Below are 72,089 nucleotides of genomic sequence, written 5' to 3'. Positions count from 1 at the left end.
ACCCGACCTAACAAGGCTAAGACTTAACTTGGGCTAGCCCTATCAAGATATGAGCCGGGGTAGGGCCAAGGCTAACAGCCCTGGCCGTTGGTCCAACTTATTACTACTCTTAATACCCCACCATGGATACTTACGTTCTTCTTTTCCCACGTAATTCTCAATCATTATTCAAAATCTCTCTCTCTCTACCTTTGTTTTTGTCTCTTTCTAAGCTTCTCTTATCTCTCTTCCCGCTTACTCCCTTCTATGTCACCACTATCATCCAAACTCCACGAATGTCCTCTCATACTTATCTCCTTGTATTTTAGAGACACGTGCTTAAATATCTTCTTTTTTGTAAAAAAAATTTAAATTGTTTTTGTAATTTATGTTTATACTTTTTTTTATTTTGAATGATAATAAAAAAAATTTATTTTCAATCTTGAAAATATGATTCAATACTTAAAACAAACAGATCTTAAAGTTCTGAAGCCTTTATACAAAAAAATAAAAATAAATTTCGCTCTCAAATTGTAATCATTTTTAAAAGTCTGAAATAACACCGAAAGAATTCTCTTTTATTTTGCTAAAGTTGTTACCATATTTAGACATTCAATTTTCGAAGTCGAGGCATTTAAAAAATAATATTTTTCTGAAACATAAAAATATTGAAAATATTATAGAAGTAGTAAAACTCAAAAGCACATAAAATTTATTGGTTACATGGACCAATATAAATATATGGTCTCTCTACCATCTCCCTACCTGCCTTGTGATCTCCCATGACCTTAATAACTCACCCCCCCCCCTCCTCACTTTCTCTCTCTAACTCTCATTTTCTCTCACTTCAAACCTTCCCCCTTTCCTACTCTCTCTCTCTTGTTTGACGTGTGCTTGAATTCTCAACATTTGCTAAGTTTCTCTCTCTTCCCAAAGGCAGGCCTACTGTTTTGCCCAATTCCTGCATGTTGCAGTCCACTTTCTCTCTCTAGGAGTTGCCACTTCTCTCTCTAGGAAATGCGACTTGTCTTTCTCTCTCTAAGCCACAGGGAAGAGCGTTGAGTCGCCCGCCTGCGTATGAAGTTGCAGGTTTATGTTTCTAGGGAAGTGTGATATGAATTCTCCCAGGCTCCTCCCGGGTTTCTCACTCTAGGGAAGCGCAACTACTTTCTCTCTCTCTCCGCTCGATTTCAAAAACCAGCGTAATCCCTCCTCGCTCAATGCACGTGGAGCAGAGAGAATATCTTCGTACCCGTATCCCAGAAGAGAGAGAAAGAACAACAACCTTGAAATTGCAGAAGAGAGAGAAGGGGGACAGGGAAGAACCCTTGCCCTAATATGTATTGAGAGAGAACCCAAAACCCTTGCCCATCAGAGCAGAGCCAGCAAGAAATCCTATAGGAAGAGAGAGAAACAACTAAAACCAAGAGAGAGAAGACTAGCTGCTTTTAAACGAACAATCTCAATCTCTTGGATAAAAAACCAGTAACCTTAAATATTTGTAGAAAGAGAGAAGACCCCCATCGCCCGTCATGCTCGAATTCGATTTCCCGGCCCTCTTACCATCCTTGGCCTTCTTTCTCCTCGTCTATCTCTCCGCCTACTTCGTTGTTTTCCGCCGTCATCGCCCTGAATTTCGAAAGGAAGCAGCAAGCTGCTTCATCTCTCTAGCCCATGGCACCCCAGTTGCTGCAATGGCCATTTTCTCTCTATCCTCCGAACCCCAATTCGCGAAAGCCGCTCTATCTCTCTCTACAAACCCCAAGAACTTCCCTGAGAGCTTCCCCTTTGCAGGACCCAACACCCCATTTCAGGCTGCAATTCTCGACTATAGCATTGCGTACTTTCTCGTCGACATCCTTCATTACCTGATCTTCTTTCCAAGTGATGTTCTCTTCATTGGTCACCATGTTGCCACCATTTTCGTTCTCGCTACTTGTCGGTATCTCACAGGCTATGGAGCTCCCGGTATTCTCTCTCTCCTCATTCTTGCCGAGCTCACGAGCGCATGTCAAAACACCTGGACCCTTGCTCGACTGCAAAGAGCTCACTCAAAAATGGCAGCCAAAGTGTATGATTCCTTAACCCCTGCTTTTTACTTTGTGTATACACTGGTAAGGGGGTTCATGGGTCCGTATTTCATGTACAAAATGGGTGTCTTCTACTTTACTGGAGGGGGAGATGGGGTGATACCGAGATGGGTTTCTCTCTCATGGGTTGTAGTTGTGGTTACTGCGATTTCGGTCAGTGCTTTGTGGATTTCGAACCTTTGGGTTGAATTCTATTTGGAGAAGCTTGCCAAGGTAAAAGAAGTGAAGAAAGATCAATAAGGCTGGGTGCTTTAGAGAGAGGTGGACAGAAAGAAGGAATTATCATGAAAACAGTAGCGAGAAATTTGGATGGGATTTTGGTAAATGTGAGGGTTCTTCGATATCTTGCACCTTTGATTTTGTGAAAGATTTAATCAGGGTAGTGGAATAAGAAGCCTTGGAGTTAATGCATGGTAGACTGAATGCCTTTCTTTCTCTTCTTTGAGCTACTTGATTGTTTTTATTATTACTTTTTCGGGGTTGAATATGGCCCCTAAAGCAGAACTTGCATTCTATGAACTCAAAACTTTAATATATACTGAATATAAAGATGCCATTGTTGCTTCCGTTGTCCATTCATTTTAGTTTTAAGCTTCATTTTGCATTGGTAATGTGGTCTTTCTTTATTTTCCTGGATTTCTGATCATATTTATTATTTAAACAGAAATTGAGAGAAAATTGATCTAATGATGTCATTTTTCTTCTTTCATATCACTAAGGTTGGATGCTATTCTGGGATTTGTAGTTTTTTTATGCTTAATATGCTGTTCTTGAAACTCTTTTATGCTTGTTTTTTTTTGTCACTCGCTTGCATGGATGAATGGAGGTTGGGTGGTCAATAAGCAGTAGGTACGGAGAATGTTAAGTCTTTGGAAAGAAGGGTTAGGATTCGAGAAATGTGTGGAGATTAGGAAGAAGTTTTCAAGGTCCCCTCCTTGTCGGGGTTTGTTCAATTCCTTTTTGATTTAGGGTGGGCTCTTTAGATATGTAACGTGCGGCAACATGCTAGATGCTAGAGAGTCCTTAAGCATAACAATGAGTGTGATAATAGTGACGCTATAATAGTGAAGCTACTAGATAGAATTGTTGACTGATGAGAAGGTCTTCATTAGCCTTTAGGCACAAGGATTCATTGTTGAATGAAAGAACTCGTGGTTCAGGGTATATGGCATAAGGATGGAACACAGCCCGTCTCATCGGTTGAATGGAACGAATGAAATATAGGAACTAAATTCGAGTTAGTTAAGCTAATATAGGATAGTCTATTTGATCCGGTGTTCTTCCACAAATTCAAGAACTCATCTGTCTTTATGAGAACCAATTAGAACTGTCCACTTATAGAAGTATTTCTGGTTCTGTTCTCTGCTCCACTTACTTGAAATGGTAACAAATCAACACTTGGTCCGCTCCCACTTATCCGGTAAGATTTGTTTCTTTCCTGGTTGCTTGAAAATTTGTTCTCTCGGCTATGATGACTTGAAAAGGAGCCACTTTTTCGTCTGATTAACCCTGTGGATTATAGGATTATGCAAACTGGCCTAAAAGATCGTAGTTCTCGTATTTAACTTCCTCATCCTCTTACCCATCCTTTCAAGTCCTGATTTTAGGATGGTAGGTTAAGTCTAATGCTTAAGTTTGATCTCTTCATACCCTCTTAGTCAATGGTTAGTATCCTACCTGACTCTGCCTTTCATCCATGTCCTTGTGTCCACCTGGTTCCATTATTTAAAGCTTCGAGGGTGTGGAACAATCGAATGAATGGCTTGAACGTGGAATATCTGGTCCTTGATTATCACTGAGCACATGTGACATGTCCAAACGACCATCCCTTATCTACTAGGAAATCTCTGTAAAATAAAAGTCCTTGAAATATATCTTAAAATTAGACCGCAGCCTGTGCAGTGCATGGAAATGCGAGAGACTAATAAATGAGGTTGGGAATGGCTCTTATTTTAGGAAGGCTTTATTTAGCCAGCTTTATCTAATCCTGTCGCCTTGTTAGCAGGCTATGTCAAACATTCCTATCCGGTCTCCCCATTTTTTAGGAAGTTATTGGTTGTTAAGGGAGGTAGAATCTAATGAACATTTACCAATATAGGTGATCTTTCTTTATTTTCTGCTTTTACAATCTTGATAGGCGGCCTATAGGATTTTTGAAGGATCGGGTGATACAACACATTGGGACGAACGATTATTATTGCGTGCAGTGTGGCACACATCAAGTGTGACATACACATCACTTATTATAATAAAAGAAGATATGTTAAATAGTATAGAATCATTTGTGATAAAATCTATGATAGAATCCCTATTTTTGTGGTCGTTGGTATTTTATTTTTCCAGTTTATGATGTGGATAGTGTTCATGATGTCCTTGAGAGTCGAGGTTTGCATGGCTTCATGGCCATATATCAGCGGAGGCTAAGAAGATTGACAGTGGAGAGGCCCAAATCAAGCCTTAAATTTGCATAGCCTATGTTCCCAAATTAAGAGAACGGGTAATCCGGTGAGTGAGATAATGGAGACAATTAAGGGTCTCTTGGAAAGAGAATTGAGTTTCTGAATATTTTGAAGAATTTTGAATAAATAGAGGCCCTGTTTGAAAACTAAGAAAGCTGTTTTCCGGGAAAATCTATGAGAAACTGAAGCTTGAGAAAAAGGTAGAAGTAGCAAACTATAGCTGGAGGCTGAGAACCCATGTTTGGTAACCTATCTGTGAAAATCGGAGAAAGCTCGGGCTAGAGCTTGGGCAACGAGAGATTGAGAGGAAAGAGAGATTATGAGGGTCGATAAATGAAAAGGGGTCGAGGGGGGGGTCTTGTGTTTCCCCTGTTTTCCTAAGAAATCGGCAATGCACCCATTGGGGTGCAGTGGAGTTTTCCTCGAAATTGGTGAAAAGTGTGGAAACGGGGAGAAATGCAGGGCCCTGCGTTTTCATACTTTTCCCCATTCCCAAACAGGAGAAAACATGGTGAGAAAATAGGTCATTTTCTCATGTTTTCTCAGTTACCAAACAGGGCCAGAGTGCATTTGGCTTTGATGGTCAAAATCTTCCATTTTCTTTCTGTTTTTTCACTTTGTTCCTCCTATTCTATTCAGCCACCAGAATTGTCCCAGAAAGCAAAGTTATTGATCAATTGATAGGGGACCCTTGAGTGGTGCAGTGCAGTTTATGACCAAGTCCTCTTCTTACCTCTTTGAGTGAGTTTATGGCCAGGTCCATTCAGACTTATGATGTAGATGCAAAAGAGGATATCAAGTTTTTTAAGAGATTATAAGAGTTGCTGTTACAGATGATTGATTAGAATTGGACATATTGCTTCTTGCTCTTGCTAATATAGATTGAGTGATTTGGGTCTTCAAATCCTTAGTTTGCTTCATAAAGATTTAGTAAAATGCAAGAAAGCTTCTTGACGCTATTTATTAGGGCTCTCACCACTTGGCCTAGTGAACAGGAATGAGCGCTTCCCTTGGTCTTATGCACGAAGGTCCAATCAAATGTAGGTGAATCACCATTTAGATCTGGGAGTCTCTGCTCTTGAGTGTTGGAGTGCTTAACTTCCCTTTGTTGAGCTGTTGTCTGATCTTCTATTTGTGTTAAATCCTAGCTATACATTGGTTGTTGCTTATCCAGTCCCTTGGCGCCATTTGGGTGCACGAATTTTTTGTCAATATCTCTTTTTCTTTTATACCCATTTAAGAGTATTAGGTGGCACAGCCTATCCAGCCACAATTCATGGGGAAGCTACCTTTGGTGACCCTGCTTAGTGCCAAAATGCTGCCAATAGATTTTAAGGAATGAACATGTTTTTCCACCATTTGCATAAGAAATGAACCTGTTTTTCTCCATTTGCATAAGAAATGAACCTGTTTTTCTCCGTTCGCATAAGAGGAACTTCTTTAATATGACTATGACTGCATAAGAAGTTTTTCAGGATTACTCATAAAAGACACGAGGTCCATTTCTTTGATGAGTGCTAAAACACCCAAACGGGGTCTTAGTGTGTTGGATACTTCTTGGTTTGATGATTGAATCTTGTTTCTTTAACATTATTCTTTTTTCTTTTTCATTCTTTCTCAGGTTCCTTTTTTTGTCGATTTGCAAAACACTTCTTTTTCATTCAAATATTGGTTTATTCTTTACGATAAAATTCATCATATGGCGAATGTTGTTATTGTGCTTTGGTTTTACATTAAAGGACGGGGACCAGGTAGAGTTGGTATTATTTTTTCTTTTTTTTCGTTTTCTCTTATCTTTTGCTCACTAAGATTTTCTTGTTTGGAGAAATGGTGTATTTTTGTGTTTTGACCATTTTTAGAACAAACTTTCACTGTTTTGGCTCTCTTTTTGTCTTTCATTTAGATTTACTTTTATTCTTTCAGTGGTGTCATTATTGGTGTTATCATTTTAATGATATCATGTGCTCTCCTCCTGCCTTTCTTTTAAAGCTGCAGATTGTCCTGCAAATTGCTTTTATGAATATTTTACATTATAATTTTGTTTTACCCTATCAACTAGTTCATATGTTCTTGCACTTAAACATTAAAGGATCAAAGTCAAGGCCTCGGATTCCCAATTGTTGCAATTCCATATAGTGTGAGATTATAGGGGTCTTTCCTCGCTTTCATTACTTGGTTTTCAGATAAAGTTTCACATAAAGGAAAATGTGGTTGTTCACATTCCATGTTCATGGCATTAAATCATGCTCCAGAGATTTCATGAGTTTGCAAAAGAAACATCAATTTTCTATAAATGGTGCCAGATGGTACTTGAAATACTTGCTCAATTTTATGAATATTTGGTGTTGTCTTGAGATATTGAAATCCATGAGCTTAGAAATTGAGAAAGCCATGTGTTTTGAGGTTTTGAAATTTTGGTTGAATATTGAACAATCATTTGGTTGAATAACAATCTTCTTATTACCACCAAATATGATTATTCATCTATACTAGACTGCATATTCTAACTTTTATTGGGATTTATGTCATTATGCTCTTCATTTTGTTTGATTTAACAAACCTTGAATCTTTCATTTTCCATGAAAAGTAGAAACTCTCCTTATAATTTTATAATTTATATTAAGTGCTCAAAGTCCTGATAAATAAAGCTCCATGCCATTATGTAATGGTTTTTTTTTTTTTTTAGTTTTCTATTTTCGAGTAGAAGGAATAAAGATAGCACCTTTATTTTTGGAAAATTTTCAATCACAAATTTTTAGCTTTTTAGTTTTTTGGATGAATTTTCAGTGTTTCAGAAGAATTTACCAATTTTTGAGTCATTGTAATTAAGGTTTCTTTGCAAACTTTGAAATGGTTGAGGAGACTATCTGTGCTCCAGATATGACTAACTTTAACCTACATTTTCACATGTCTTACAAATAAAAATAAGGGAAAATTATCCCATGAGATGAGTACCATTTGACATTATGGCCATATTGTTTGAATTTATTTCAAAATACCGAATAGTTGTAAATGAAACGTTAAATGGTGCATCTTGCGGAGGTATTTTCCTATAAATAAAAAAAAGAAAGTTTGCACATGCACGCTCCTAATGGTTTAGATTGAACCTAGTCTCTTCCAATGGCCACAAATAAATTGATTTATTATTTATTATTTGAGAGTTGTATTTATCTGAAATTTGAACAAAAAAAAAACCCAAAATACCCTTGGAAGTTTAAATAGTATTCTGGTGTAATTTTTTTCAAAAAATAATTATTTATATTTTCTATGCCCCAAATTTTATATAAATAGAATTCTTACTCAAATAAATAAATAAAAACGAATTTATTTTGCCGCCTTGCATGAGGCTAAGTTCAATTTAAATCATTGAAGTGTGCATCGGTTGCTTGTGCACCTGATGTGGATGCTTAAAAAAAAAAAATACAGGAGTAAATGGTCAAACCACCTCCAAAAATCTGAAGTGCCGTCAATAATTTGTGCACCCTGATGTGGACGTTGTAGAGTTCTTAATAAATAAAAAACAAAATTATTTTGCATCCATTGCATGAGGTTAAGTTCAATTTAAATCGTTGAAGGGTGCATAAGTTGCTTGATGCTATACCATCCTATCCTATAAAAAAAAAGTACATTAATAAAATGGTCAAACCACCTCAAAAAATCAAAATTGAAGGTGCGTAAGTTGCTTGTGCAACCTTACTGGTCAAACCACATCAAAAAATCAAAAGTCTATATGATAACTTGGACTGTGGATGCTATACCATCTTATAAAAAAATATATCAATAAAATGGTCAAATCATGTCAAAAAATCAAAAGTCCAGATAATAATATTTTATTATAAATAAAATGAAGAATAGATGAGCCATTGGTTTAAGAAGGGTGAAGGTGTCAAACTTTTTTTTACCCTATTTTATGTTTAGATATATATAAGTCCATCTTATCTCTGGATAAAAGAGTTGGGTTGCATTAAGTAGATAGTCAATATAAAACTTTACAATGAGATATGTCATTGAGTTATTAGAATCCCATAAAAAGTTCAAACAAAAACTTCTCATAACCCATAAAAGAGATAAGATACACTAGCATAAAATTGGCTTATGATTGACCATTGACTAAGACCGGATGCATTTTTGATAAAAATGATTTTGATAGTAAAAAAGAGAAGCCATTCAAGTCAATTCTGACATGGTTATGTTTATTGAAGTAGGGTCTTCCTGCATTTAGAGACACTCGTTACAGTGAATTCACCCCTCAAAGAAAGCCATGGATTTTGGATCTAAATTTTGCAGTTCTATCATCTAGACCACTATTATTATAAATCTGAAAATAAAAATGAATTTTAAGCCTTAAAATATTCGATTTTGTCATTTTTGGATTGTTCATTTTAATTTTTTAAAGGTCATTAATTATGCACTGATTTGGAGCTCTAAATTCATAGATATGAGGCAGAAATGAATTTACAATGTAGGATATGTAGAATGCTGAATTCTTCGAGAACAAGGTGGACGCATGAGTCGGCTGACTTGCCAAATACCTTTACTTAATTGAGGTATATTTAGAATATTGTTACTTCAAGAACTTCAACATGGTAGTTTGTATAAAGCTGAGGCCCTAAACAATCAAAATAAAGCGCGCCTTCAAATAGTGCTGAAAGATGTTATTTCAATATTAAAAATCTTTGTGATGGTCTAAAAATTTATTTTTATATCTAATTATAAAATTTAAAGTTTAAAAATTCATGTAGATCAAACGAATCTATAAACACTTGATAATCTTGAAAATAGACGGTGCAAAGAATGGATTATAAGATGCACTATTTTCAATATTTAAAATCTCTATTTTCTCATGTTCATATATTTTGAAGTCGAGATGATCGATTTGAAGATCTTTCAGCATAAAAAAACATGCTTTTCTAGTAAATTTTTGAGGTGGACCTTAATTTGATTGTTTAGGGCTTCACCCGTATATAAATTTATTCCTTTTAATATTTCAAAAAGCGCATATGAGAATATGTAGAACTGTTTTGAAGGGCAAGTTCTAATTCTCCCCCACCATAAAAACTCATACCATTTAAGTTTTAAAGTGGTCATTCCTTCTCAAAAAGTGGCATTGAAACTTGCCACCCCAACAGGTTTTGAGACGTTGTATGGGCCATTTATAAGTAACAAAAAGCATGTGGAAAGTGCCAAATTAATAAACTTCCATCGTCTCTATTACAAAATCAACAATATATTATTTAACATATGGGATGGACTACAAAGAGATCATGTATTGATATTATTTAATATATGGGATGGACTATAAAGAGACCATTTATCTTTTATATATAGAGGTCATAATCATTCTCACTCATTAGATGTTAACTTGAATGGCTTGAGATGAGTGATGAAGTCCAAGAATTTTTTTTTAGAACTTAATGTCTATTCATTGACACTCATAAAACTACCCATTTTGAAATTTAAAGGACATGAATGATTATAACCTCTATGTACAAAAGATAAATGGTCACTTTGTAAACAATCTCTTAACATACTAATAAACTAGTCAAAAAGCACATACCACGCATATGTGAGAGAGAAAGAGAGAATGCTTTCAAGGAATAGTAGCTTTGGATTTAATTTTAAAAGAATATTTCATATCTGATAGAACTCCACAAAAATTGATTAAACAAACATAAGGAAAACTCCTAATAAAATTACTGTCTTGTAACAATCCTTGTATTTTTTTTTAACAAGCTCAACAAGAGAGCTTATCAGTAATATATTGTGTGAAGAGTTTCAAGTTTCTTTGAAGAAACTCAATGCCCATTAAACATATGAATATACAGGCTTATCTTTTATAGACAAATTACATATGACAATAATAGAAATAAATCATAGATTCTTATACTATATCTAGGCTTACCATAGATACAAAATATTGTATCTACCCTTCCTAAATATACAAATTACAATATACACCTTCCACATTAACCAGATATACAATGTATACTTTCTTTTCACACTCCCCCTCAAACTCAAGTTGCTATAAAAGAGAGCAGCGAACACTAATCGCGGAAACAAATAGTTGGATCTTCAGGTGTATAACATGATCAGTAGATGCAGTAGTTGCTATGCTCAGATTGCTTGATCAACAAACACAGAAACAAGCTTCATGAACAGATGGCCCCAGGAACTGAGGCCATATCAGAGTACGCTAAATCAATCAGACAAAAAATTCCAGACAAAGCAGTCGAGATAGCTGAGAGACCAGAATGGCACTTGAAAGAGCCAACGAAATTTGGTTTGGATCCGAGATAGATTCAACAGCTCGCAGATCAAAACAGACATGATCGAGTAACCGAATAAGTAAACTCGATTATACAAAAAAAATTCAGAGATTTGTTTTTTTTAGGTCGCGTTTCAAATGGTCAAAAAACATGATCAAATAATAGAGTAATAGACTCAATCTTACATAAAATAACAGACAAAGAGAAGATAATATCAGAAGCAACACATGATTATTTTTTTTTGAACACGAACACATTTCAGCATCTGAATTCATCGGGTACTAACTAAGGATGCTTAGTCCCCATGCACAGAGAAAAGCATCCAAAATCTTTAAACTAGTACAAACATGCTAGCACTCAGATTAGAGTCAAGAATATACGATTCCAGATTCCAAATTAACTCAGTTTTGATGAAGGGGGGACAGATAGTTTGACCACCTGGTAGCAAACACCTTCAAAGAAACTTTTCTATGGTAGTTTTGCCCCAATAAGTTACGCACATTCATACTATTTTGCCAATTTCGGAGCAACCTCAACAAAGTCCTTCAATTAATCACTCTCACCAGCATAAAGCACACGAATCATTCAACAAAATCATAGTTTCGAAGCACAACCCAATTGGCGAGTCCAGCCTGCTCAATGGTCAGTGTGGGATCAGTCAATGGGTTTGGCGGAAAGCCCACAGCCTGCAACTGATATGTTGAGGGACCCCCAGGCCTCACGGCATCTAGAAAGGCTCGGATGTCAGCAGTCGTGTGGTGGTAATTAAATTGTGCCACCATGCGGGTCCCATCAGAGAGACGCAGCAAAAATTGATGACAGACAGTGGATTTAGAAGACAGGAAAAGAGGCCAATGAGTTCAAACAAATCAGATAGTCGAAACACGACTCGGCATAGAGACGGATCAGAGAGTCAAAACACGACTCGATAGAGAGAAAGATCAGAGAGTCGAAATACAACTCGATATAAAGGACAGATCAGAGAGTGAAACAAGACTCAACAGAAGTTGCACTAATTGGGTGAGCAACAGACTGGTCTTGAAGCGACAATGCTTCAAGGACGAGGAATGGACACAACTAAGATAAATCTGGCTCTAATACCATGTGAAGAGTCCCAGGTTTCTCTGAAGAGATTCAATGTCCATTAAACGTATGAATATACAGACTTGTCTTTTATGGACAAATTACAGATTACTAATAAAAATAAATCATAGATCCCTATACTACACCCAGACATACCATAGATACAAGATATTGTATCTACCCTTCCCAAATATAAATATTATAATATACACCTTCCATATTAATCGGATACACAATATATAGTTTCCTTTGACATTGTGTAGATGGAGCAGATCAACTAAATCAAAGGGTACAAACTTATATTAAGGAAGAATCAAGGGCATTTGATTCTTTTGCGCAATGGACGAACACACAAATAAGTGCGCAATGTTTAATCATTTTTTGTAGGGCACAGAAAAAAAAAATCAACAAGATGAAGCCCTTCAATATAATGTTCAAAAAGGAAAAAGAAAAAAGGCCTTCAAAATTCGGTATACAACATCAGCCTAAACAACATGATTCTTGGGACAAAAACTAATGCTTAAAAAACATGAGAGATGGTTCCAAGTTCTCAAGTGAATAATGCTGCCTATCCGAGCTACTCATTTAATTTATCACACCTATGCACTGTTCACTAACCAACCATTCAGCTCATATACGGTCATGCTTGCTTCTACAAAAATCTTGGCTATTGGGGCTCACACTTCTCGATTTTGTAGAGACAAAAGAAGCCTGTTTCATTTTTCTTTCCAATGAATCAGTTACCAGCGATGGTCAACTCTATTTCGCCCAGTTGCGGGATTTACTCCTGCTGAAATTCCCATAATTCAACAGGATTTCTTTGCCAACTTTTCATTTTACTGATGGCTTTCGATTGTCAAAGCCATTCATTCTCAATGAAGAAGAACATATTCAACTTTTGTTCCATAACGACGATGCTCTACCGATGACAGGCTCTGCAGAAAAGCCTTCAGCATATGCACTGATTGCCCTCAAAAGGTTCCTGAATTTTTCTCCATTATCCTAAAACAAGTAAAAACAGTATTCATTACATGCCTGTGAGCACAACCGCGAGCACAAGAGAGGGAGGGATTGTGTACATATGTATCATTCTTTCATAATACCAGAACTATCAATCTCAGCACAAACCTCTGGTCTTGTAATTGCAAGGTTAGCTACATTGTAAGGAACAATGTAGAATGGTAAATCAGAGCGCAGAGTTGCCTGCAATAGATCCATGAAACAAACCAAGATATGCAGGCATCGTTATAATGTTGCATACGTTTTATACGAAAGTAGTAATTGCTTCAAGCAGAAAAGAGCTAAAATTAATAGGAAGAATTTAAAATTTAAATAGTGAAGCCATTGATCAATAGATACTACTGTCAACATACCAAAGTTTTGCTCAAAACAGCTTGCTCAGTATGAGAAATTAAGGCCTGCATGAAAACAACATTTAATCAAGTATTGGATGATTAATAATAATCCAAGTGTATTACAGCATGAAGTAACGCATATGCGAAAGCTGTCTCTAACCGGAAAAAATACCCATTTCACCAACTGGAGCAGAAAAACAAGTCATTGATCAAACATTATGAGAAATTACTCGTCTTACTCAATGATCAATCAACACTACCTTTTGTATCCGAGCATCCTCAACTTGATCAAGACAATCTAACAAATTCTCCAATGTACCTAGATTACATTCACCATTAACTGAAAGTTAACAAACTCTGCTTCTTTGCAAATTGGAAAAAGATCCTAAAGAAAAACAAAAACAAAGGCTCTCTGTCACAGAAATCTTCTTTTTTCCGATAATTTTCATCATGCTATATGAGAAAGCAAAGAAAAGTAGAAAGCAACTGATAGGGACTACCCTAGTGATCTTCCCCATAATTTATTCAGAAAGTATATAGCATATACATGATGTGGATGCTATACAGGAAGGCATCATTGTCCAATTTCAAAAAGGATGGCATTGCTGAATCACCATTCTGCCTGTGATCACCGTTTTTCTAAGCTCTTCACCTTGATGACATAGGGTGAATACCCTGCCTACATATTAATTAGCATGCACATCATGTATACACTATAACTTCCTGTTCTATTTCATGCAGCTAGATGTGCTACAGCTGAATCAGTTGATTCCCTACATGGCACTCTGTTGTACATACACAAGGTGGTAATACCTAAAGTGATGAAAGATAGGTTCTGTAATTCTTTTGTAACAAATGAAGGTGAATTGTCATTTCAGATTCAGAGTATAGAATTTTTACCCTTAACACCTGAAGAGATGAAACAAAAACAACCACCACAATTACCTCTTTCTCAAACAGAACTGTAGGGATCATGGTAGAATAACGAGGTTGGCCAACGTAATCACCGAATTTTCTAAGGCAGGCCTGCTACTGTTGAGAACGTCGATAATGTTGACCCATTGGACCATGTGGATTGAATGTAATCACCACATTTTCAAAGGAGAGGAAGAACTAATAGTGGCAATCAAGGAGTAAATCCACTCCCTCACTATTTTTAGGGTTAAGGGAAGGAAAGTGCTCAGCTTTCTCAGCAGTGCACTTCGGCCATGAGTTGGAAAGCCACCCTAGTGTCCCAAGCAATTAGAATCACTAGATCTTCCCTATGGCAACCACTCCAATCTGGAGCCATCGAGATAAACACAGATGGTTGCTCCTTGGGAACCGGGGACTGGTTATGGAGGTCTTGTCAGAGACGCCCTGGACAAATCATAAACTCCTCCAGATTCCTCGGTATTGTCGACTCAACAACAGCTGAGGCAATTGCCCATGGTTTCAAAAGATGCGATCCCTCTTATGGTTCACCCACTGATTGTTGAGGGAGACACCCACAATATTTTCCTCAGTGTGACCAAAATTACTTCTCCCTCTTGGAGATTAAAATTGACTTTTGACGATACATTTTGCATCTGCAGGCCTCTTCAAGTAAGCTTCAGCCACATATGGAGGTAGGGGGCAACGCTGCTAACGATGCTCGCACAAGAGAGATGCCACTAGCATCAGCACCAAGTAACCTTAACAGCCATGGACAGTGTTTAAGGGATGGGCTGCCAAGGAGGACCACTCACTTTTGACTGAAAGTGCAGCACCACATCACTGATCTCTGCTTCTCTCTATATCTAACACCTACCTTTGCTTCTGCTTTCCTCTATAACTGCCCCGTTTGTGTACACAGACCATGTCAGTCTGCATGATCGACTTGTGGTTTGCCTTTCTCTAAAATTATACCTCATGGGGTTTTATGTGATTAACATCATATTAATGCAATTCAAATGCTTCTCAAAAAACAAATATTAGGGTGGCTCAATACATCATTAGAGTAATTAGTCACATGTGTAACCCTGCCTTGGTGATTTAGACTCAAGGAAAAGATACCGGAATTAGGAATTTGAGAGATGTCTTGGCCATTGAATCAACATAAATGGTTTGATGATATGATCACAAATTCTCTAGGTTTTTCAAAGCATAAAAACACATTTGATAACCTCAGAAGTACCTGGCAAATGTGTAGAGGGGACGTTTGGAAGTCGGACCATTTAATAAAGCCAGAGGGAAGATGTTGTGTATTCTGAGAAAGAGGTAGTTAAAACATCTTGCTTGACACAGTGATTGGGCCAACCTAGCAAAAGAAACATCTGAATGGTCAAGTATGGGTGGGTGGTTAGAATTAAACATCCCTTGCTAACCATACTTCTTTCAGTTCTTTCGTAATTTGCCAGATCTCCCTTAGTTTTCCCTTTTTTTGTTTGAATAAGTGTCCTGAATTTTCCCTATCTCTATATTGTCTGAAATTTTTCACTCAACGGGCATCATACCTTAATTGTCGTATGCACAGTTCTCAAGTCAGGTTTCAGAATTTCAGTGATTATATGTAGGTCAGGTTTGATGTTATGATCACAAATTTCTCTAGGTTTGTCAGAGTATAAAAATACATTCGATAACCTCAGAAGTACCTAGCAAATGCGTAGAGGGGAAGTTTGGAAGTTGAACCATTTAATAAAGCTCGAGAAAAGATGTGTATTCTGAGAAAAAAGGAAGTTAAGGAACAAACATCTTGCTTGACAAAGGGATTTGGGCCAACCTAGCAAAAGAAACATCTGAATGGTTAAGTATGGGTCGGTGGTTAGAATTAAACATCCCTTGCTAACCATACTTCTTTCAGTCCTTTTGTAATTTGCAAGATCTCCCTTAGTTTTCCCTTTTTTTGTTTGAATCAGTGCCCCTGAATTTTTCCTATCTGTATATTGTCTAAAATTTTTCACTCAATGGGCATCATACCTTAATTATCATATGCACAGTTCCCAAGTCAGGTTTCAGAATTTCAGGTGATTATATATACGTCACTAGCCATGAGCACTCAGTGATCAAGGGGAGTTCTCCAAGAGACTTCCTTTGAGTAGCTTTATAAGATGTCCACACTCAATTTAACGGATGATTCAGATCCACACTCAATTTAACGGATGATTCAGATCCTAAACTCACATTGTGCAGTTTTCCAACAAATTCTATTATTACTTGCTAGTTCACTTGAACCTCTTTATCTCAGAAATCCTGAAAGTTCCCAAGGATTCCAGAAGACAAACTCTAAGATTAGTCAAAGTTTCACAATAGTTCAAGAGTTCCTATATAATTGTTTCTATTTATTATTGAAACTACTTTCTAAGATAAATGTATGATAATAAAAACCATCAATGGTTTTTCAACAACTGTTTGTTCAATGCTCAAAAAATAAGATTTTCATTGGATCACATAAAATAAACATAGTTTTTAAGCCAATGAAGATGAAAAGATCCATTTACCCCAATACGTGCATCAGAAAATTGAAGAAATGATAATTTATGACATGCACTATGTCTTGAAGATTACCAAACTTAAGAATCAACTTAGCAGCATTTACATCTCCAATTCCTTCAACACCTACAAGGGAAAGTTTACCATAAAATTGGAAAACCCATCAGTGAACATCAAACAGCCAAGAACAGAAGATAGCTCTTATTGCGAGTTATCACATGACCTTCATGCAAGATAATATATGGAATCAAGCATATCAAACAGTCGTTCGTAAAGAAATCACTAATGTGGTAATTAAATAACTCCTGTAATTTTGAGCATTAATTAAGAAATCTTTAGGGAAATCCTTGCTGATATAAGACACCACCATTCTGAAACAGAACATTTTAGAATACAAGAAAGTAGTGCCCTTTTTAAAAGTCCACTGGCCATTCCAAATTAGTCATGAACATGTAGCAGCATATTGAGTGCTCCAACTTATGATATGCTCATTCTAGAACTTGAGATCAGAAAAGATGTCTACACTTGTTGGTTGATGATGTTCTCCCCATCAACTTATCTGTTTTTATCCATTGACATAAATGTTTCACATGATTCGTCAGGGACTTCTTGTGGTAGATTGCACATGAAACTGAAAAGATTGGAAGGCTGAGTAGATATTAACTTCTCCAGTTGTTCAAGAGTTTCATCAGTGTTTGGGTAGAGACGACACGTTGCATACAATGAGAGAGATGGCAGTAGTACCAATCAGAAGACTAATTACTTTTTAACTTTCTCTAATTCTATTTGCTGTGTAGCAACCAAAAAAACACTAAGAACCAAACCTGGAATATTGTCGGATCTGTCCCCAACAAGGGCCACATAATCAACAAACTGCGAAGGCTTCAGAGCCCCATATCTTTTAGCAAAATCCTCCAACCCAAATGATACCAGCCTATATAAACAATCCATGTCACAAGTCCCGAATGGGTCAAAACGTGTGAAGAATGTATCCAAGTGGGCTCGATGTAATCAAGTAAAAAGAGAAGTTAACATAGAAGTAAGTGACAATTCTTCACTTTAAAGTAGATTTCCAATTTGTTCAGCATTTAGAACTTCACATTCAGTTATCTGAACTAACCATAGAAAAGACCAAGATATTGCTTAACAAAAAAATAAAATAAAAATAGAAACAAAGATAATGCTTAAATAAAAATGACCAATGAACTGGATACTAACTGAGACCCTCGAGGAGCAATCCGAAGAAGACGTAGTGACGGAGATAAGATCTGAAAGAAGTCCTTGTCTGGAGAGACAACACGCACCTGTGACAGAAACCAAACACATAGATGAGTACACAGTGAAATAAATTGAGTCCACGATACCCCCCAAATACACCTCAAATAACATGTTCCGTTCCACGCATATAAATATTTGAATGGGTCATCTCATATGCTAATGCTCACTCTTTTAGCGATTGGGTGGCTTTCTGTTGGGCAATATGCATGCACAAGATCTACTCAATCATTTCCAGTCAGTGCAGTTTACCAATTAAGCATGCAAAAAAATGTAGTGTGAAATATAATACTCGTATAACATGATGATCATAATCAACAAGGACCGACAATCACAAGGGCACAATGCCTACCCTCAAATCAGCACAACAAGAAAAACACACTTAGTACACTATGTGATGGTGTTTGGTATGTGTGTATGTACAAGTGCATGCAAACACCACCCAGACCAGGCAAATTCGTGGCCAGGGTATGTCAAAATCTAGCAGGACCAATTGAAATTATTTGGCCCCAGTTCCACTGCAATTTGCAAATTTAATAAGTGACAGGTTCACCAGACTCACCATTCACAATAAAAAGTGTATGGAACTAAATGATTATAAGCAACATTGATATTCCGTGAGAACATTTTTCTCATCATTCCAATAAAAAAAAACACACTAGCTATGCTAGTGCACTTAGAAGGGAAGGGCACCTCCCTTTGCACTCTTAACATTCTTAGAAGTGTTACATTTAATAAAATTAACCAATAAAATAAACATTCTTCAAGGTGTTCAAACAAATATTATACATGACATTAGCAAGATGTCCACCTTTAAGCCAGCCGCGACACCATTGATGGCCAGAGTTCCAATTACATCATCAGCTTCAACACCAGGGATCTGCAATAATCACAAAAACAATAATATATTCTAGTATTCCAAATCCTCAGTCATACAATTCTTCCAGTTCCTCAATCATCGCCAAGTGTTCCAAAAGATAACAAGAATATTACTAGTGTTCCAAATCCTCAATTATTCAAGCATGAATGCATGCCACACCTCAATCACTTCAATGGACATAGCCTTGATGGAAGCTTTCAAATATTGAAGACCCTGAGCAATAGTATCAGGTGTAGGAATGCGATTGCCCTTGTATGAAGGATATAGTGTGTGACGAAAAGTCAAGCCTACAAGATTATGCATGTATAAAGAGTTAGAAAAAAGATGTAAATAAAAAATGTTGCAACAATTTACTCAGCAAATTTGACCATAATTACTGAACCTTAGTGTTAGTTTCTTCTTCTTTTTTAACATGTTCATATACAATCTACCTTACCCCTCAAAGAAAACCAGTGATATTTATTTACCGTGTAAACATAGACCCTCAGCTCGTGTCTTTAATGAAAAAAAAACATGCAAAAGGACTTCACAATCTAAATGGGATGAGAATTGCATTGAAGAAAGAACTATCATCATCATCTCAAATTACCAAGAATGAAGTTAATTTCAAGATTAAAGTTCCATTATTATGTCACACAGGCTATCCAACATCAAACCATGGACACCCAACTTTTGATCTCTAAAATGTTGTTGCTGATAGTAAATAACCACCCAGAGTAGAAATGATACTATTTTCTGAGGGTAAAACAAAGACGGTGTAAAGAATATCCGAAAGTTGAAATAACTAAAAGACTACTGCAGCAAAACACTACACCAATTATTCTCAGGACATTCAAATTTCTAATTGTCTTCATCAGGTAATACTGGTCAAACCCGCCCTTCGGATTTTGCTCAATACCCATGATAGAAATACTACTAAACATCAAAAGTTAATCTTGCTAGGATTTGGGCTTATGTTTGGATGTTGAAATTGCTATGCTAGGTCCCAAGTTCAAATCCTACTGGTGGACTACCTTAGAAAACTAACATTGCAAATATTGCACAGACAATCAATGATGCACCTTTGTACATTCAAGACAATTAATAGAGAGATTCGCTCATTTAAAAAACTGAAAGATGCCTTTGACTTACAAAGGTGTGTACACCCAACACAATCACTTTCTCCAATTCTTGAGCTGTGATGGCATCCATTTTCTAGACAAAGTACTTTGGTTAGTGTTGAAAAAATAGAGAGATCAATACGTCATTTAAGTCCAACTAGGGTGTCTTTTCTCGATTTTGTCTCTCTCCATGAATCACAAATTTGGATGATGTTCCACTGTACCGTTTACTCCTTGAGCCACAGCCAATGCACAACATCACTATGTACCTATTAATATTCGTGAACATGTGATTTCCACTCATATAGTGAAGTTGCTCATTCTAACTAATACTTGGGGTTCAAATTGGCTTTGTGCAAGTGGCTGATAGCATTTTGTTGGAGCTTTTTATCCTACTTGTATCGATAACGACAACTTTATAAATTTTCTATCACCTTCTATTTTGAGTCATAAATTTCCAGCCGTGTGCACAGCTGGTGGAAGACGAATTGACGCCAGCCCACTTCAGAGTAACAAAGCATTTCCTTAAGAGAAGCAAACGAAAAAGTAGAACAACGCAGGAAAACCATGATAAAAGATAACATTGCAAAAGCCAACGTCCTCCCTAAGGGACACCAAATCCCCAGCCTGTACAACAACAACAACAACAATAATAATAATAAACTAATCGAAGCCTGAAGTAACTAGCCACAGTTAACCTATCTTTTCTCCTTTTCTGGCCAATTAGCCACAGTGCACCTATATAAAGAGCACTGGCTTTGTAATTCAAAACTTTGAGGAGGAAACTACCCATCTATTTTGAAGGGCCTATCTTTGAAAAGGTGCATAAGATCCATTGCAAACTATGTGATTAAGAATGTTTTTTTTGGAAGATTATGAAAGAAAATAAAAATGTTTTTGAAGATTATGAAAGAAAAGTACGACAGTTCTTAGATCTCAATCTTTAAGAGTTCGTGGCACAAACAGGGCATACCTTTCCCCATGAGTTTATGATACAAACATGCTTTGGAAGGTATGGTAGTTGTATTACCAAATGATACTCCTGAAAAGAAAATTTGACCATCCAGACATGACCTTAATCAGTGACACTGCATTACAGGTTCAAGAAGAGAAAGGTTTACAAGGTCTCCATTGAATCCCCCAACATACGCACACGTAGAACACAGAGAAGGGTGACACAAATAAGAATACCAGCCCTAAAATCTATGAAATTGATCAGCAGCTACATTTTCCTAATTGGCAACATGGTTCTCTACTTGTCTTAAGTTTGTGCAAAATTTAAGCGCCACAATTTAGATAACAAAGTGATATGAAACAAAAAATCAACATAAAATGCACAGTAGCCTTTGCTACCATAACATAATGCAGAGCCATAGCTCTTCCAACAAAACTTGTTCAGATTCTCAATGCATATTCACATTGTATCGGAACAATTATTTATGAGAACAAAGATCCAGAAGATTTCTAAGAAAGCTTACTATGCAACTTCAGAGTGAGGGGTTAAAGCAAGTAATCATGCAAATTTTCAGCATAGGCATATTCTATCTTCATCATTTTTTCAAGTTTTAACCATTGGAGTTCTCAGAGGATTAAGGGCACCGATTTAGATGTAGGACTGACCAATTTAGATGTAGAACCGTTCTCAAGAAGATTTTCCATTAGGATATAACTGGTTGACAGAAGATTGTAGTATGGCAAAAGTTCAATACACAGTCAAAGCAGACATCAGAGAAGATTGCACACATTTGAATTGTGACTGACATGACTAGTAATTAATTGTACACATTTGTAACCAATACCTAGAAGTCACTGGGCTCACAGTTAAACAAGTCAGAATATCTTAGGGGCAAGGTAAAAAAATGATGCCTAAGTCCAATTACTTGTGCAACCAGCAGATTCAAGTGTAAGCAACTTGCTGAAATTAAAGAACGGTACAGAAAACAACGTTTGTAGATACAAGACCAGGAGCGGCAAAAAGCATGAGAATGATTGAACACCATCAATCCTAGATTCATGCTGGGCACTTCAACACAATTGGTAGCAAACGTATTCACTAACCAAATGATATTAATACATTGGATCAGAAGGATTTATTGAAATCACTATCGTGAAAAGGCTGTGGACAACTATCATAAGCCAATACCATTCATTTGAAATTGTAACTTACAGTATAATCAACAGATATTGTTTTACCAATAACGTCAAGTCTCGGACTTTGCACACCTAGCCTAGTATTTCTACTAGGTGCAAGTGTCTGCCATATTTGTAAGGTTGTAAGGATATAAAAGCAGTGAGGCTACACAGTACATCAAAGCATATTTTTAAAAGAAGTATATAAATGTCTTCCACGTGAGTTGCCCCCATCGAAGAAATGGGGATACCTCTAGTCGTAAAGCCTGAATTAAGCTCATACCTCACACCATATAGGAGCATAGCTCTCTCTCTCTCTCTCTCTCTCTCTCTCTCTCTCTCTCTCTCTCTCTCTCTATATATATATATATATATATATATATATATATATATATATATTGAAGTTCTGCATCTAGTGTTTTTAAGACTATCTCCAAAATTTGGGGTCTAACAAAATCCAGTTTAAATCGTCAAATCAGCTTTTTCAAACTCAGCTCAGGCTCAGAACTTAGGCCTGGACTGGCCGAGTTGCTTGGGCATGTTCAATTGACACATCGAGTCCCTGCCAAGATTGAAAGAAGCTCCAGAGAAAAAAAGAAAAAACATAAATTTCAGACAAAATAGTAAAAGATTAAAAATGAGTAAACATATAGGTTACACAAGTTTGATGAATTTAAAGTGAAAAATAAAAATTACTCAAAATTTCAAGCAAAACTCTTGGTTCCCAGTTCTTCGTGCTCAATTCAAATCAGTTTTCAAAAAATTCGCCAATCCGGATGGGGAATTGTCGATGACCATGCCGGTTCTCGGTTGTTATTGGCGATTCTTTGAAGTTTATATAAAATAACATGTACGTTATTTAACAAAAAATATGAAATGGTTAATTTGGTAGCAAGTGCATTCGTTACACTACGTGTCGAAGGTCTGAACCACTCAGGGTACAACTTTCTTTCATTAGGAAATATAGGTGCAATAAGTACAAAAGAATAAACACATAACTGGACAGTTTATTTCGTGGCCATGTTTGTTGCACAACATGGAGGGGGATTGAATCTCACAGGGTGCGTCCTTTTTTTTCTTTTTTTTTTAACCTTCAAACATTAAAAAAAATATTATACATTAAGCGTAAAAAGAATTATTACACGGTTAAAGTGGAGGTTCAAACTTTTGACCTCGTGATCAAGGTCACGAGGTGCTCCAAAAAAAGCCAGGAAAATTATTTGTGCTGGCATACAGGTATTAATTATAAATCACAATGGTAAATTTCTTTCTTTTTTTTTCTTTTTTTTTCTTTTTTTTTTTTTTTTATATTCTACTGGTTTTGGCCAATCTAGATAGTCCATCCAGCCAAACCAGATCGGGATCAATGGGTAGGCAATCCACCCACCAGTCCATTTTTTAAGACATTGATTCAAATTAACAACTCTAATCTCAAAGCTTCCTCAAACAACCCCAACCGAGACACCCAAATAAGTTTTGGGTTTCAAGCTAGGACCTAGGATATCTGAGATCTTAAAATTTTTGGATGAACAGTGAATCTGAAAATAAAATCTCGAAAATATGAACTTTTTTTGCGTGTTTTGGATGAAATAAGCATTTGCTTCGATGGAAAACCTAAAAATGGAGGCTTTGGGATAAAATTTCTTTAAAAATCAGCCAACCATTGTGAAGAAAACACAACTTCTTGAAATCGGGAAAAATCTAGGTGGGAAACCTTCAATCTTTCAAATCCATGAAATCAATTTTTTTGCTCAAATATGAACAATGCAGTAAGATGGATATTGAAAAAACAAAGCTACTGGCCAAATTTGGGCTCAAATGGAGGATCTTTTGGCTTAGAATAAAAAAAGGGACAGATTTTTACCCCTTGTTAAATTTCAGTTTCATACTTGGAGTGAGTTTTTCTGAAAGAGTTCACACTTGGTGTAAGTTATCCCGAGTTTCATAATAATAGGCAAGTTGCTACAGTATTTTCCCGTGTATCTAACATTTTCTATGCACCCCAACTTTTGTGGAGTTCAATGCTCAGCATGGTGCTGAGCCTGAGTAACTCGAGCGAATCCAAGAGGAGCTTTTTAAAACACCAGGTCAAATTGAGGGTGGCGTAAGGTAATATGGGCGTATGCAAGTGTGTGTGAGTAGAATGAAAAATAAACCCAAACACACAAAATTTGTTTAAGCAATCGCTAAAAAATCGCCGAGCAGATTCAAAATCACCCAAGTTGGCTCGGAACCAATGGAGAGGAAGACCTACTCGCCGAGCCAACTCAAATTCCACCACAGAATCAAGGATTGGCCAGATGTTTCTTTCTTTCTTTCTTTCTCTGTTTTATTTTTTTTGAAATCACCAGTTTCACTGTAGTGAACCAGGTAATTCTTCACTAACAATCAAAATTCTCCCTATTCTCTAAACTCAGGCAAATTTCCAAATTATATTATTTAGGTCCAGAAGGAAGCCCTCTAGGAAATGAAATTAGTTTTTTGGAAAATGAAATGCAGTTTTATTGAGAAAGAAATGAAGTCAAAGAGAGGGAAACCAGGGAATGAATTGGGGTTTTTTCATGAATGGAAAATCAAGGCATGTGCAAGTAAGGTGAAGGTAAAACGGGCAATTTTCTTTTTTCCTTGATTCAGTGGTAAATTCAGTGTTGCAATTGGAGGAAAAAATCAGTGTTTTTTGATTGGAAAGTGATGAAATTCTGTGAGTGCTTACCTAACAGGATGGAGAGAGAGAGAGGGGAGATTTGAAGTGATTTTGGAGAACGATGTGGGAAGCTAAACATGAAGAGCAGGAAAATGGGGAGGAAATTTCTTGAGAGAAAAAGATGGAGAGATGCAATAAAACACATCTATAAAAATGCATGCTTAAAATCATTAGAGAAAATCATTTATTGAAAAAGAGAGAAAGTTTCTCAGTTCATCATTTATTGAAGAAGTGTTGGGTTTCATTCCCATACTCACTGTGATAAAAGTAGGGTGCCCCCAAAAACTGTCAGTTCACCTTCAAAAATAAGTAATATGGACATCCATTTTCCCACAAACCACAATAATGTGATTTTCAGAACTTTTGGACATTTTTTTGGATTTCTTTTGGGCCTTGTGCAGCAGGATTAGGCCAACATGCCTGAGAACGAATCTCTGATCCGACTCAGTTCAGTGGGAGACTGAGCCGGGACCCGATTCCAGTTTTTTGTACCCTGCATATAAACATCTGCATCAAAGCAGATAGACAACTACAGAACCGATCTTGAAATTCAAGCTTCAAACACCTAATTGTGTAAATCAAAATAGCACCAATATGGCGGAACACCTAATTGTGTAAATCAAAATAGCACCAATATGGAGGAAAGAATATTATGAACATAAAACTGCAATCCAACACAGATTAGATCATAAAATATAGATAGATACTGAAAATACATCAGAACACTAGAGTAAGTCGCAGAGTCCAATCCCAGTGTTCTATGTCAAAAACAGGAAAAAGGCACGTGTTTATGAGCTCAAGAAGGTACATACCCCCATATCTTCAACATAAGCCATGATAAGTAAGTGAGTGCACATGGACTTTATCCCCTCACCCATCCCCCAACCATCAGCTCACCTACAGCCCTTGAAGTGACTGTGATCTATTAGACTACCCGGCTGGTAACAACGTTATGCCCCATATGGCAAATTAACATTAAATTGATGCCAAATTGAGTCATAACAACAACTTAGACCCAAAACAAAATGAATGTGGTCACTCAAGGGCTAACAGAATCTCTTCAGAACATTCTATATGCAAATAAGTGGATGAGATATGGTCATGGACATTACACACTCGAACTTAACATTTCATCTTATGGAACTAGTCGTAGTTGCACACTGCACTAAATTGTAACACCTAAACAAAAGTTAACCACCTTACTCATCAAAGTTTCTAGTCCAAGTACCCCATCCACCCCCCACAGCCACCCCCTATCCCACCCCGACACCCCCAGGGGGGGACCCCCAATGTCCCATCCCTAACTGAAAGAGAGATGACTCACCTGATACGTGTACCTTGAGGAAGTTTTAGTTTTGATCATTATTCTACAACAGTAATCAAAGATTAGCGAGTGGCTGATCTTAGGTTACATCATTAAATATCCAAATCCACCATTTGAGACACATGTTGATGTTGAAACAGATGCAGGCATATCTTCAACTCTCAAATATTAGACACTACCTCCAAAGTTTCATGTTTAGGCATCCCAAACTATTGGATGAACAAATACTAATGAGAAGATTACTTGGCTGATACACAGTTTAGTATCAGGTCAAACTACATGGCAGATGATATTCAAGTCATGCACAGACAACATGCAATTGAAGTACTACAAATACCAGGCATAATAACATAGTCACCAAACAGGTTAAAAGCTTTGTGGTGATTTATTCGAAATATCTTGTTCAGCAATCCTGGAAAACACCATACATACTGGATAGAAGAGGATCAGGGTTAGCCTCCAGCAAACATGTGACACAACATATAAGTTAACAATAGAAAAGTAATATCACTGCACGCATGCACACATCCATAGAGAGGCGAAGGCTTCATAGATATAACACAAGAGACTGTTAAGTACACGTGCATGCAGCTGGAGGAATCACATATAAGCTTTCTAAACCATTCATCAGCTCGAATAAGGATGACTATGGTATCTCAAAATATGAAGCAACACAATTGTGCTATGGAGAGCACCAATTCTAAAGAAAAACAAAATGAGCAAGACCAGGTGTGGAAGAAACAGAAAGAGTACCAAAAGACTTGTTAAGAATCTAGAATGATGCATCTCACCATCATGGTCAAAGACTACCTGTGTCGAAAAACAAGTACTTTGTTAGATAATTTGTAAAATCAAACCAGTTATGAAACGAGAATAATACAGTTTTAAAGCACAAAAAAAAAAGCTATAAAATTTATATAAATTGTAAAACCAGAAGTCACGCAGTAGTATTTCAGTGGATTTAAAATCCCATACAACCAGTTAATATGAATGCCTACAACATCATATAAGACCTTAGAAAAAGAGAAGCTTAATATAGGCAATGCAACGAATAAAAAATTATTTGCGAACAGAACCTTTAATGAGGATCATGTACAATGCTTAGACACCTTAGGTTGCTAGAATGTGTTTTGACTGATTGAGATCGTTTCCCATCTTTGACATTATAACTCTGTTATGAACCTCATGTACTACTCCTTAAATCATCAATGAAGTTAGTTATCAAAAAAAAAAAAGGCTTTTCAAATCGTTTTCCATAAAATGTATGGAAAAAAACTCAAAACAATTTTGGCAGTGAAATGACTTTAACTTGGATAGCACATTTCTCAAACTACAATTAGTAGGGGTAGCAATTCATGCGACAATTCCTCATTCACAAGTTTGTTATGCTAAATCAATGGAAACCATTTATCTAGCAAAAGAGCACAAAGTTAGAATTGACAGCATTTTCCATAGCAGCACAAGTGAAGAACATACCGCCACATGCGATGGAGAAAATTCCAACATGTCAAGCACCTGCAAGATTCATTTTAATGAATGTATCTTCAAAGTATCAATATTGAAACTTTAAAAGTCATCAAAAAAATACTTCACAAAACAAAATAAATAAGGCATGCTGAGTTAAAAACAAACATATTTCATTCAAATGTAGCCTACCATGCTTTATTAGGCTTATACATCCTTTTAAGATTGTTATTTTACCATTTTTACTTTTCCTAACATTAAGAATAAAGATAAAAAAGACCAAACAAGTGAAGTCTGAGTCCCGAGTCAAGTCAGGTTGGACAGATCCAAGCCCAGCCTGAGAGTTCTAAGACTATAGCAAGAGTATTTCACTCACATTATAAGCATTATATAAGCATGAAGAAAACATTATTAACAATTTTTGCGGCAAATATATTTTTTTCCAGGTGCCAAGCAAGAGCCATAAATAGAGTAGCAAGTTAGCATTCTTTAAAAGAGAGAGCACAGAGCACATTCCATATTACATAATCAGCTCTCTCTTAGCAGCTCAGCTCTACCATATCAGATAAGCCTTGAAAAGAAGCTAGTAAAGCCTGATTCTTGTACATTTTCATACTTAAGCATTTTCCTAAGCATAAATAAGTTCTCATATTGACAGATTAAGAAAATTGCACTCCATAGCAAGCTATAGTATAAACAATTAATCCGGTAATTCAAATGCTTGGACAAATTTTAACATCGGGATGGCAATGTAATACCAGCTTAGAATAAAATTAAATAGCTTACAGTGGTTAGCGCCGTAAAGATGGTCAGAACCCAATCTCCATTGCCATCAGCATGTTCTAAATGGCCATGATGCAACCTAGCTAACAATGCCACCAACCACATAAATAAAATCAATAATCATAACTAAAAAATATTGTCGAATCTTGAAAATAATAGTAAAGATAAATCCTAACAAGGTGAAAAAAGGAAAGCCAAATATACTCAATGAAACCAAAACAATAACCAGATATTCAGTAATTGTTGGTTCCCTCTCACAAATTCAACTTCTTGTAATCACAAGGCCAAAATTTATGTTCACATTCAAATAAAAAAAGCATCAAATTTGGTCTCATAGTAGGAAAAGGCTTTGGTCTTTCTATCAAGAACGGAACTTTTTTGGTAAGTCTGTCAACAGGGGAGAGTTCAACCATGGATCCATTTCATATAATCCACATTCAACTCCATGACTCTATGCATATGCAGTACCTTTGGGAACCACATCCATATCTTAAGCTTTATTTTTCTTTTTGAAGAGGTTACCTGTTCTATTCTATTGTAATGAAGGTAGAGAAGTACATACGTATCAAAAAAATGGCATCCCACAAACTAGGAGCTCTATATACAAAAAAAACACTCCCACACGACAGGAGTACCCTTAGGTAGGGCTGAGAATTTACCTGGTTTGGATCCAAAATCAGAATTTCGGACCCCATCCGGATTTGGGTATAGATCCAAGGTTTGGATTCGAAGGATCGGATCTGAAACGTATACATGGGATCCAGTTCCGAACATGGTTGGATCCAAAAAAATTATTTTATATATTATTTTATATCTATAGAATAATATATAACAAAAAATTCTATATAACATATATGTATACATATATGTAAACTAATATATAATATTTTAATAACTTGGTTGGATCCAGATTAGATCCACTTGAACTTGGATCCAACCCGAATTACTGTCCGATCCGAAGCCCTGATGCTCTCTCTCTCTCTTGCTAGCTTTGGATTGGATAAGGTGTGCCTTGCTTGGGCTTTGATTGGGATGGAGTTTCTCTCTCTAGAACTTCGGAAGCTTAGAGCTAAAGGTAGGGTTACTCTCTTTAGCTTACATTCTCTCTAGGCTATAGGTTAAGGTCACTCTCCACCTCAGAGAGCTCTCTTTATCTCGCTAGAATTTCTCTCCACCCTAAACCACACAAATGAACTCCAACCCCCCAAAAATGGGGTGCTTAAACCCTGATATAGTTGGAGTTTAGAACATGAATGAATAATCAACTTTAAGGGGGAATGGATAATCAACTTTTATCCCGTCCAAACTCAAAAGGATAGGGAAACTTGGCCAACAATGGTTGAAATTACACTCTAATCCCTAACAAGCTTCCCTCAAACCATACATATGGTATGGGGCCGTCATTTCTTGCTTTCCGGCGTCGAAACCGGTGATCTGTCTCGGTTAAATCATTGATCACAACGAAGCAATCGATGTGCATCAAATTTGGCTTAAAAACTCTGGAGATTTTGGTGGAGTTTTGAGCATTTATACAATTTCAACTTCATACGCTTTAGACCTTTCTCACCTTATCCCACCAAATTCTCGTCGTATTTCCTTATTCCTATGCCATGAGATTCAAGGTTTGCCACCACGGTCGTTTTGCAACAAAAACCGTGTAAAAATCCCATTGATCGGGCAAGTTATGGCCTTTTGAGGCTATGAAACCAAGAAAATCAGCACCATCCCAAAATCGGATACATTTTTCCTTCAAAACAACCCCTGATCCATGCCTTGATCGTGACTTTTCATATACAATTGGAAACCTCATCGAGTCACGATCATAATAGATCAAATTTGGCTGGAAACCACCCCCCACCCACGGGATTGGGAGAAGTCAATGAAAAATCAGGCAGAGATCATATGGACTGCGATTTGTATAAATATAGAAATGTCCAAACTTCTCTCTAAATTTTCTTCAACTTCCAGGAGCGGATACCCCAAAATATATATATAACAACAAAAAGATCTCGTCGAGGAGAATGACATAGTCGAACTTCAGCTCGAGATTCTATAGGATATGGGAAAAATCGAAGCAAGAAGTTCGCCAAAAAATGTGCAATGTTGCAAAGTTTTGACCCATTGCTTTGATGGCATAAGTTTATTTTTCAAAAGTAGGCAACATCACCAAATCTTCAGTATGGAAAAAATACGAGGTTTTGAGGTTAAGGTTTTTTGGCAGTTTACTATCATCCGCGTGAGTCTTGGGGCCATGGGGCTCCGATTTCCAAGAGCTCTTTTGTAATTTTACCCCTTTTTTTTGTTACTCCACACCCCATAGGCTATAGTCCAAAAATTCTTTTTGACATATCTTCTCCATCCAACATTGTTTTGGGCTGAAACTTTGGGGGATATCTTTGGCATGGTGGGGACTCTATCGAGGCATGATTTGGGGTTGATTGCATCCGTTTTCGTCATCTTCAACTATTGCCCCTTTATTGTGCTCTCTACAGTAGATCCGGGTCATAACTAACTCCGAAACCCATGGTTTTTATTTGGGAGGTCCTCTATCATCCAAAATGAAGATCCCCGGAGTTTGGGCCAAAAATGCATTCATTCAGGGCCCTTCCACCATTTTCAGTAATCCCAGAAGTTTTCCAGCTATTTGGTACCGAATTTCTGTCAGGGTTAACAACCCTACACATTTGCCGTCTGCAAGCTGTCCTTTGCCCAGGAACCATCACTACCCCTATCTTTTAAGAAATTTTGGGATAAGTTGATGCCCGAATACCCATCCTCCAGTTTCAAATGGGCCTTTTGTTATGGGTTTGCCATGTGTGTTAATAATATATGCAAACAGTGGGCTCAAGGCCCTGACAGATGCCTAGGCACCTAGCTACCCCTAGGCAATGCACCTAGGCCCTCGACTACCTAGGCAACAAGTCAGCCCAATTTTAAAACACTGAGTATAGTGACATGCAGGACTCAAAGGAATCATGAGGAGCTCATAACTCCCATACATCCATAGACTTGTACAGGAACATATGGATTAGCTTCGAAACCAGCTAGTTGGATAAAAAAGAAGAAGAAGGCAAAGACAATCATATCAAAAGTCTATCGATATTTACTTAACAAACCAATGCAATGTTGTGGATCTCACACTACCTAGAAGCTTCCCACTTTAGATTCAAATTATCTCCATTAGATGAGGCTACCTATTCCACCTCTGAGCTTTCCACTGCACAAGAAAAGCAATTCCAAATTCCTAATGAAAACCCAATTTTCCTTATTACAAGTCCTACCATCGTCTCAGTTATGAACCTGCCCTTCACAACCCCCAAAATTTGAAAAATGCATTGGTGCTCTCTTGTTACACACCCAATAGTACAATAATCTATCAAAGTTTCCTATCTCAACATTCCCCTAGACATAACCCCTGCAATTCATCAGACCTTTCCACTACTCATCTAACACCACCCAATGCTTGTACTCTTTCATGCATACACCCTCACTAGTCCTCATTTTCCCCTATCCCAATATGCTTCCCATCTCTAGCACACTCCTTACACATGCTTTCCTCCCCCTTCCCTTCCTACCTACCTACCCCCATTATACGGTATACTTCAATGCAAATATTCTTCACTGCTTGTTGCCAACAAACCCCACCATCTGCCAGTCTGTACAATCACTAGCAACTCTGAAATCTGAACTATTCGCTAATAAAAAAATCCCATAATGAGACTCCCAAACCACTGATACTTCACACAAGTTTTAAGGCTAAAGAGAAAAAAAGAGCACATCAGCTTTCTTCAGTAGTGACTTAACCATTCTCAATCAAATATCACTAAAAAAAGCAAATTGGAGGAATCAAAGAAGTTGCAAATATCATATAGAACAGCTCAAAAAATAAATGTATTCCAAGATTTGAGGCATACATAAAAGTTTGTAATATGATCTGTACATGACTGCTGTTCCATCAATCAGCATTAGTCGACCATTCAGAGTGTTCAGGGTGTTATCTCTCGCTTTGAACAGGCTCGTATTAATTGCCACATCCTTCAAGTTTGTTCTGTCAACTTCTGAGGACGGATCTGAAACAGTTTGACAAGCCAAAGACTTCCCAATTTTTGGCAAATCCCCACCACTGGGAAGTGTAGTACATTCCTGGGACAGTATCAAAAACTTAAAACTCAAAATCACAAATCTGTCATAATATGTACAGTTGTTTTTATTGTAAATTTTCTCTACCGTGAGTCGGCTACTTGCATGAAATGAATATCAGGTTAAATGTAACTTCTATTTCTACAAAATATTAGCAACAAAACATCATATGCTCTCAGAACAAGGAGATAAAGGAGGTACATAATGTCAAATCAATGAAGTAATACTCACAGTTCAAAATGCAGTGAAGAACAAAGAAATGAGTAAAAACCAGGGGAACAAATGCAGTAATGCACTACTCCACAATTGATAGTCATTCTCTCGTGTAGCTTTACTAATGACACACATATCCAAGAGTAGAATATAACATGATGGTCTCCAGATAGAAATATATTATTATTACCTTTGCTGGTGAATCAAATTGTTGTGTGTATCATATGTATTTCAGTAAATAAGCCAAAATCAATTGACGAGGACACCTAAAACTTGGAAATATAGATAGCAACCATTATGTTGGAAATCTGAAGATCATAACTTATAACAATTTTCAGGTAATTAAAATTGCATGAGCTGTGGATAGACATTCTAAGTAAGCACTCAGTTAAACTTTTATAAATGCCTATTTGGCTTGATTGCACTGCCATAGCTACACAGGTGCCCCAACATGAATAAACAATCAAATTCATGACAGCAAAGGATGTAACTATTTGGTCCTTATGATATTTCATGGACACTGACAAAGGTACAAATGTCTGACAAAGCAACCCATTATGCGATGATAAACCCCACGCCCACATGTTTGGGACAATTCTATTGATATCTTAGAATTGGAGATTTGAATTTCACGCTGGGGCTCTAGTTAAGGAACCAGGCAAATATACTAGAGGATTAGTATCAGCTCCCACTGACTTACTTCCTCTTTGTTGCACAAATCCCTGGATGAACCTTTGCCTCTTTCAGCGAATTCTTGTGTAAGTGCACAATATTCGACTAATATTCTGACTTCTAAATCTGGACAAATCACAAAGTTACCACCCTCAAGTTCATATATTGAAGACTTAAGGATGAAAACATATCGCTTAAATTTAATTCTCACACTAAAAAAATGTAATACTGCCACAACAACAGTGAATCCACCTGACCCTTTGAACTTCTGAAAGTTACCTCAAGCGCCCAAGCACAACACATAACTGTAAGACTATCATACACCCTTCATCACACATAACATCCCAACAGGTGTTCATTTCACACCATCAGCTCGTGTGCCAATTTTTCTGAAGTGCAAGAACTTATACCCTATTAACCAACGCAATTCCCTAACAATCACCTCAAAATGTGTATCGCCTGCAAATTAATTCAAAAGGAAGCCACCACTCCCAAACGTTGGGTTTTGCAACTGAATATTAGGTTGACAACATTCAATTCCCAAATAATGAAATTCCTGCTCGTTTGAGGATAGAAATATACCAAAATGCACTCACTTAAAACATCCCTCAATCACTCTTGTGTCTTCATTGAAACTATTTCGATACTCAGTACTTCTTGCTTAAATTGACTAATTAGTATTATTACGCACCCAAGGTGATAACTTGAAAATCAGTATTCCATTTCTAATGCACATCCACATTATCAATTTTCTGGGACCATATACTGACCTATGAATGCTGCCACATGTTGGGGTTGTCCTTATGGGCACAAAAGGATTAAGAATCAACTGATCAGTTATCAAATGGCTAAGATCCGAGTTTCAGTTATTAAACACCATAAATTCTACCTTGGAATAGAAGTCACATCAAAGGAGTGATAAGGAACAATGAAGGAAACCTCAAGGGCTATTTGAAGCCTTTTGGGGTCAAGGATGCATCCTGAACTGAGGCAAATATGATTCCTGAGAGAGCAAGAGGGGTAAGGTCCTGTTGAGTTCTTACTCTTCAAGCGAGAACTTAACCCATTCGATAAGATTTGGAAGTTCCTCCAGTCAACATTCATAGAAATGACAAATTATTAAAGGTGATTCCCAAAAAGTTATTAGGAGCTTAGAATTGCTGTTCAGAAACTCAGTCATAAGACTCATATATTGCCCTGTCAACTCAGCTTTGGCCACCTAGCTGAGCTTTAAAGACTCGGGTGATCTTACAATTTTCAAGTGCGTTGAATTTGCTTTTCGTCAGCCACATTTCTCAACTCTATGATCAGGAAAAAATCGACTTGTCCAAACCTCAGTTAAAAGGGGAGTCCCTCCTCAGATTCAAGAAAACTAAAGAGGAAATCGTAGCAGAAACAAATGACCTATTATCAAATTGTGGCATCAAATATGCAGTTTATGCATCAACGAAGGCGAATGCAAAGGTAGATATGTTAGGCAATTCTAAACATAACTATAAATAGCATGGTTCTTGGGGATTTGTATACCACTATAGACTTGTGACTGTCGTGACTGTTTTCTACATATTTATAAATGAGGTCATTATTCATCTATGAGGAAAACTTTACTCCATCATTCATCAAATAATCTTTTTTTAATAAGTCACTCTAACTGTAGAAAGAAGATAATTAACAAGATTACTACACAAAATTTGCAGCCTATTTAATAAATGCATCCAAATTTGCACAAATAAAAAAAAAAAAATCAATACAGTAGAAAACAAGAATTAAAAGTAAATATTACTCAAATTATGCAAACAAAAAAGAATATAAACAGGTATAAACAGCTAGAACTCTCTCACGAATAACAATTTGAAAAGAGTAAATACCTTTCCAGCTATATTAGTCAAAAAATGATGAATACGTAGGTGGCCATTAAAATTCACATATTTACTCCTTGGAATCATTGGTATTTGAAGAAGCATGTGCAAATTTCGCCAAGCGGACTGAATATGATGATGATTGCATGCCATTACAACATCATCTCACTATGAGAACTGAATGCTACATTTGCACAACACACAATCATGGCAGCCGAAGTAACTCAAATAAATGCTTCCTGAAAATTTTCAAGAAAGAAAAAAAACAAAGAAGTCACGCAAATTTTCCAACTCATGAGCATAATAAGTACATTAAATAAAGACATTGAACATGTGAGAACTGTGAGGAATAAAGTTATAAAAGTTATGAAGAAATAAAAGGTTAGGTTTCAACTTTCAATGCAAGTAAAGTTCATGCGGCCAATCAACTATTCATATTATATTAATGCTATCTGCAACTTTATACGAAGTAACGAACAAAGGAAGGCTCCTAATTAGGATCATTGGTTTCTATCCTTTCTTTCATTTGTTTGTATCGTGGCTTCAAACCACTCTCACTTATTGACAGTTTTCAGTTCCCAAAACCATGGAAATGCTCTTCACTATCCGCTATCCAAAACGATTCCCAAAGAAAAAGGAATCTCCAAAAGAAAAGGTGTGAATTTTAGCTTTAAAAACAAGGTCAATATTTTTTATTTTTTGATATATTAGAAGCCATTGACGCATTCATACTGTACTAAGTAAATACTCCAATAAAAAATTTCAACCACACAGTGCCTAGTATTTCGCATGCTATCTAGATCAAGGCATGTTAAAGGCCAGTAATTGAAAAGACATAAACTGTTAATGTCACCAAACAAAATCCCACAATGCACCTGCATACATTCTTTAAGGTCCAGCAAAACAAAATAAATAAATAAAGTAGCTCCCCAAAAAGCAGAACTGCAAGCTTTTCGAATTCTCCAAAGAGAATGCATAATCCTATTCAATAAAAGTAGTAAAAAATAACTTTTATGGAATTAGCAAAGACAATTACAAGCAGAATTCGTTTCACGTGCTTTATAAGGGAAAACCCAAATACAAGTAGCAGCTAGCTAGTATCATTCTTACTGTCGTTTCTCTACACCTAACAAAAACAACAAGGGATAGCTAGAAATGCCACAAACTCAATTCAAGTCTCCATCATAAATTCTATAAGACAGTAGCAAATAATTACTGAAACAAAAATTAAGAGCAAGAAAGAGAGAGCGGAAGAAAACTAAACCCAATTTGAATGTGTCTCAAAAATTCTACAAGGCAACAATAAATACCAAATAAGCAACTGAGACAAGCATTAATAGATGTATAAGACAATGCACTTCAACAAATGACGTGAACATTTCATCATTCATTAAAATTTATGGCACATAAACCATGGAAATTCTAAATAAAATTAAAACAAAACTGCCAATTGTGAAAATTCCGTATGAGAACTGGGTTCAGCAATCTCTCCAATAAAAAACATGAATTAGAGCAAGAAATAATAAATATAGCATGAATTCTTCAGAAACATACTCTAAAGTCTCAATCTAAAATGAAATTCATCCACTAAATGAAATTGAACAAATAATGGAAAGGGAAAACTGAAAATGCACAAAAAAAAAAAAATGAATACAAAGAAAAATGCGGCTTCAATATATTGAAAATAGTAGAGATGGAGAATCATTGTCGCATATTAACGATCAGGACGATAATTATGAGCAAAAATAAAAGAAAAAAATAACACAAATAAACTTACAGTTTTCTAATGCATGGAAGCTGAGTGATTGGATGAGAGAGAGAGTCGCAGTTAAGCGGGAAAATGTGAACTGTGAAAGCTGAGTGATTGGATGAGAGAGAGAGTCGCAGTTAAGCGGGAAAATGTGAACTGTGAGAGAGGATGGCTTGGGTTGCTCTTGTATAGGGTTGCAGGTAGTATGTGTGGTGATCCCGTGGGATCAATTGTGCATATGGTATAGCTAGCAAAATTTCATGTGCGACCAGATAGTCCTATGACATGAAATCCGTCGAAAATCTTCGGTTCACTGTCTTGTAAATTTCAAAATAAATATGATCTAAATCATTTTTCATGTTTCTTTTTTGTTGGAATAAAATTTATTTTTGTTGGAATTTTCTCTCATAACTTATATGAACTAAATGAAAATGTTCACTAAAATACTTTCTTTTAAACTATGTAATTAATATTTAAACATCTGATGTGTAGAACAACAAATTATAGGGCTATAGTCATTTCCTATGTTAATTTAAGTGCTAAAATCAATACGTCATAATTTCATGTAATAGTTGTAGAAACACTTAGAGAAAATCATGCTCATGTCCCCCCAAAAAAATATTATTATAGAAAGGGATTGTATATAATGTTATTTACTTTTATGTAAAGGATATCACAATTACTTACAACCATCCGATGTGAAATCTGATAGCATGGGTGTCTTGCAAAGTTTGAAAAAATTTATTTTGATGTTTGAGCTTGGTCAATGGAATAAATACAGCCATCTAATTTCAAATCCAATAGTGAATATTAATTGTGACCACCTTGTAGCAAAAACGAATGGTTTCATTATATTTTCTCATAAAAATTTCCCAAATTTTGATATTTTATGGCTACACCCTTTATTTTACCTCCTTTTTTATTTTTCTATAACTCCCCCATCTTTGACTTTTAATCTTCGAAATCGAAAGTCAAGTTAAAAGTCATGACTTTATATCTTCATCGTCACTTCTCATATAAGATTAGAACACAAAGGTCTTGGCTCCGAACCTTGAAGGTTTGAAATGATAACCTAATTTATAATTCAGATATTTGAGATTATTCAAGTCTTAAAAGCCTCGACTTCAAGTCTTCAAGAACCAAAAATTGAAGCTTCAAAGGTACCATCCAATGTCCACAATGCATGGTTGAGGAGTGTTGCTTCCTCACTCAGAGTGACTACCGTCGTCAGTTGTGGACATTAGATGACTGATTAGGGGCTGGGAGGAGCAACACTCCCCAACCGTCTGTTGTCGATAACCAGTAGCTAAGATGTTGCTAGCGTACTGTTTTATATCCTAATGCTGCCATAGTATACAAACTCTCGAGTTTTAAGTACTCATCGTTGTTTTGAAGAGTTAGCTTATGGGGTGTCTACCGGTTGGATTGGGTCGGCCCAGCACGGATCGACTGGATTAGGTATCACCTAGACTCAACCTTGATCCATGTCCGGTCCAAGTCATTTAGACCTGGACCTGACCAAACCCAAGTCGGGAAATTAAAAAATAAATTTTTTTTCTTATACATTATTTAGTGTATTTATATTTTATATTTTTTTATATATTTTGTACGGGGTTGGGTCGATATTGGGTTGTGCCGATCCTGACCTGGACCCAAGCCAACTTGATAGGGTCCATGTTGGACCCGGACCTAAGACCCGATGGGTCCAAAACTTAGACATGGATCGGGCCCCGGTTCGAGTCGATCCAATCAGATTGCCACCCCTAGTTAGTTGAGCATAAATACCAATTCCTGTGCTATTGCGCTGAAATTAAATGAGATTCATCACCTTACACCGAATAAATCATGGGAATTGCATGATTTCCTCATTATCAAATATCAGGACATCCCATCAGTCAATCTGTATCTATTACGAAATAATGATTTTTTGGGTAAGATACATTATTAAATTTTTGAAAATTTTATGTTTTGTCCCCAGACTTTTAAAATATATATATATATATATATATATTTAAGATCATAAATGATTAAATTATTTTAACATTTTGGATCTTGAAGATCTGAAGTCGTACTCCATTTTATTACTACTTCGAATCTTCAAGATCAAAAGTTACGTAGTACTTCGGATCTTCAAGATCCAAAATCACATAGGACTTTGGAACTTGCAAATCCAACATTTCAAAGTGGAGGCAAACTGAGAAAAAAAATTGAGGCAAAAAGGGGTATATGGGCTGATTTTGGTTCTTTAAGATCCAAAGTCATAAAATCACTTCGTGACTTCGGATCATGAAGATCCAAATATTAGGAATAAAAAAAGAAGAAAAAAGGTTATGCGAATAAGAAAACAAAATTTGAATTTTTTTAAGGAAATTATGGGGGGATATATGCATAAAATTTTCTAAGTTTTAATTATAAAAAATAATTTTGAAGTCTCATTGATATATGAAAACTTGAGACCTTAAAGTCTCATTCTAAGTTGTCATTAACTTAATTCTCGAGAGTAGTAAGTTCATAAATTCATTTTCAGCACATTTGCTCATTTTCAAGGCCCCCCTCAATTAATGCTTAAAAATTGTCGAAATCATGTCCCCACTCACATGTGCAGCTCTACCTACTTCATTGTCCATATCTAGGGTCAGCTTGACTTTAGCACATCCCCTCACCGGCCCAAACAATGTTAAGGGAATATTGCACATTTTGAGTATCTAATGTGCTTCTGCTTTTTTCTATATGAGTGTTTTAATGGATGAATCGAGTTTAAATGTGACTGGGATGCATCTAGTCCGATGAATATGCTCTTCCAAATTCATGTTGGAGATGGACAAGATGGAATTTGGGTTTAGAATTGGACCAGCCATCGAACGAGTAAGAGATTCAAGCTAATCAAACTGATCCAATCACTAGTTGAACTGGTTAGACTGGATATTAGTAAAAAATAAAGAAGAGTAGATATAATAATTTTAAAAAAATAAAATATATTTAAAATAATTTTCTTGACTCATTTAGCTAATTGAACTGGTTAAAATCGGGTGCTCCAACTGGCTAAAACAGGTCAAACATTAATTTTGACCAATTTCAAACAAACTTCATTTTCACCTTGAACCAGACTGGCCGAGACACCTGTTAGCAGTCTGACCGGTCGGACTACCAGTTCAAATCCAATCCTTATAACCATGTTCAAAATTTTATAAGTGTATCATATCCACTGCCAAGATAATAGATCTGACATAGAGAGACCTAAGTCCCATAGAGAGACCTAAGTCCTTTCAGAATGACACAAGAACATGCCGACCCACCAAAGACACCAAATATTTTTCCTGATAGATATAAGCATAAGGATACAAGAAGTTTGATTAAATGATAGAAGTGCACTATGATTACCATTATATCTATAAAAAATATTACCATGACGAATTATGCCCTCTAAAATGTGTGAAATAAAATTTAGCACAATCAATGTTATTGTAAAAATAACTCTATCCCAAGCCAATCATAGTCCCAAACCCAGAGAAGGAGGAGGATTATGTTACATTTTCACATTTATAATCTTTATCATATTAATCTTGATCATATTAACCAACCCCAAATAGTTGAGATAAGGCTAAGATGATAATGATAATGAATGTACTTCTAAAATTTTCTAAAATTGCCATTATATTGAAAAAATATATATTATGGGCAAGCTTTCTATGCCTCCCCTACAACATAAAACTTATATACTTATCCTTATCCAGTTGTCCATTATGAATGGAGGGCCAAGATTGCCCCAATCACAATGTCATGTATCTGCACTATTTTGTTTTTAATTTTTTTTCTATAAACTATTTTGATACCAAATTTTGTATGTTCAATCCTCTATTAAACTCGCACTAGCGAAAAATGTAAAAAAATATTTTCAATAAAATAAAATGATCAAAATACCTTTGAAAGTTTTAAAGGATATATTGATCATTATATTTTTATCGAAAATTTTTTTTAATATTTTTTCTAGGTACGCCCCGATAAAAAAATGGCACGTATGAAATTTCATATTCATACAATAGTATAAAAAAAACTAAAAAAAATATATTTTGAGACGTGGGATTTAAGATCAAACAGTAAGTGGCTCTCTTGATCAAAATTGAACAGCTGGATGTTAAGGGAAACATAGATCATCTATGTTGTAGGGGAAATATAGAAACATTTCTTATATATTATACCATGTGAAATAACTTTTGCATAACCACATATTGGTTTTTCAAAACACTTAGGTCCCCCAATTCCCCGGCCATGTGTCCACCTGCATGTCTCTATTGGATGCAAGCAATTTGTGTTTCACGTGGGTTGCTTATTCAGCTAGCCTTCATGCTCTCCATCTCATATTCATAATAATAATAAAAAAAAAAAATAGACTCTCTATAGGGACACATGGGCCCATACAAATAGATATGCCAACTCCCTATCCAAAGAAATAGATATAACAACTCCCTATCCAAAGAAAGATAGTTGCCATTTGGCGGGTAATCACCAAAGGCAAGTCTCATCCATTAACATCCTCTCTCTCTCTATCTCATTTATTGGCCTACAAATGGGATCACTAACATTTATCATTTAGATATATATTTTAATTTGGGACATGGTGAGAATGAAACTCAAGACATCAAATTGTGTTACTCGCTATGTTGACCACCTTTGTATAGAACCTATTATCTCATTTAACACTTTCCTCCTTATTTCTGAATAAGAAACATGGTGTAAACCTGCCGATGCCCAAACTACCATCTGTCTCCAGAGTAAGCACGGAGTTTTCCTATATTTTCACCTTACACAAGGTTTACAAATTGTTTTTACCAACTCAATAAAGAGTATTATGTACTTGTGTTTAGTTTATCCACCTTTTAGGCTAAAGTATTGGACACCTATGATTATTAATGAACTCTAAAACTAAACTAGGACGCTTATCTTTTATTGGTGTCCACATAACATTAGACTTTCTCTGTCCAAAGAACCTTGTAACATTAATATCTATCCCACGACAACAGTCCTCAAAGTTTTTTTTATCTTTTTTGGTAATTCAGTGTGGAAGACAAGCCTTTGCCCATTTTTTCATATAGATTGAGGAGTTAGTTTTTTTTAAAATGTCAGTAAGTGATGTCAGCAGTATTGAAAACTACAACGTGATAACTAAGCATGGAGGTGCTACCACCATGAACCAACCATTCAGGAATCCTCAAGTTTGCACTCAAACGATCCATTATGTGGGGGGCCACCAAAGCACACCTTTCACTAACAAGAAACCATGGAGAAGAGTTGCATCTCCATGTCATATTGTCAATATCCCTTTAATATGTGTATGTCCAAATGAGATTGCTGTCGTATCCAAAATGTGAGATTTCTTGCACTATATTTTGATTGCTGATATCTCCAATGGTAGTCCCTTTCCACCATAGTTTGTTAATTTAAAGCACTTGGATACTAAACTATATCACAATAGTTTTCTAAAAAAGGAATAAGCTGCTTTCATATTTTTCTCTATTGAGCAAACCCCATTTCTCTCTCTCTCTAAACCCCATCTTTCTCTATTGAGCAAACCCATCTCTATCTCTCCATCTCTCAATAAACAATCTATAAATTTCCTACCCTCATGATTTATGCGCATATCTTTCTAAATAATATATGATGTCTACCTAATATTCTCCAAGGTGGAATAGACATCCTCCTTTGATCTTTTAGATTTGACTAAAATGCCACTAATTTTCCCAAGGTGGTGTTGATACACAAATGTAGATTTATGCATCATATATTTATGGACATGAGAAACCACAAATGGCAAACCATCTCTATATTGGTTCTCCCTTAACAAAATACCCATTTGTTGAGACATTGTTATGTTCTCTCGATCGTGGAAAATGTTCCTCAATTGATTTTGAGGATGATTGGTGTTTTGGTAATTTGACTCACTTAATTTGATTAAGCTAAATGTTCCTCAATTGATTTTAATGGTACTGTTCATTATCCGTTTCAAAATTCAAATATGGAAAATTTTGTTTAGGGTTTGGAAACTGGAACAAGTGGTAACATTTTGTTAATTTAGCCGGCTTTAAACATTTGATATAAAAGACGACAATAGCCCTACTTATTCCGCATGTCAAATTTGGGACATGATTTTTTATGAAAAAAATGTTCTCTAAATGATCAGGGTATTTAGGTCAAGTGCGTAACGTGGCAAAAGTACCAAAAACATGGAACATCGGGAGTTTGGTATTTTCCACAAAATAGTTGATGGGGTACCTAAATTATATATATTTTATTAGGAAAGTAAAAGTTTTTGTAGCAAATTAGTTGATTCAACCACTTTTTGAATAGTTTGAGGGCAAACTTTCAATCTTCTCCTACGCCATAAAATTTATATACTTCTCCTATTTAAGTGTCCATTATAAATGGATGGTTGAGATGGCCTCAATCACAATATCGCATCTTTATATTATAGTTTTTAATTTTGTTCTAGAAAAATTTTGAGTGTCAACTCATCTCTTAAATTCGCACTTGTAAAAAATATAAAACAAATATTATTGTTAAAATATAATGGTCTAATACCCTTGAAATTTTTAAAAGGTATTTTTGTCATTATATTTTATAAAAAAAATCTTTTTAATATTTCTTTTAGATGCGCCGCATTGAGAAGATGGAACGTATCAAATTTCATATTCATATAAATTCTAAAAAATAATTACAAATAAAGTACTCTGAAAAGTCGGATCTAAATCAAACGATCAATGGCTCACTTTATCTAAATTGGACGGTTGGATAAGAGGAGTGTATATCGTCTAGCCCTTTTATTAATTGTCTGTACTTTATTTTTGTCATTTGATATCAAGGATCACAATCTTGTAGTCTCAAATAGCATTTGAAAGATCGCTAATCAAATCAGGAACCACAAATCAGGATAAAATTCGCAGTGTAGCCAGGCTGATTCCCATGAAATTGAGGATCAACCCGATTTTCACTAATCCCCATGTTTACTTTGTCTTTTTTGATGATTTAAACACTGTGTCATCAAACACACACATGAAATACGGCATTATACAACTTTTTTTTCCCCCTTAAAAGAAAATGGCTAGATGACTTATTTGATTTATCCATATCCCATGATTTGGCTGATCCAGATCGGTCCAATAGAGGTCGTATCCACATACAATCCGTTTTTTAAAACACTATAATTGAGGGTAAAAAAACCCAATTCCAGCCCAAAATTGCCCGACATCAAATCCCATAAAAAAAATGATGGTCTGGTTCCTATCTCACGCGCACATCATGGGCTATAAAGATCAAAGATGGCACGTGCAAGAGAAATATCTCTTGCGTTTTCCCCTCTCTAAACCATGCAGAGTTATTTTGCCTCTTTCGAATCCAAAAACTTATGTTTTAAGTCTTTAAGGGTCAGTTTCATAGCACCCTAATATTTTGATATTTTAAAATAATATATCTATAAAAAAATTAATTTAATAATTTACATGCCTCGGATTTTATAGTCAAATCATATCTTATATGTAATATACCAAAGGGTGCGGTTTGTATAGAGCCTAGGCTCTAAACAATCAAATTAGACCCTACCTTCAAATAGTATCGAGAAATGTGGTTTCAATATTGGAAATATTTGCGATAGTTTTAAAATATATTTTTATATTTATTTGTAAAGTTTAAAACTTCAAAAAAACTAATGTAGATCGATAGATCTATGAAACCTTGAAAATCTTGAAAATTGACGGTAAAAAAATGCGTTACAAACTACACTATTTTCAAAACTTGAAATCCATTTTTTTTTCTCATGTTCATGTTTCGTGATGTCGAGATGATCAATTTGAATATATTTGAGCATCAAAACAACCTCTTCTAATGAAATTTTTGAAGTAGACTCAAATTTGATTGTTTAGAGCCTCGGCTCTATACAAACTTTTTCCCTATGCAAAGGGCAAAACACATAAGATTTTTGGTGTGGACACTTGAGATATTCTCATATTTTAGAAGAGGACACTTCTTATTAACTTTTGGAAATTGAAATATCATTAGAGAAATGTTTTTATACTTTTTCTACAGTATAGAAGTTGTGGACTTTCTTCCTTCCATCTAGCTGTCCAATTTAGATCAAATGAATCATTGACTGTTTGATCTAGATCCAATGTCTTAGAGTATTTTATTTTTATTTTTTCTCCAAATCATATGAATATGAAATTTGGTATGTGTCGTCATCTCAATTAGGTGTACTTAAAAAATATATTTAAGAAAAGAGTGAAGGACACGGTTTCTATGCAGCCAACCCGCATATTGTAGAAATGCGGGCGTGGCGATAAATATATATTTTAAGTATAATTTAATCTTAATTATTAGAGAATATATAATCTTTAACATGAAGATCATGAATATGAAAAATAAAATAAAATTAAAAATTAGAAATAGCAATTATGTTAAAAAACATTTTGATACTTGTTTTAAGGTGAACCACGTATTTGCATCTATCTTTATGGTGGATGCTTTATACCTCTTGACCCTATATTATAGAAATACGGTCCAGCCCACATGAAACCATTTTCCAAGAGCGAATACCCAAAATTTGATCTCACAAATTAAAAATAAAACAATGCAGAGGCTTGACATTGTGAATGGGCCTATCTAAACCGTCCATTCAAATCGGACGGTTGGATAGGGGGAAGTATATAACTTCGGAAAATATAGAAAGCTTTCCCATATCATTAGGGGCGTATTTTTATGTTATACAAAATTTCACCTCCCTATTTTCTAAATAATGCAAAACAATGTCGTGTGAAAAACACCAATGTTAAGTTCTCTTAAATGAACACGCTAGCCCCTATCATTTTATGGTTTTTTCTAAACAACCACAAATATTTACACTCCTCTATCTCTCTCCATCTCTCTCACATATGTCATACACTTGATATCTATCTTGCCCATCATTTCATGCACTTGTTTCTCCCTCTTTGTCTCTATCTCTCTCATTTCATCCACTTGATCTCTCTCTCTCATTCATTTCATGATTTTGATTTGATCCTTTTTCACTCTCTCATTTCATTCATCTCTTTCTCCCTCTAAAGGACAAGAATACTCCAACAAAATGAAGCTGACCCAGGTGTAGGTCCACACCCACACCCAACAACAGTTCAATCACACCCCTGCCATGCTCAGCCCAAAACCTTCTCAAACCAACAAAACCAATTCATCATTTTCCCTCACTTCCCCCCAAATAAATATTTCCACTCTCTCTCTCTCCATTCAAAAAAATAAAATAACTAAAACACCCAACAAACCATTTTCCAATCTTATGCAAACCTGGTATGCAACTTGCGCTTCTTTAATCACTATATAGTTTAGGGGTATTTTTGGTAATTTAAAAATGAGTTAGGGCTATGATGGTCTTTGTTACATGAGGTGGCATTATGGTCATTGCCCCTAGCAATAATTCATTCTCCCCAACTTTCTCTCTCATAACAACTCCCCAAAAGTTTGAACCCAAACTTCTTATCTTTTTCTCCTTTGCAAGGAGTTGCAAGTCATCATCTTGTCCCACTCTTTCTTCCAATTGCTTATCCACTTGCCAATCCACTCTCTCTCTCTCTCAAATGTCACATAGAAGCCCCAAAATTTACTCATAATTGTGAAAATACCCTCAAATTCCATTGGGAGTTTTTTTTTTTTTTTTTTGAATCCCCAAATTCCAATGAGTTATCATCACCATTTTTATACTTGCATGATTTTAATTTTTTTCGAATTCAAGATAATTTTGAATCTTTAATAGTTTGATGATCTCTCTCTATATGGAAAATTCATGAAATGTGGGTTCCAAAGTAAGTCACCGAGGGCACCTAATCACATTTCTTATCCCACAACTCTCTCTCATAATCACACTAAATAAACTTGCCAAATAAGCATACCATTCACCATTTAATATAAATGCCGTTATTATGGATGGATTGGTCCAACCATTATGACCAATAACCGTTTAAACATGTTGGCTGGTGTAGTGTGGTTCAAAGAAAAAACTAAATTTGATTATGAGTTAATATTTGATTGACTTTGACCAGTCAAGCTGACAGTTTGATTAACTCAACACCAAAGTAAAATCGAAGCAATTTTATAGTATGCTTTATATTTTTACATTTTTGGTTCTATGTTTTTTTTTTTTTTTCAAATCCGGTTTAATTATTTTGACTAACAATTAAGCTAATTTTGAGTGAAGGAGACCCTTCGGCAAGTTTGATGAAGGCTTGATAACATTACTTGCGGAGTGTGTATACTATTATCCTGCGGGAGTATATACTGCATAGTTACTCCCTCGAGCATAAGACTACCTCGGAAATTTTTTTTATTATGAGCACTACTCTTAATTTAGGTTTTGCCTGAGGAAGTAAATGGACAGTATGCTTCCTCATAGCATAAAATCTTGGTTTTCTTTTAACCAAACCTCCCTCTAAAGTCTAAACCTACTCCTACAAACCTCGATTGCCTATGACTACCGCCTAGCCTTGAGGAATGGGTATTTAAGGTAATTTAAGTTTGGTAGGGTGAAATATGAACACAACAATTAGGGAGAAAACATTAGTCCCTCAAAAAATACATTTTTCTTGGGTAATAAAATACATAAATGCAATTTAGTAAATTTATAGTGTTTTAAAACCCGTATCGGTGGGGATAAAGATTTGTGCTATATGATTGATAATTTATCGGGATAAAGATTTGTACTATATGATTGATAATTTAGATTGGGTTTAGATTAGTTTGAATTGGTGATTCAAATAATATTAAAAATAAATAAAAAAAATTATAAAAAAAATGGAGTGGGGTTAAGAAGAGAATTGAGAAAAATTTGATAATTTTTTTTTTAAAAATAAAAATATATAAAAAGTGATTTTGGAGGAGAATCAAGCTACGACTCGTGATTGATTTCCATCTATTTTGACGCATCAAATCAGAAATCGCCGAATTTTAATACACGGATGATTTACAAAACCAATGTTCTACCGTAAAAACAATGTAAAGAGTGCATCCTTTGACACTCTATATGACTAAAATGCCCTTAATTCCATCTAAACTAATCCTGCTTATTTTTTATTATTGATGCACCTACTAACAAGGCTGTCAAGCTTTGGAAAATGGGAGTCAACCACAGTGCAATCATATCGAGCACCAATTAAATTTTTTATTAAGTATTGTTTAGATAATTAAATAATATGATAAAAAAAAAATCAAATAAGATAGAGATGGATAAAATTGGATTATGGGATTAGTTGGTATCTGGTTGTCTACTAATACATATTAAATTTGAATTGGACAATTGAGATTTGCCAAAAGCCAACATCTCCTTTGAATCTAGGCCGTTTGATCGAAGGAATCAGATCTCAACCATTGTTTTAGTCCACTTGATGGTCCTTTTGGGCGCACACATGCAAAGTCAACTACTTCAGAACAACGGTGAGAATCCACTCCAATTGCTAATAAGAACAATCTTATTGGAATAAATTATAGGAAAATATTATTGAAGGCACATATAATCTTATGAAATTATTTAAAAGCTCAAAAGATCCTAATTATCATCACCCACATCATTGAGCAAATTTCATAAAAGTACTCCATAATAATCTATTCAAATATTTTAAAATTGTAATCCTTGTTGAGGGTTGGTAATCCTTAACAATTAGGGGAATTAGCTTGATATTTTCGTGCAAATTCATTTTTTTTTTTTAGCACTCAGATAAAGGAAAAGTGTAGTGTGCGTTGGGGGATGCAATTCTACATGTGTGTCCCCTGGTGCATCTAATATCCATCTCAGAGATTGATGTAGAAAGGATATGGTCCCACCGAAACCCACGAATCAACCCCCTGAAAATTTACATAGAAACTATTTTTTTGTTTGTAAATAGTTATTCTTTTTAACCCTAAAATTTGAGGATCCAATATCTCTAAAATAGATTTTGGAGGGAGGGTTCATATAAATAGAGATGACTCGGTCAACTGATGAAGAACCTTATCCCTAAATAAATCCACACGATTGCAAATTTAAACTCTATCATACCTCTAATTTTTTTATAAAAAAGTTATCCTTCAATCTGAGCCATCGGACAATCCTCCTATGTTACGGGCGAAGACAATACAAACATATTTATCAATCGATAACTTTTTTTTTGTGAAAAAATTTATTTATATGGATAGATGTGAGAATATTTTTACAATAATTGATCCCAATGAATTTTTTCACATCAACCGACAAATAATTGGTGTGAAAATATTCCCCCACCTAACAACATGGGTAAATATTTTCATGTGACAATACTTTTCAATAAAGTTTTTTACATGAACCAAATGGGTTGAATCTACAAGCAAATATCCACTGTGTGTTGTCGTTCAATAATTACCAAGCATTAAAACAATATAGCTACCTATTATTGATATTAAACACTTACCTTTGGTATTAAAGAGCCATGTAAATATTATTTTCTCAAACCAATATTTCATCTTAAATGACTGCCCAAATGTTGAGTATTTATTCTTCAGTAAAAGGGAGGGGTACCAAGCAAACTACCTAAAAGAGATATTTGATTGTTTTGAGAGAACGAGGACAACTATTTGAATATTAAATGACCAACCAAATATGGACTGAGTAAATACTGCAAAAACTTTTGACGGTTTTACCAAATGTTTGGCTAAAAAAAATCATAAAAGGCTTTTTTATTGGTCATAAATTATTAATGGATGAAATTTCTATAAGGGCTAGGTTCTATGGCAACCAAATAAAGCCCGACCTTAAATCCTCATATAGAAAATACTTTTGGCCATGAAAATGTCTATGATGGTTCTAAAATCGATTTCCAACACCAATAATAAATTTTGAAATTCAAAAAATCATACATATCTTGTGGATCTTTATTTTTTATTTTTTAAAGATGAAATGGACAATCTAAGTTAATTTATTAAAATATACATTATTTTTTAAAGTTTGAAATCTTTTTTTTTTTTTTTCACAACTATAATGTTCAAATCCAGATGTAAAGGTTTGCCAGAGCTTGTACTGTAATTCCGACGTGTCATTAGGTGAGGCTTTGCTTATTTTGATAGGGCTGCAGCCCTATCAAACCATTTTTCCATTTATTAATTGTTCTATGGAACTTAAAATTTATATCGAAAAAATGATTTTAATCGTAAATCCAAAAAAAAAAAATATCTAAGCCCTAGTTCACCTGAAAATGAAAAGTTAAGAAAATAATTAAAATTCCCTACAATGGTGCTACTAAAAAGTACTAAAAGTTGTGAAAGTGTTGGGGATGATCCATGTAGACATTTTGGAGAATTAAAGAAACTAATTATATATTTTCATAGAGTAAGTTTGGCAAAATATGGAGCTTTTTTCTTTTCAACTTTTTTAAAAAAAGCTATAATAATTTCACAAAAGAGAAGGGCATTTTCAGAAATTGATAGGTAATTCCATGGTCAAGGATTGGATTTTGGACGTTCACCACTAAGACGTACCTCTCCATTTTTGGAGAATGGCACTGTCAGGGACATAAATGGAAATTACAAAACTTTAGAGGTCATGGTTTAACTGCACAGTTCCTTAAGACTACCGTCGTTCACCCACTTATTCTCTCAAGTTTCAGCTTCAAGCTCTGGTCTAAAGTAGAGAGAGAGAGGCATATGGGAGAGACACAGACAGAGGAGAGAGAAATAGAGAGAGAGGAAAATAATAAAATGGGGTGTCTCAAAAGAAGGTTTAAACATGGTGGGTGATTTCATTATATAGAGGCACTGGAGGAGTAGATTCTGGTTAGAGAAAGAGAGAGTGTGTGTGTTTGGTCTCTGGGTTTATTGGAGGGCTTGAAACATGGTGGATGATTTCATAGTTTATGTGGATGGTTTGATCAGTACAGCTTGCTTTGAATCAGCTTCTTCAGGAGCAGATTTACTGAACAACAATGTATCTGTAAATTGTAATGTATCTTCAGCGAATAACAATGGTGGGTCTTTCAGTAGAGAGGGTGGGTGCTCAGAGAGGACTGAGAAAGGGGATGTGATTGAGTGTAGGATATGTCAGGAAGAAGACGAGTTACATGCAATGGAGGCTCCCTGTGCTTGTAATGGAACTCTAAAGGTACCATTTTTTTTGGTCTTCTTTTTGTTATTCTTCTTCTTTTAGGACCGTAAACTTTTTCTCTCTCTTTCTTTGCTCTCTCTCTCTCTCTACATTTTATCTTGCATCTTTGACCTTTTTTTACAGGACTAGACTCTCTCTCTCTCTTTCTCAATTTCTCTTAGCCTAAATGGTGTATTTTGGGCTCTGTTTTGTTGAGTTTTCAGTTTCATTGCTGTTTATTCTCTTTCTGGCTTTGGCATTATCCTATTTTGATAACAAAAGTGAAATAAATTGTCTTTTTTTTTTCCATCTAGACCAGATATTCATGCATTATTCCTGATTTCTTTTGCTGTTTTGCCTCTTTATTTCGTGACAATTTTTTTTTTCTTGTTGCTTTTATGCGTTTATGTTATTCTTGTTCTCATGGCCTTCTTATTTTATACTCTCTCTCTCTCTCTCTCATTGCAATTGACTTTTAATTGCTTTTTCCTTTTCTTTCTGTTTGATTGCAGTTTGCCCACAGGAGATGTATTCAGAGATGGTGTAATAAGAAGGGGGATATCACTTGTGAAATCTGCAATCAGGTACTGGTGAAACTGTTTCTTTCTCTCTCTCTCTCTCTCTCTCTCTCTCTCTCTCTCTTCGGTGAAGTTATATTGGCGGCACTGAATAGTTAAATATCTAACATCAGGTGGTAATTTGTACTGTTTATATTTCATCTTCCTGAATTTACCACCTAATGTTGAAAAATCATCAGACTGCTTAGGAGTTTTAGTTTATGTCCTTATATTAGCATTTAACACTCTTTGTTCTGATGATATCAAATGCTTATCCCTCTTCTTCTTGTTCTTCTTTATGAAACTTGATTGACCCCTTTTGTTCTCATTCATGGTAAATTAGCCATTTTTACAGTGTGAGTGGAGCACCTTCTTATGATGAATTAACTTTGCATTCCTCGAAAAGACCAGAACATAAACTCCTATATATTTTTTTTCTTCACAGTAAGTTTAATTTTGCATCTGATTGTGTCTCTGACTACTCGTAAGATATCCACAGTTCTTTATTTTTCAATTAAGTAATTGTTTTTTCTATGAACGAACATTGGGATATTTTGATTGTTTCGGGAGTTTTGAATCGCTGTAGTACTTTTTCTCAATATATAGGAATGTTGGATATTTCAGTAAATTTTCATTATTTTGTTTTTATTGCAACACATCCCCAAAACCTATTTTCTTGTCATGGAAGGTTTTAAGTCGTTATGCATTGGAGATTGATGGGTTTGACCTTATTACAGATTTATGCACCAAATTACTCTCGTCCACCAGCTAGACCAATCTCTGATGGAAGGATGATTGATATCAGGTAGTTCTTCTGCTTTATTACCCCTTAAATTGATTCATGTATATAGACTCTTTTATTGCTTATAATTGTTTAGAAGAACAGTAATGCTACACATTATGAGGTTTGACTTTATTAAGATATTTTAATTTATTATGCTTATATGGCTGCTTGCTTGCTTTTATTAAGAAGCTCTATTTCATTTTGCATTTGCTATTCTAATAGTAATGGTAAGAAGTTCACATTCTTGTAATTTTGGTATATTCAAATTGCAAACACAGAATTTGTGTCTGTGTGTTTATTACTTGGTATAAAGTAAAATTGTAATCATATAGTTTGTGTGCAGTAAAAGCTTTTGAGTTCTGATGGGATCTGTTATTGCACAAATTTTTGGTTTTCCAGAATATGCAAATCTCTCCATAACAAACGAATAGTTTGGACCAAAATCACAGACATAGAGGGAATTGTTTGCAGCATTTCTCTTGAATTCAGTCTTCTCAATTGCTTTACTGATTTTGTAAAATATTGTGTTGAGGTTCTCTTGAGATTACATGAGTATTTTTTCAGCTTGCAAGTTGCTGAATTTGAACTTACCACATTGGACTTTGTAAAGGAATTTGTCTTCTGTTGTGCTCACACATTGTAATCAGTTATTTATCAAGAAATAACTTATAATGCTCTGAACTTATCTTTAAATTAAGCATATCCCCGCACCCCCCCCCCCCCCAAAACCAAAAAGAACACCCCCAAAAAAAAATCCACCAAAAAAGAACAGAAAAAAAAGGTGTGTTGGGCGTATGTGAATGCTCAAACATACACGCATCTACAAATATACACATGTTAATACACTTTTATATTTACACTAGTATATGTGTATCTGAATATTTTATGCATGTAGTTGTATTTATATGTATTTAAAGATGTGAATGTGTACATTTTTATATATTTGCGTTTGTCCATGCATGTGTGTGTACATGCATTTATGTCCCCCAAGTAATCTTCTTCACTAATGATGCTCTGATTGATGTCTAGCAGTTACTTGTTGCCTCCTTGCTCTAGGTTCCATTACAAATCAGCTTTTAAGAATAAGAGAACTATCATCCTCGACATATGAGCTCATCAAATATCATGCCCCTAGCTTGATATTATGCTTTTCAAGGGTCTGGACTTTGGAGTTTCTTTTTTTATTTTTTTTTCTGGCTTTTGCTCCTTAGGACATGGGATTCTCTCTCCAGCACATGTAGAGTTTCTCTCCAAAATGGATCATAACAGAGATCATGTGTATAGTCTTTTTTTAGTTCAATTTTTTCAGTTGATTCATGAAGACAGTGAAACCATGCACTTGAATTTTGTTTAGATTATATGGAGCCTTTCTAGTTGCAAGATTTAGAACTTGGATTTATGCCATTCTCCACAAGGACATGCAAGTTTGTAGAGATTGTTTTGGTCCTCTGATAATCCATTTATGCTTTTTGAGTTTTGAGAATACTTAAAGACAGAACTCTGCCTTTTTAACGGACTTGAAATTACTCTGACATAATAACATGGAATATTTTCCTCTTCCCTATTTTTTCTTATGAATCCATTCGAAACTAGCATGGCATTTATCTCGAGGAAGTGAGGTTAACCCACCCTAGGTTCCATTTTATTGTGTAAGGTGGAAATTGTCCTGTTAAGAGTGCTTTGTAATAGTGAAGCTACATCTAAAGTTTTATGCATTAGCATTTTCAAAAGTTTCCCTTTCGTTCCAAAGTGAGCTACTGACTTATCTTCTTTTTGTATCTGGCAAAATCTTATAACTCAGGTTGAGTTCCCATTGGTTTTCTTTAAAATTCTAAAACTTCAAATGGAAGAGTTTCACTTTCACCCAAATATGCAAGAATTTGCAATTACGATCCTTACAGACTTATCATTAAGGCGAAAACAACAATCACTGAAACCATTGGAACCCAGAATTTCAGAAATACTATGACTGTACTCTCTCATCCTTTCATTTCCATTAAACAACTATTTGAATTTCATCCTCTCCCAACTACTTTATCAGTTTATTATAATGAACTCATTGGGGTAGGGGGAAAGCAAGACCCGATGATCTTGATCTATCCTTTTATCGTATAGCATATCAGATCATTGCCGTAAGACATGGTGGCATCATCCCCACTCCAGAAAGCATAACAAGAATGCTGTGCTTTCTAGGACCTGGATCTATAACCACTTTTTATGGAAATCGGTGTAAAAAATATAGCAGCATGCATCACAATCACACATAGGCAGCCCCATAGAGGTGGGGCAGGTGACTAAGCGCCCCGCCTAGGCCAATGCGGCCCTTCTAGGCAGCCCGCCCCAAGGTGGGCGCCTAGGCGTATCAGGTGGTGCCTGGGAGAGCGCATCATGCCTCGGCCAATGTGGCCCTCTCCTAGGCAACCTGCTCCTAGGTGAGTGCATCGTGCCTCATCTGAGGTGCCCACCTTAATCATATATATATGCGTGTAGTGTTGGGGTGCCTCGAAACCGAGGAACCAGCATCATGCCGAGGCAGTGCCTCACGCTTTTCTCAACATTGATGGAAACTTGTTTTTTCTTTGAAATTAGTGCTAACAATGATAAGTTTACTCATTTTTTGCTGCTCATCACATAGTTTCTTTCTTCTCATTGTGTTAAGAAAGTTGGGTTTTACTTTTACTATCTTGAAGCATTAGAAGAGCTCTCTTTTTCTTTTCTTTTTTTAAATGACAGATGAAAAAGAAGGACCGGTATATAAAGTTGTTGGTTGAAATGATGTATTCTTTCTAGTAACGCTCGTAGGTATTTTTCCTAATTCTCTTGGATTTCTTCTTTGTCTACTAGACAAAGTTGGGGCGGACAGATTGACATGCATGATTCTCGACTTCTTGCTTTAGCAGCTGCTGAGCATCGGCTACTGCAGGCTGAATATGAAGAGTATGCTGCGGCCAATTCCAGTGGCATGGCATGCTGCCGCTCTGCTGCCCTCATTGTATGCCTAGACCCGGAACCCCAATGTGCTTTTTCTTGTTGCCCTTCACATGAGATGTATACTCATGAATTCTGGTCTATGGATCAAATATGCATGCATGCATTCATGAGTATCTTTATGTAGCTAATTATATATGCAGTATGCATGCAAGGGGGCAGTAATGTATGTATATATAAGTATGCACCCGTGTTCTTATTGTTCTCCCACTTCAATGTAGTTCTTTCCTTTTTTCTATTATTTGAAATCTAGGATTATCTGATGTATGGTATCTTTGGATTTGGAGTGGGAAATTATGCTACAATCTAGTGGACTATGGACAAATTATACTCTACCGGCTCATCAGGATCAGACGAAATGATAGACAGTAGTGTAAAATGGGGTCCACCAGAAAAATATCTGAATCCAATGATGAGTCCACTCTCTCTTCATAACTGTCCACCATTTCATTGGGATGGTGATGACCCAATGAATTGCTTTGTCCATAGTTTATTGGTATAGTTTTCTTATTTCCTTTAAAAATTGGACCTTGGATTTAATTGTTTCCTTATTAAAAATTGCTCGATAGTGTGATTGCTTGCCATTCTCATTCAGGGAAATTCCTTGGGGAGATAAATCCTTGACAAATGATTGAAACTCCCATTTTTCTTGGAGAATCAATGTCTGGAAAGTACATAAATATTTCCTTAAAGGGACATTGTTGGCGGACTAGAGACTTTGGATGATTGCTGTCAAACAATAAAACTAGAAGTTCACAATTTTGCAGAAATTTGATTGTTAGTGCAGTTTTATCTTTCTTGTGATAATTTATGGCTGCCGGTTATTTGTGCAGTTAATGTTACTTCTTCTTTTGCGCCATGCTCTCGCCGTCACAAGGGACTTTGGGCCTTTGCAGGACGGCTCAACTTTCTTCTTGGTATGTCACTTCACCAATTAACTTTATTTTGTTTAAATTCTAGTTGTTAATTCGTTTAGGTGTAAACCAAAATATTTGATAAAATTTTGATTATAAGTTAAATTTCTCTGAGCTGAGCCAGTTAACTACGGAAAATTTCAGGTTTCTATCTTCCAAATTGCAGGCTTCCTTTTGCCGTTCTATGTGATGGCACGAGCAATTTACATTTTACAGAACCGAAGGAGGCGGCAGGTAATTAATTGATCACTCTTTCCTTTTTGTTTTTTAAAGTTCTGATTGAAAGCTATGGAAGACCACCTGCATTTTCTTTGAAATTAAGTTGTTTAATATAGGGTTTCATATTGTCTTATACGGTGATTCGTATCTTTGATTTTTTTTTTGTCTTTTTGTTTTGTATGCAGCAACTTTGAGCATCCCATTGAAAGCCAATGTATAGAAGTTTGTTGCTGTCTTTTGTTTTTACCTTTTTGAGTTTTAACTTGAATTATGAAATGCGGATGCATACATGAAAATTCATGTATGTTTTGAAATTTGCTGTTGCGCGGGCAAAAGAATTATTGTCCGGTGATTTGATCTTCAAAGCTCCTTTGCAAGCCATGTATATATCCAAAATTGTTTCGTGTTGATGAATGAATTTAGTCCTTTATGTTCTCTGCCGAACTTCCATGTGCTCGATTCATCCGAGTTCGATATAGAGTGGCAGAGATTATGCCAATGGACAACTTCAGGAAGTAACACGCATTAAGGGGCCGTTTCAGTACCTAGAAATCCATTATGCCGAGATGAATTACAAGAAAATGCTCCATTTTCCGCGTTTGGGTGTACAGTGAGTAGGCGGAGAAAGAGACTACACCCCTGGGGAACTACAGGATTTAACGTGCATTACTCCCATGGGCAGCAACTGCTTAGGGGGGCTTGTTTGACCCCAAACTTTCTCAGCTCCTCTACCAATCTCAGCTATCGACTTTAAAATGGAAAGGAATTGAATAAGAGTCCTAAAATGCTCGAAATGAACTCTGCTCCAACAGTGTCCTAACGTGGTGTGACCCAACGTTTTAAAAAAAACCAAATCGCATGTCTGACTTGTGCCTGCTGGTTAATCTGGATTAGTGAATGAGTAGGGAATCGATAAATATAAAAATCAGTGGGAATTGGCTGATCCCTGTCTGTTGAAGAACTAGATCACCGACCATGATCACGGGTGGAACTTGGTGATCCCGGTTCGACCCTGTTCTTTTTAGAGAACTGGTTGGACCCAACTTTTGGGAACTCGGGATTGTTTGTGTGGTGGACTAAAGATCTTTCATGTGTTCCTAAGCATCAGGTATTTTGCCGGTGGGAGTAAGTGAACAATTTGATCTAAGTTCCTCATTATTTATTTAAGTGAAATCAGGAGGTGATTAAGTGCACCCTTATTATTTACTTAAGCGAAACAAGGATGCCAAATAATTTAACAATTCAACCTCATTTTAGTCGAACTAATAAAGCCTGGCCCGCCTGGTTCAAGGCCACATGGTCACCATCAGGACCAGCCTAGGCCATGGATGAGCCTTTTGGGCCTAAACTTGGCTGAGGCCAGCCCAAGCATAAGCCTTAACAACAATAATGAGGAAAACTTGTTTTTTTTAAGGGAAACTTGTTTTTCTTAAAGGACTGTATATAATGAGACCATTTACCTTTGATATAAAGTGGTCACAATTACTTACAGCCATTCAATGTGAAATTTTATAGCTTGGATGTTTCACAAAATTCCAAAAATTTCTTTTGGTTTGAACTTGATCAATGGAAGCCACCAAATTTCACATCCTACAATTAAGATTAATGTGACCACCATGTACCAAAGGTAAATAGTTGTTAAATAACTATGCTAAATAAAGTACAGATTAAAAGTGGCAATGGAAGCGGTGGCATCCACTTTTTAATGTTATTTAGGGAGTCAGCAAGTTACTATGGCTCCCAAAAAGTGCGTAGCACTCCCTGTTATCAAACATGGAAGTATTACAGTACTAGGAAGTCGTGGTTTCCAAAATCGCCACTTCAAAAACCAAATGGCAATTGGAGATATGGATTGGGAATTTTTTGGGTTTATCCAAAAAAAAGAAAAAGGAAAAAGATATGGGAATATTTTGGGTATCATGGTAATTATGGACAATTTTATAGATACTTTGGAGAGAAGGAGAAAGGAAGGGGGGATTATTTCCTCATTAACAAGAGACGCATAGGAGAGATGCATTTAGCTGCATTTTTTGACAAATAATACAAAAATGTATAAAAACTTGCGTTCTCAACCACATTTCAATATCGGAATTATAGAAATGGAGAGAGAGAGAGAGAAAAAATAAAATAAAAAGTCAGTCAGGCTTTGGGTCCCTACCCTTTGGTGAAAATGGAGTAAGAGATTTCATCATAGGGCTCGTTGGTACTACCGCCAAAGCCCTAACCCATTTCGGAGAGAGAGGGAATTGATATAGAGAGAATTAGAGAGATAAGTGACACAAGCAAGTTTGCCTTCACATAAAATGCCCATTCATGTCCGTATATCCCATCCAAAACATAGAAGAGAGAGAGATAGATTACAAGTCTTGAGATGCGTGGGGCTCAACCTTCTCCCGCAAAAACTGTTGAATGTGTTCACGCCTCCAATTGTCAATCCTACACAGTTGGATGAGCATTTTATAACAATATATAATAAATCAGTTTTTAAGACAATAAAATGATGATAAAACATTGTATCATGCACCAAATTCCACAATGTGAGAGATATTCTCATGTTAAACCATATCACAAACCATATCATGGCCATCTATATGCACAGGAAAAAGAAAAGGAAAGCTCTTGGCATGGCTCAACTTCTATCTCACTGCATACAAAATATACATGAAGAGAATTATTGTAAATGAACATATTCCACAACGGGACATTTATTTAGTAATGTATTTGGCGAGAGGGCCAACTCATGTGTCCACCTTGGTTTTTGAAAGATTAGGACTCGAGACACATCCAAATCATTGTAAGTTCATTTCTAACTCAGATCCATAAATTTGGAGCTTCGAAATTCTAGTAGATCTGTCGATGTTTGAAAAATTAGAATGAACATCCCCAACCCCCGACCCCGACACAAAAAAAAAAAAGAAATACATAACACACCATTTTTAACGCTCAATATGATATCAGTGGGAAGCTTATGATATAGTACCTCTTTGTCCTAATTATGAACAACTTAACCAAGCACCTATAAGATGAGGTACCGTAGTTTATGTTATTTGTAGACGACATGGTTTTGATCGATGAGACCCGAAGAGGTGCTAACACCAAGTTAAAACTTTGGAGGGATGCTCTAGAATCTAAATGTTTTAAAATTAACTGGATTAAGCATATGGGGTTTTATAGCCCTACTAAGGGTATGGTTGGAAGTAGTAAGAACTGAATTAAAAGATATGGTTGGAAGTAGTAAGAAAAGATATGGGGTTTTATAGTCCTACTAAGGGTATGACCTATTGATAGAGTAGAATGACAGGAATTCGTATAGCCGACCCCAAATAGTTGAGAAAAAGCTCTAATGATGATGAATACTCATAATCTCAATGGTCTAGATTATGGTCTTGCAAAATCTTGGATCCCATAATCCATTTCCAAGATAGATTTTTAGCGGGCGGATTCACTGTAATAGGTATGTCCGCTGGATGCACCTTAATCCTACCCTTAATTTATTTTCTTCATGATTGCATGTTCAGCCATGAATGAGGAACAAGGGATACTTTCATGAACGAAAACAGACTGATTCTCTCTCTCTCTCTCTCTCTCTCTATATATATATATATATATATATATAATTTCCCCAGACGAAGTCAACCTAGAAAACTAAAACCACTTTATTTGCTGGTGTTGCAAGGATTGATTCATCAAATTATGCAGATGTCAGATTCCCAGATTGCAAGAAAAACAAAATAGTGGTATAGTGAGTGCTAAAGAAATAGGGACTTTTAAGGATATTAGAGTTCTAGGGTGCTCAATATGGCTTTAGCCATGATAGTGACATTTTGAGTTAGGGAGGGATTTATTTGGGTATTCAAGTGTAGTTTTCAATTCTCAAGTTCAGGGGAGTCTTCATAGCCTGTGGGTTGAGCATTTGTTGTGTAACCCTCTACATTAAATCATAAAATCTTTTCTACAAACCAGGCACAGAAATATTTGCTACTACAAGTCAAGGAGCATTGCTATATCAACAGGATCTTATGGGGCTGATAGGAAAAGAAATAGGCAAGTAAAAGCAACTTACCAAAACAGATTCCATTATCAAGGTCCAATTTATCGTGATGCATGTGAGAAATGCTTATGCATATTAACTGACCTTATGGTTTCCTTGTGATTGCCAGCATCATCTAGCATGACAAGTTTTGGTGGTGACGCATAAGCATATTGAACTTTCAAAGAAGGGAATTTATCGGCCTCGTCCTCAATGAAAGCAAGAACTTCAGGATAAAATACAAGTTTCCTCATGCAAACTTCTAGGACAGCGCCGGAGTACGAAACCTGCACTCACATTAAGTGGGCATAATAATGCACTAACAGTAAGTACCTATGATATCCTGAAGGTCTGAAACACATAAAATACTTAGGCATGCATGCAAACAATAACAGAGTCTAGAGCTGCACTTTTAACAGGAGATTTTTTTTTTCAAAGTCAAAATTACATTTGCTTGGTTGGTGGGGCAAAGTTGTTAGATAATTATATCCAACTTGTTGAGTAAGGTCCAAGAATTCCATCAAAAAATTTCAATAAAAATAGCAACCTCAAAATTGTGCAGAAGCGTGATTTTCAAACTGATCGCGTTTTCTTTTCTCCCTCCAAATTCCCTGCCTCTCTGTGTGTGTGCGTGTGGAAAATGTCTAAGCATAATCCATTTCTTAAGTTAATCGACTATTATCTCCAATCTCTTAAAAACTCTCTCTCTCTCTCTCTCATCTTCAACTCTCTCCCTCTCTCATCTTTAAAAAAAAAATTGATCTTCACTTCCCCTGTATTTCTCTCTCTGAAATATGTCTAAGCATAATCCATTTCTTAAGTTGATTGACTATGATCTCCCATCCCTTAAAATCTCTCTCTCTCAGATACACACGTCCTTAAACTCTCTCTCTCAGATACACACGTCCTTAAACTCTCTCTCTCTTAAAATTTCTCTCTCTCCCTCTCCTCAAAAGGATTTTGATTTTAGCGGAGGGTAACTTCCCTTACATTTGCCCTACAAAAATAAATAAACTCCCTCTAACTCAATCTCTCTCTATCTCCATGGAACATCTGCTCTCCCATCTTCTAAAATGTCTGTCTCTCTCTTAACCCTTCTCTATATTGAAAGGTCTTGTATTTATCCAACAATTAACTAACATTGAGTGGATGTGCTTGGAGGGGCATAAGCCACCAAATATACAGTGAGTTTGGGAAACACAACAGATTAGTACCAAGAACTGGTGAAAGGATCAGATTTTGGAAGGATGTATGCTACGGTGATGAAGCCTGGGTCTTTTTCCATATTGCATCCAATACATAAGCATTAGTCTAGGGGATGGTTGAAAACATAGCGGGGAAGATCATTTGGATGCCACTTTTTTGTTGAAACCTGACCAATTAGGGGTTGGGTGACCTATAAGTCTTGATGTCTACATTGAGACAATGTTTCCTTCCATTTCGAGGCAAACCAATCCAGTGTTCCAAATGTCTCTAAGCTTCCGCTGGTTGTGGCCCATTCCAGTACCAACAAATGTTATGGCCTTTAGTTTGCTGGTGGCCTTCAAGAAGCTACTCTGGATTGGTTACAATATGGGTATTCCAATACTTAATAGGTGTGTAATATGTCACGAAGCTAAAGAACATGAACACTTGTTTCTCCACTGCAGAATAACCACAACGATTGGATTTTGGATCTTGAAGCACTTCCTCTTCCAAAACATTGGGTTTAACCAAAAACAATAGATAGCATCATCCAGCAATGATTGTTAACCCCTTGCCCTTTCCAACAGCTGGAAAAATATTATGGTTTCTTTCAATCCTCAGACTGATCTGGTCCACTTGGTAAAAAAGAAGTAGAATAATCTTTCAGAGCAGTCTCTATAGTATGGCAGCCATTCAGGGTAGGGTCAAATCCCCTATCATCTCTTAGGCTTTATGTGCAAAAAAATTTCAAGGACTTTCACCAATGGATTTCATTGCACGGAGCATACCAGATCTTCATGTTGGGAAGCCCCATCCCTTGTGGTGATCAAATTGAATTTTGATGAAAGCTTGAAGGGCAACCCTGGCCCTGCTGTAGTTGAGGGTCCTTTTTTGGGGCCAATGAGATCAGGTTCTGCTGATCTGTTGGGTCTGATTGGGACCTGCAACTCCCCCGAAGCCGAGACCCAAGCCCTTCTAATTAGACTGCCAAAAATTGACAGCAGATAGGGGAACAATTTGGTTATTGAAAGATATTTATCAAACACAACACCCTGGCTTAAGAAAGTAACTGCAAAGCCATATAGACTCGACTATAAAACTGCAAACCCATGTAGGCTTGACCATGTGTCCAATCAAATAAATCACTTGTGCAAAACCATTTGTTACTTACAGACATACTAGGAAGGAAGCACTATATATCTTGTGCATAGAAATTTTGCATGTTTCTGAATCAAACAGTTAACATTTTTTTGAAAAATCAATGGCTGGGAACCAATATACTTCTTTTAATCCCAAGGGCTTGGGAAACCCGATTTGGTACTTCAAAGAATTTGGGGACTGCCACCTAAGTTTGTAAAAGATTACAAGCAATAAAGAAGTTATTTTTTCAAAAAACTTTTTCCCCTACATGAAAAAATTGGTAAACCCATACACCACAAGCATCATGGTTTGCATCCACAAACAAAATTTCTAGGTTGTTGCTCCATGCTAGCTCGTTGGTGAGATAATGTGGAGATTTCTTTGCCCTATATGGAGACATCACCTTCTACATTGGCTTCCCACATTTTTGGCAAAGGAAAACTTGTTTTGTAACAACTTCCTATGGAGTAATGGTTCTGATTATTATATGGACAATTTAGCAAACGAAAAACAAGCCCTGAAGATCTAGGTTCTACACCCTCAAGTGTTTTGACTTCCGAGAACTGGTTTGGAGAGTTCATTAATTCTCCCCAGGGCTCCTCTTACAATTCCATATCCCAGAACCACAAGAAGATTTCCAGAATGTGGGAATAGTCACAAAGTCCAGTTCTGATCAGTATGCGTAATGACTAATAGAGATCGTAATGACTAATAGAGGTGTATCTCATGATGGTGAGTACAATCTTGTCTCATGTAAGAGATTGATATTTTATGTGAGAGAGTCAAATTAGAGTGATATATCAATGTCAGAAAGTCAAATGACGAGGTGAGATAAGTGCGATAGAGGGATAGGATGCAACCTACTATGCTAGTGTCATCAACAAGTCATTCGACTATGGTCACATGTCTATTGCACAATTTTGTCTGTAGTAGTAACACAAAAGGACCCTAAAATATAGTTACCTGAATCGCCTATGAGGGTAGCGATTCTGTTTCGGAATCTCGATTCGACGTTTCTCCGGGCGAAAGTCAATTCTAAAAGAAAGGAATCACGTTTCCATTTTTTGCGGAATGCGATTCCACCTAGTTTAGGAATCTCGATTCCTGGATTGCAAGAATCAAGATTCCATATTGAGGACTTTATGATTCTTAAGCTACACAAGAATGCGATTCTGCTTGTGAGAAACGTTGATTCCAAATTTTTGGAATTGCGAATCCATATTGTTTGGAATCAAGTTTCTATATCGTAGACATCGTGATTCCTTGCTACAAAACAATGCGATTCTTGAACTAAATAATAGAAACACGTGTTCAACCAAATAATATAACATGAAAGTAATGTGAGAATAGGAACTTCAATTCTTGAACTAAATAATATAACATGAAAGTAATGCGAGAATAGGAACTTCAAATCTTCAACTAAATAATATAACATGAAAGTAATGTGAGAATAAGAACTTGAAGTGTTCAACTAAATACTATACAACATGAAAGTAATGTGAGCATAGGGAGAGCAGAAACCCTTCGATGTGTGCTCAATCATGAGTAAGCACGACATGTATGAGAGCGTTAGAAAATTTGAAGTTGTTGCACACGGCAATAAAATCAAAATTTAAAATATGGGTAATATGTTAAGTTTTTTATTTGCTTATTTACTAATTTCTATCCTTCATTCCATGTTACTTTTTAAGGACTCTTACCAAGAATAAATAATATTAAAAAATATGTTACTTCCAATTTAATAATGTTTGGTAAATGGTGTGGGTACTAAACTAGTAATCCAATAATGTTTAATATATGATCGGCGCAGTCATTTCTTCAAGTTGAATAAGAGGATAAAAATTCTTTTCTTTAAGTTGAATAAGAAAATAATAAAGATATGAGCGAAGTGCCCTGTGCGGTGCTTTAGGTTAAATTCATCATTAAATATCAGAGAAATTAACTACAAATTGAATAACTCAATTTTCAAAAGTCAAAAGACTCAAAACTACATTTAACAAAGAAGAATTACTATGTCATGTACTTATTTTATAATTCAAAGAAATGAGATAAAAGGAGTTTGCCCTTGTTCTCACTCCTTGTATGCCGTAGACTAGCTCCAGACCTTGTAGACATAATAAGGTTATCGGTAGACCGAGTCCATTGTATGGGATTGTCCACAAAGATATTATAAAGATTGACATTAGCACTTGGAGTCTTGGACAAAGTATATAAAACCAAAATTTGATCTTGTAGTAATGGGTAAATTTATATATTTTTTTGAATACTTCTCTCATATACTGGAGGGAATTGGTTTGCAATTCTAGTAAGGGGAGAATCTCGATTCCAATACGGGGAGAGTCACGATTCCGGAATGGTGAGAATGTTGATTCCAAATTGATGAGGATAACGATTCTAGAATTTTAGGAATCACAATTCTTTATTTTTAGGAATCACGATTCCATATTTTTAGGAATCACGATTCCAGCAACCACCGAAACAAGTGGGTTCATGCGTGATTCCATATAGGTATAAAACGTGATTCCAACATCAAAGGACATCGATTCTTGCAAATAGGAAACACGATTCCTAATTTTTTGAATCGCGATTCCAAAATAGTGAGAATCATTTTTCTCAAATCCGAATAGTACGGAGAACGATTCCTAAATTCCAAAACTTCTAATACACGCGATTCCGATTCTAGAAACGATTCTGAATTACGGATGTTTCCAACAACTATACCCTAAAACACCAGGAATAGCTCAACCAAAAGAATAGTTTCATCATATGAATAAGTACGAACATTACCTTTCCTAGATATCTCATGCAAATTTTCTTTTTTGTTAAATTTATTTTGCATAATTTTCTTAGATATGTTAGATTCTTTCCTTAATTTTCTCATGGAGTATTTCTAGATAGGCTCTCGCACTTAATATGATATTATGATCTATTCCTTTATCAGGAGTTAAGTTCCTTAAAGATATCATATTAAGTGTGAGACCTATCTAGAAAAACTCCATGAGAAAACTAAGGAGAGAATCTAACATATATGAGAAAATTATGCATGATAAATTTAATAAAAAGAAAAATTATGCACGATATTTTTTGAAGTTGTTAACTGTTGCATTAGAAAAATTATGCATGATATTATGATCTATTCCTTTCTCAGGAGTTAAGTTCCCTAAAGATAAAGGGCAATGTTACATGGATTCTTCTGTTTGGGTGTTGTACCCTTGTCAGAGTTAGACACATGTTGACACACGTACTTATGCAGATTCTTTTGGATTCTTCTTGTTTATTAACCATTAATAACATCATTTTCGAGGCTTGATCTTATTTTTGTTTAAGTAGACACATGTGAACCTTTCAAAATGTCTATGAAACTCTCAAAATATCTATAGATTCAGACAATTAAGGTATAACTGATTATCTCTTGCTCCTCCTTATGAAATGGAATACTAATAAAACTATGAAATTTGGATGTCTTCATATTATAGCTGTGCTGCCAAATCCTCTTCTTCATGGCATGAGGAATCTGATACCCTATACCTATGTCAAACACCGACACTTGTACCCGTTCCAAGCGACAAATCTAAAGGGTAAACATGAGGATTTGATATTTTATACCATGAGCATGGATAAAATAACTTTTTTTTTCAGATTTTTTGAGTAGTGGAACTGGTTTTATTTTATGCAGTCTTCCTGTAAGTGAAGATTTGTTGTCGGATTTCAATAGTTCTAGATCACTTTAACCAATTCAACACAAATGTGATTAGGATTAGGGCATTGGTAATGGAGAACATAACAATGCTTGCTAAGTTTCAGTAGCATTAATTTTTTTCTCCACTTATTTTATTTTGCATTGAAATTCGTTAGAAATTTACTATTGATCCCTTTCTCGAGGGGAGGGATTTTGTTCTTGGGTTTCAACGCTAGGGAATCGGCACTGGTTCCAAGTCCAGATAAAAGAGGGTTGTGTTAGGTAGGTAGCCAGCATAAAAATTTTGCTATATCTTTTCATGAATCCTGAACCTATCAGAATGGCAGAACATGATTCATATAGCCAACCCCAAATAGTTGGAGTAAGGCTCTGATGATGATTTTCCCAATAAATTACATCTCAAGTATTCCTTTGATGCAGCAAAATTGCATCTCAAGTATTGTGTGTGTGCTAACAAATAATTATTGTCATAATTCCATTCATTAATGTCATCTTGATTATGTTAATCAAGTTCGGACGTGACATGTACAAAACAGCCAAATGAAGAAGCCTATCAAACCTTGGTTCCCAAGTCTCCCGACGTATGTAGATTTTGGCAACCTATGAAATGAAAGATATTGGTTTATTTTAATGTGTTGCCTTAACATGATAATGTTTGATACTTTGTGGGTTGCCAATAGTTAGTGATAGTCGCTCATATCTCGCCATTGTTACAGTCCTTCTATCAGTAAATTTGGCAACTCTTCCTATTAAACAACCCTTTGAAATCATATACGTTTGTCTGCAATTTATTTATTAACAACGTGAGAAACTTCCATACCAACAAGGAGATTCTATGACCACTAGAGTGACGAAACTAGAAATAAATCAATTGCTTTTGTAAATTATGGTGGTTTAGATACGTATATAATATTTCCCTCACATAAAACTTGATCAGATCCTATACAAATTCATAATTATCAAATAGCGCAGATAGGGTTTCTTTTACTACAAAGAACTTAAAACAAGAAACACTCTGATGCTTGAGACCACAAGCACCCAATATGTCTTATTCCATATAATATGCAAGCATTACAACATGGATCATAAATATACACCCTAGAGATAATGTTAAGGCTGAAGTCAAATTCACCAAATACATTATTTCTTTTTAAATAAATTCACCAAATACATCATTATACCATGCTATTAGCATCATTTATCTAACACTTAGATTTAAGGCAACCGACCATACCTTACTCATGGAATCATCAGAGTCTTCTGTGCAGCATTTCTTACATTCCGACACCAAAGCTGCAACCACCAAAAGAGAATTAGAACCAAAATTAACACTAGTCCAACAAGTTTCTGAGTTAATATTAAGAATCACTATGAATGCAGGCAATAAGAAGAAAAGTTTTCTTAAAACGTAAAATGTCTCCAGATAGTTTACAAACCCGACACTTATAACCCAAGTCACCAGATCACTAAGTCAAGTCGCTTTATTTCATGGACACGGTTTCTATGAGTCCATGTAGAAATGAGTCACCTCTTAAAAATCTATTTTTGAGATGAATTTTTGGACTTAATTTTTAAGGACATGTAATCTTTAACATGGACATCATGAATATGAAAAAAAAAAAAAAAAAAATGAAAATTAGAAATTATAAATCTATTAAGAAAACATTTGGACCGTTAGTTTCAATTGTTTTTAGATGGACCACCTATTTGCATCCATCTTTAAGATGAATGCTTTATACCTCGAGGACTACAAATGTAGAAATGAGGTGCCCGCTGCATGAAACAATTATCCTTATGTCATTGATGAGTCAAATAGTTATCATGGAGGGAATGATTAGATAATTCTATGTACGCACATTCTATGTATACACACATTTAAAGTACAAGCAATATAGATGAGGCCCTAGGGCAATGCGACCGAGTTACTAAGGATGACAACTGAGTCTCAAATACTCAATTAATAATGTCAAAGATAAGTCAACCAAGTACAAGGCAAGCCCAAGGAGATCTAGGGTGAGCCATGGGTATAAAAATTCCTTTGCATGACTCAACTTGATATGTGCCAAATTGAATTGCCTAACGGGACCAAAACAAAGTGGAAAATAATGTAAAAGAGAAGATAAGTTAATAAAACTTCATATAGTCAAACTATATCAGCACATATCATTCCATAAAAACACCCTCATACGCATATAGGTGATTCATATATCAATTCAACATACCAAAAGACATAACTATATCTTCTCTCATAAAGGAATATACAACCATTATAAATGTGTGTGGAGGGAAGGGATCACAGTAAAATGCACATACGTTGCTCAATATTAATCTTTGCATCCAATAGGACAATGGTCATGGGCCATTCTCAGCAATTTGTGCAATAGACAATAGAGTCATTACAATCCAGGTGGAATACGAGCCCTGAATTCTTGTACAACATTTCCATGTCTTGCACAATAAGCAATCGAAATGACAGGGCGTGAGGTTTGTGAAGGGAAATGGTGATGGAAAAATTTATCAACAATCCGGAGTGTGGGATAGGAAGGGAATATTTTGAGGGTGGATTGGTCGACACATGACACTGCAAGGATAGTTTAAGACTAGTTATTGGAAACAACATATGAAGTCAACTTGGATAAACAAATAGAGTGATGAAACCCCTCAAGGCTCATGCTCCAAGAAACTAAGTGGAAACAGCATATGAAGTCAACCTGTGTGTAAGTTGGGGCGCTGCAAGTTAGGATGGAGAAAATCCTAAAGTCCTTGGCTTTTCACAGACCCATATGGTGGATTTGGAAAGAGTGGAACAAATTTGCATCACATAAGCAGCAAACAGTACATCATAAAAAGAAAAAAAAATGGATAAATAAACTAATTACATATAACATCCATGGGGCATGAGCAATTAGTAAATATCTGCGATCACTATGTGAATGCTTACTTATTGCTTATGAATGTTGATCTAACCATAATGTTAATATTTCAAGTTTCTATATATTGCATACCGTTTCAGTATTCATAATATATCGCAAGAACATATGAATGTTCAATCATCACACATAGCTTGATCAATTGAGTTCCATTTTTTCTTTGCTATCTCAGCTATTTTAATACCATCATCACTTATCAATGAAATTATGAAGGAAAAAAATCTATCATATCATTTAATATCTAATAACATATTTAATATATGTATGTCCACAATTCTCATAATCACTGATTTTCTATAAAATTCCTAATAATTTTGTAGTTTTCTTCGTTTCAATTCCTCCACCCTATTGTCTTCCTTCTCAGATCCTGCACATAGACAATCAAATCTTATAAAATTTATTGAGTCAAGGGGATTGGCAATAAAAGACATTTTGAGTTTCTTTCCGCTAATCATCAGTCATGAAATCCAGTTTTAAATGAGCTACCAAAATATCACAAGGAATATTGTATAAAATGTAATTAGTACAAAATAATATTTCAAGGAAAAATTTATATAAAGAAGCAACCTTATTTATAGAAGTAAGGTTGCATTAATCTACACTATCTATTATATTTGAACAATGCAGATTTGACAGTCTCAAAAAAGTGTGTCATATTCATACATATCTCATGATAAGTTCATACTTCATCGTTCGTATTAAGGTATTAATAACCTGAAGATCCCCACTAAAATGCACCATTATTTTCACTCTTATGATGTCAAATTTAAGATATAAAAATGAGGCCAATGTCCAGAGATAGGTAATTGCCTAATTGAAAAGGCTCGCAATAAGTATCCGAACAATGTACTCAACATTAGAAAGAAATAACAAGCTTATTCCTACTCAGATTTACACTGAGGAAAACACCAAAGTCAAACATAATAATCAGAAAAACATTTCCCACACCACTATAAAGAACCCCTATTTAGATTTCGAGAATATTCTAATAACCTTAAAAAGATCCAGAAACATGAATCCATTAGATTTATTGATATTACTCATAAAAACCTCAAAAAATAAGAAACTCTGTTCATAATTACAGGAACCCATCAACAGTTTCACCATTATTTTGCCGTGGGAAAAATGAGATTACTAAACAGAATAGAATGCAACAGAAAGGAAGAGAGAGAGAGAGAGAGAGAGAGAGAGAGAGAGAGAGACCTTCATCCTTGATATACTCTGCAAGAGTCTGGCAGTCTGAACAGAGGGCAAGGCCAGTGAAACCCAAATCTTCACATTGCTTTGAGCTCAATTCCTCACCAGAAATTACAGCAAAGAAGGCCAAAATATGCAGGAAAAACACCAACAAAGGCTTCGCCATTTTCTCTCTCTAGAATTTTGTTCGCTGAAATGAAAAAATTTCTCAAATATAGAACTACTTTTGACGAGCAAGGAAGACTCTCCTACATGTACCCGCGGGAGCATGTATTTACTGGACTAGAGATACATTCACAGCTTGCCAGGATGATTGTTTGATTGATTATGGGGAAAATATGGGTTAAAGAAAAAAAGTTCATATAAGGGCGAGGTTCTAAACAATTAGGCGCACCTCAATAATTCACAGGAATAACTTGTTCCGATGCCCAAAAATTTTTGAATTTTTGGACATGAAAAAATTGGATTTTTTGGAAATAGTGTATCTTGTAATGCATTTTTGGACCGACAATTTTTTAGATTTTTAAGTGATCATAGATGTGTTCGACCTATGCTACTTTTGAAGCTTTAAATTTTATATTTAGAGATGAAAAAATATTTCGAGATAAAAACAAATTTTCAGGCGTCGCAAAGATTTTTAGTATTGAAAATTTGAAACAATATCTTTCGACCTTACTTTGATTGTTAACACGTATTAAGAAAGATTCAAAATCTTAGCCTTGAAAAGCTCTCATATCTAGCTCTAATTTTAATATTGTTATCACCGGCTATGCAGATGATTTAGTTATGCAACCATTAATTCTCTATTATTGTACCTCTTGAAATTGTACCTCTTGAAATTACTGGTAGTATTTATCTAAAATCTCCTCCTAAGATTATTATTTTTCCTTCAAGAAAATAATTATTCGATATTATATCTTACAATCATCGATTTAGAAATTTAAATACATATTTTGATATCATATGTGCTCCATCATGTATTAGTAAGGATGTTTATTTGACAAGTTTGGCTATATCATATTGTTTTACAATATTGCATACAAATTTATTTGTTGGATCTAATGGTATTTCAAATCTTAAATGTGTTGTTATTTTACCAGGAAAATTAGTGACAAATATAATTGATGAGGTTATAGCTAATGCAATTTTTTCACTTTTATAGACAATACGTAACTAGTGAATATACGTGTGCTGCATTTAATGGATCAATTTATGTGCATTCCCCCTTCTAATGTCCACCTTAAAGATGGATTTTGGATCCAAATTGTTAAACATCTTTGATCTAGCCCATGGTGATCTTCAATGTGAAGAATAAAATAAACTTTTTACATTCAAAAATATTTTTTTTATTTC

General features: G+C 35.6%; 4 protein-coding genes across 12 annotated transcripts; 2 read left to right on the top strand and 2 right to left on the bottom strand.

Moving 5' to 3' along the window:
- Positions 1–1,365: 1,365 nt before the first annotated feature.
- On the top strand, positions 1,366–2,485 carry LOC18448766 (TLC domain-containing protein At5g14285). The gene has a single exon (XM_006858827.4). The coding sequence runs from the start codon at positions 1,512–1,514 to the stop codon at positions 2,307–2,309; it is 798 nt and encodes a 265-aa protein (XP_006858889.1). The 5' UTR covers positions 1,366–1,511; the 3' UTR covers positions 2,310–2,485.
- Positions 2,486–12,155: 9,670 nt separating this feature from the next.
- Positions 12,156–37,283, bottom strand: LOC18448767 (5'-3' exonuclease family protein). 5 transcript variants are annotated; one of them, XM_011630449.3, is made up of 16 exons: positions 37,004–37,283; positions 35,236–35,465; positions 32,257–32,485; positions 28,346–28,425; positions 27,572–27,610; positions 26,887–26,905; positions 20,911–20,979; positions 18,997–19,124; positions 18,769–18,837; positions 17,901–17,986; positions 17,507–17,616; positions 16,758–16,808; positions 13,493–13,551; positions 13,251–13,295; positions 13,006–13,080; positions 12,156–12,879 (listed from the first exon to the last, which is right to left on the bottom strand). In XM_011630449.3, the coding sequence occupies exons 2-16, from the start codon at positions 35,377–35,379 to the stop codon at positions 12,769–12,771; spliced, it is 1,314 nt and encodes a 437-aa protein (XP_011628751.1). In that variant the 5' UTR covers positions 35,380–35,465; positions 37,004–37,283; the 3' UTR covers positions 12,156–12,768. The 5 variants fall into 5 exon arrangements, with proteins under 5 accessions (XP_011628751.1, XP_088725233.1, XP_088725234.1 ...); XM_088869107.1 differs by having other exon boundaries at positions 26,849–26,905; positions 37,004–37,136; XM_088869108.1 differs by having other exon boundaries at positions 19,969–20,979; positions 37,004–37,136.
- A 13,352-nt stretch (positions 37,284–50,635) lies between these two features.
- Positions 50,636–56,989, top strand: LOC18448768 (uncharacterized). Of its 5 annotated transcripts, none has more exons than XM_011630450.3 (7): positions 50,636–51,110; positions 51,605–51,676; positions 52,387–52,454; positions 55,278–55,425; positions 56,255–56,338; positions 56,502–56,569; positions 56,740–56,989. In XM_011630450.3, the coding sequence occupies exons 1-6, from the start codon at positions 50,844–50,846 to the stop codon at positions 56,523–56,525; spliced, it is 663 nt and encodes a 220-aa protein (XP_011628752.1). In that variant the 5' UTR covers positions 50,636–50,843; the 3' UTR covers positions 56,526–56,569; positions 56,740–56,989. The 5 variants fall into 5 exon arrangements, 4 of the variants coding, with proteins under 4 accessions (XP_011628752.1, XP_006858891.1, XP_088725232.1 ...); XM_006858829.4 differs by having other exon boundaries at positions 56,480–56,569; XR_016057211.1 differs by lacking the exon at positions 55,278–55,425 and having other exon boundaries at positions 56,480–56,569.
- A 1,839-nt stretch (positions 56,990–58,828) lies between these two features.
- LOC18448769 (selenoprotein family protein) lies at positions 58,829–71,109 on the bottom strand. The gene is made up of 4 exons (XM_006858830.4): positions 70,743–71,109; positions 67,844–67,902; positions 60,690–60,871; positions 58,829–58,990 (listed from the first exon to the last, which is right to left on the bottom strand). The coding sequence occupies exons 1-4, from the start codon at positions 70,900–70,902 to the stop codon at positions 58,912–58,914; spliced, it is 480 nt and encodes a 159-aa protein (XP_006858892.1). The 5' UTR covers positions 70,903–71,109; the 3' UTR covers positions 58,829–58,911.
- Positions 71,110–72,089: the final 980 nt, after the last annotated feature.

The sequence above is a fragment of the Amborella trichopoda genome, chromosome 6 (genome assembly GCF_054954075.1).
Source record: "Amborella trichopoda isolate Santa Cruz 75 chromosome 6, AtrichopodaSantaCruz75HAP2 v2.0, whole genome shotgun sequence".
Lineage (NCBI taxonomy): Eukaryota > Viridiplantae > Streptophyta > Magnoliopsida > Amborellales > Amborellaceae > Amborella > Amborella trichopoda.
The sequence above is the reverse complement of the archived record's forward strand: the minus strand, read 5'-3'. Positions and strand labels throughout refer to the sequence as shown.

What these genes read in the sequence shown, in the direction of transcription:
- LOC18448768 (XM_006858829.4), top strand. Translation starts at nt 50,844, where the DNA reads ATGGTGGATGATTTCATAGTTTATGTGGATGGTTTGATCAGTACAGCT. An exon ending in CTTGTGAAATCTGCAATCAG is followed by an intron (nt 51,677 to 52,386) that starts GTACTGGTGAAA and finishes ACCTTATTACAG; the next exon opens with ATTTATGCACCAAATTACTC. An exon ending in GCCGCTCTGCTGCCCTCATT is followed by an intron (nt 55,426 to 56,254) that starts GTATGCCTAGAC and finishes TTATTTGTGCAG; the next exon opens with TTAATGTTACTTCTTCTTTT.
- LOC18448767 (XM_011630449.3), bottom strand. Translation starts at nt 35,379, where the DNA reads ATGGCATGCAATCATCATCATATTCAGTCCGCTTGGCGAAATTTGCAC. An exon ending in TGACTAATATAGCTGGAAAG is followed by an intron (nt 32,486 to 35,235) that starts GTATTTACTCTT and finishes ATACTGTCCCAG; the next exon opens with GAATGTACTACACTTCCCAG. An exon ending in TGTCCATTGAAGTGATTGAG is followed by an intron (nt 18,838 to 18,996) that starts GTGTGGCATGCA and finishes TGATTATTGCAG; the next exon opens with ATCCCTGGTGTTGAAGCTGA.
- LOC18448769 (XM_006858830.4), bottom strand. Translation starts at nt 70,902, where the DNA reads ATGGCGAAGCCTTTGTTGGTGTTTTTCCTGCATATTTTGGCCTTCTTT. An exon ending in CTGATGATTCCATGAGTAAG is followed by an intron (nt 60,872 to 67,843) that starts GTATGGTCGGTT and finishes ATGTGAGTGCAG; the next exon opens with GTTTCGTACTCCGGCGCTGT. An exon ending in AATCACAAGGAAACCATAAG is followed by an intron (nt 58,991 to 60,689) that starts GTCAGTTAATAT and finishes CCAACTGTGTAG; the next exon opens with GATTGACAATTGGAGGCGTG.
- LOC18448766 (XM_006858827.4), top strand. Translation starts at nt 1,512, where the DNA reads ATGCTCGAATTCGATTTCCCGGCCCTCTTACCATCCTTGGCCTTCTTT.